The sequence below is a fragment of the Anarrhichthys ocellatus genome, unplaced genomic scaffold (genome assembly GCF_004355925.1).
Source record: "Anarrhichthys ocellatus isolate YVR2014 unplaced genomic scaffold, GSC_Weel_1.0 scaffold2, whole genome shotgun sequence".
NCBI classification, from domain to species: Eukaryota; Metazoa; Chordata; class Actinopteri; order Perciformes; family Anarhichadidae; genus Anarrhichthys; species Anarrhichthys ocellatus.
The window spans coordinates 7,925,158-7,988,250 of NW_022280032.1; the positions used below are offsets into that span (position 1 = coordinate 7,925,158).

A 63,093-nucleotide genomic window follows, 5' to 3' on the forward strand; every position below is an offset into this window, starting at 1 on the left:
TACAGTCATGCTAGAAGCTCTGTGTGAGGCTGTACTGCGGTGCTTTGAACTGAATGCTAACACATCTCAGTTATAAACATTTGTTATTTAACAGTAATCAACAAATACAGCTGAGGCTGAAGGAAATGTAAATATTTTGTAGTTATTTGGTTGAAACCAAAGTATTGGACAAATGAAAAGTTTACCCAGATGATGGCGCTAGATGAAAAGTTAAGGGGTCACCAAAGTTGTTTGGATTCAGTGGACTCACCATTACGGTTCATTACAGGGTTCATCCACCATGAGTATCTGTACCTGATTTTGTGGCGATCAATCAAAATGTCATCTTATCCATGCATTTGCTGTTGAGATATTTAAGATGTTTCAGTTGTTGAATATTTTAATGGACCAAAGTGGTGGACCGACCGACCAATAGATCGACATTGTCATCCATAGAGCCACGCTGCTAGTTCAGTCAAAATGGGTTGTATACAATGCTATTGGGATGTCTGTTATTGGCATAATACGGTATAACAGCCTCAAACAATATCACTATGTAGGATAACACATATTTCTTTGTCTGTAAATTACTTTTCCCAAACAAAAGGAATAGATATTTGTTCATACTTTGCCTAAACAACAAACAGAACAGGAAATAGTTCTTTATTTGGTGTAATAAAAATGCTTTATCGTCATTTCTGTATTTGGTCACCTTCAAAGTTACTTATTGGGTTTTAATGCATTAAGAAGAAAAAAATATTTGAAGGAAAGAAATTTGCAGGTTTTGCAATATTCATCATTTTTATTTTTATACGCAGTGTTGTGGTTTGTGAGACCCCAAACAAAGAGGAGCTAAAGCTAACGTCAACAAAGCACAAAGTAGTTTACTGAGCTACTTCCAATACTTTCGTTTATGTAGTTACTATGTTATTTATCTGTTATTTATCTTAAGCCCGGTGTTCAATATGGAGCTGATTTGTTGTTGAGACCACCGTGCAGTCATTCCTCAAGCATTATACTGCCACACTGACAATTCTTCAATCTGCAGACCTCCAAAAGAGCAAAGGCCCAGCATCCCTCTGTGTGCCTTTACTGTATAATCTCATCTCTATTGTGGGAAAACTTGTTAGTTTCCCTACAGGTATCTCTTTCAGCATCAATGTCATGTCAGCCTAGGTGGGTTTTTTACTTTGCTTCTTTACTCCTCCCTCACCTATGAATAAACTGTCAGGCATGCTAAAGGCATCATCCTGGCGCTTCTGTGCGCTGCTATCTTGCTTTACCCTCCTCTCCTCCTTTTCTCCTTTCTCTTTGTTGCAAATTGATTCCCTATTACATTCTTCACCCACTTTATAACGCCAGTAAAGGCTGATTCTCTCAGCTGCTAATACGGTGTGGTCAGGCGCCTTCGCTTCCAACCTCATACGCAATAGCAATTCATGGTTTCATTTATTGAATTTATGTCTGTAAAGATAACTGGGGATGGCAGGAGGTTGTGCGATGGCACTGCAGGAGCACGACTTGTGGCCAGCTCAGAGCGAGTTGACAGCTGGCAGACATGAAGAAGACAGCAGAAACACTGAGGGACACCAGCTTTGAAAACAGACAGCAATGAGGGAATGCAGAGACAGTGAATGTTACAGCCCAAAACATCATGACTTCATTAACATTAATTTCTTTTGTTTCTCTCTCTAGTATTCACTCTCTTCTTGCCCTGCCAGGAGAGTTTATTATGAGAAAAAGCTGCATTCCATAATAGATTTGCAATAATTAACAGAATAATATTCAGCAGCTCTCACTGACCATGGCCAAAACAACCCTGATAACTCATTCAAATATGAATGGTTGGAATTTATAGATCTTTTAGTGACCTCTTGTGGCTAAAACCCTCATTAAGAATAGAGCGCCACTTCATAAGAATCTACTGCTATGCCGTTAAAGCACACACACGCAGTCTTTTCTACATACTCTTAAAGGCCATAGTTGTGTCCCACTTTCATATTCACTATTTGCATAAAGTAATATTTATAGTATTTTGTTGTTTTGCAGTTGGTGTACAAGAAGTCAACATACTTTACTTTCTACTGACAGGAAAGGGTACAATGTGTGTGTCGTCTAAAGGCAATTATACTAGAACTTATCAATATAACCGGCTATTAAACATTCAAACATTTGATTTTGTTTTACAGCTCCTCCATTTCTTTTTTTACAACACAGTGTCCCTTTAGAGCACACACAAAAATCAGGGTTGTTTTAGTTACATTGTGACTGAGTATATTTAAAATGTGCTATGTAGTATGCACAGCTTCTGTGTTATTATTCCTTTTAATGTCTGGATTTCAGGTTTATCTGTAACTCCCAGAAAGACACTCACGCCAAAGATTAACTGTGTTTCTCTAAATCGAAATTTATTCAATAGTAAATGTCCAAAAAGTCATGAGTGCATGTCCAAAGAGGTGTAACAGTTACAAAAGACACACAGCTCCAAAGTCAGTAAAATGAGTATTGCATGGAATCCCTCGATCACTAGAGGGCGCCACCAGTTCAACCTGGTAATACAGCACAATCATTCTGATCAGGATTTTTCGACATGGACTTTGTACTGCATCTATAACTTGAACATGTCGTAACATTTTTGGTAACAATTTACAGGTCTGTAAATTCCTAGTGAATTCTAATCTTTTGTAAATAATTCTGTTTTCCGAATAATTAACACTGTAATTTAGATGCAGTCAGTCGAGCAGGTTAGCTATACATCCAAACGGGAAATTTGTCCGCAGGCAAACATACAATTCAACATAAATGGAGAATTTAAGCTTCCAATAATGAATGAATATTTACTTGGATTTTAGATGGAGCAACTCCTTTAACAAAGCTTATATTTTCAATATAATTAATACCAAGTCACATAGTTCTTCTCAGGAATTTACTAACCATAAAATAAAACCTTACTGAAGTTCTCATTGACAAACTTTGAACACACATTGAACAGATGATCTTGAGGTGATGAAACAGTGTTTGACTAAAAGAAACTTGACAAAGACTTAAGTTGTGTTCATTGCTAAAGATCTAAGATTCCAGTGTATAACAAACAACTATTATTGCATGTTTAAGTATTGCCAGTATTCAAGCTTTTTTTCTTCGCATTTAAGGATGAAGCCTATGATGAAAAGCTTTCTGTTATTGCTGGTGCAGTCTTCATTCGTCTCCAGCAGGGAGCAATGCAGAGATGCAGCCTCTCATTTCTGTGTTAAAATAATTTCATATGAATGTCAGATGTATTACAACGCCTGCAGGCTGCAAAAAGTCTAGTTTATCAATGGTTCATTCCCTTTGAAGCCAGTGGGAAAAGGCAGGGTGACACTTTTCATTCTGCTAAACCATGTTGTTATTGTTGAGTTTGGTCCATTCAAAGATGTCCTGCTCGCACACAATGTCTGAGTTGATGAGGAGGTAGCGGTCACCCACGCAGAAGTGCTTCTGGCAGGCGGCACACTTGAAGCACTCCAGATGGTAAACCTTGTCCCGCACGCGCATCGTCATCTCAAATGCTCGAATCCTCTTCTCACAGGAAGCACATAGACCGTCCTGACCGAAAAGCCTGAATGGATGAGAAGATATCAGCATAATACTGAGACGTACATGGAAAGCATGAAACTTTAAGGAACCTCTTGAGTCTCTATTTCGCCTGGCCTTGTACCTATTCTGGAATAACACCACCTGACCTCAGGATTTCTGTGATCCAGTTTGTGGTCGCTTGATTAAACACAATAGGCACAATATTAACAAAAATAATAAACATCTTAAACATTTTCACATACAGCAAGACCGGGTCACAGGATTAGGCTATAATGCAAAAAAATTCCACCGAAATTCTGCAATCGTGGGACTTTCAGGGGCCCTGCAGCTGTTGCCCACATTGCCTGGTTAGTAATCCAGCCTGGTCCTGACTCATTAACAACACATGCTCCCCAGCTTTAATAGTTTTTGACAACAATGGAGGCCTCAGGCACGCAGGAATAAGATATGTACCAGGCGTTTGGCTACACAGACGTTTACACGTATGTCTCGCTAACTAACAAAATGCTTCATTCAATCATGATGTTACGACACCATCGGACCAACCTGAGGTAGTCTCTCCGACACAACTTTCTTCCCAGCTTGTAGTAGAGCCGTCGGCCCACCTCCCCGAGTCGACAGCCACACAGGTCGCAGCTCAGGCAGTCCTCGTGCCAGTACTGCTCGATGGCCTTTAGGAAGAATCTGTCACCAATGCTCTGCTGACACCCGCCGCACATCAGCAGAGATGGTGGCATCTGGAGGACCTCATCCACCGGCTCCCTGGATGAGAAAGTAGATTGTTTCCTCAATTCATTTAATTACATGGAAACCTACATTAGAATATGATTTCAAATCTTTGTTAATCTGGTAATATTTTCAGCTCGAAGCCCAAACTTCCAACATGATCTGGATTCGCCATTTATTAGTCCACTGATTCTCAACTGTCCATCCTAGGTAACTTGTACATCTGCAGTTTGATGCTGTCCACCTGAGGGAGCCATTGGATACTGTTAATTACAGTACTGTAGCCACACATTTTCCCATTTTCTTTCCCAACAGGAAGCTTTCAGGTTGTTATAATCATCTTATTCATATGTTCTGTATCGTATTGTTCCAACTCTTCATTGAAACCATATGAAGGTTTGTGAAATACTCAAACCCAGGAACCCTTAAAGTTTTTGTTGCTACACCATATGTAAATATTGTATATGTCTTGTGCATCATCTCAGGGCCTGACACATTTGGTATTCAAGTATTCCACTATAATTTAAAGTACAGTTCTGTGTGTTTGAATAATGTTGTAAAGTTTGTTACTGATCAGGTAGCGGGAAGCTGCTTTTGAGGTGGAAATACCTCTTATAGGCCTTCATGCCTAAAACAATGTAGATAAAATAAACTGTGAAATAATTTTATTTCGATTTATTTAGCCTGCGGAGTTAAATATCCTAGCCTTCCTTTAGGAATCTTGTTCTGGGAAACATTGAACTTTTTCCTGCCAAGAGCTATCTTTCCTCCCTTACATACACATTTAACATTCTGCCCTTGGACATGAACGTGATATTTTGTCATGCTTATCAGCAGGAGATTCCTGACCTCCATGCTATCAGCCATATGCAGTTATTGTACTCGAGTCTGGCTGTCAGATAAGGCGTCCTTGTGTTTTTTACCCTAATTTATCAGAAATACATCTGCCAGTTTATATACCAATAAGCTACTCACTCATTTGCTTCCAGCGTCTTCCTCACTATAGTGGATGTCATGTCTAATGATGTCCAGCCGGATCCAGATAAGGTTTCAGGGGCTACCTGTGAAGCTGCCTGCGGGCACCCCGAAGCCACGACACGCTGCACCTGCTCCCACAGCCTCCGAGACGCCGGCTTGAGGCTTGTTGTGCGTTCAATTAATTGGCAATTGAGTCCCGTGGAAATGGCCGCAAGACAAGACAATTTCGCTCTAAGCAGCTAAGCTGATGATGGAGGACACTGTCACCATTTCCTGAGGCAATAACCCGCGGTGACACTTTCATGTCTCTCAAGTATATTGTATCATCCTGCAGCGACTTTGCGGACCGTCCGTTCTTTAAATTAAAGCACCATCAATCCGATCCAAATGGACACTTGCGGGGATCTCCGAGTCCGTGGGTCTTTTTTTAAGTGCGCGGGCTGCAGACGCGCTCCTCCGTATGAAGCCACGGTCACCGTTATTGTGCGGCAGCAGCAGCATCGTGTTTAAATACGTCGGGCCCCCCTCTCCGTCTCTGCTTTCGTTTCCCTCTTCCTGCTCACGACTGTTTGACAATGGGGGGAAATCGGTCTTAAAGCGACAGCTAAACACTGAACACAGCCTGCTCTGTCAGCCGGGGAGTTTTAGGTCGTGACAGACTAATGAGGTCGTTGCATGCTTTGCTTCACCAAAGTGCCGATAGGACAAAAGACAACGAATGGAATGATATCATTAGTACATGCCTTGTGTAGTTTCTAGTCACAGTGCGTCTCATTACTTCCATTGTAGAACATATGTTACAAATATCCAGTACTACCTACTTTATGATCTTAGGATTTGATCCTTTATAAAGGACTTAAGTTGTTAAGGACTTTATCAATGGTGAATACGTCATTTACTATTGTTTTATAGATCATTTATAAGCCATTAACTAGAACAACTTTTAGGTTAACAGGTTTTGAAAAATCTCTGGCTGGCGAGTCAATAACAGTGGTGGAAAGCACATTTACTCAAGAAGTACTTCAGTACAATTCTGAGGTAGTGGTACCTTGCTACTTTGTACTACTTTACTATATTTCAGAAGGAAATGTAAAATAATATATATATATATATATATTTATTTTTTTCCTTCACTACTTGTATTTGAAAGTTAATATTAGTATTTTTTTACAAATAAATATATTGATTTTAGAAAACAAAACATATGATTAACTTTAAAAGGTGATGTATTGTGTAGCTGATTAGATGTATTCAGGTTGGAGTTGTGCAACACTGTGTTGGGATTTATAAAGGTCATCAATTTGTTACTTGTCCCACAACAAAACTAACAGGAAAGCCCCTGAAGTCCCCAACATCCTTAATATATTTAATCTTATTGCATAAGATAATAACTTTGAAGACAAAAGATTGAAGACATATCATCTTTCAACCTTGAAGGCTTATCATTTATGTCTGGTAAAGGTGATTCTATTGAGTACTTTTACTTTGATATTTTAAGGTAATCTTTCTGGTAATATGTATTTTTAGCCTACACTGTCTTTGTACTCTTTTTAATACAGTCATGTTTAGTCATACATATTGTTTTAAAACTCTGACTGGTTTCAATCTCATCAGGGCGGAAATAGAAAAAATACCTGTTTTATTTGTACAACACACAAGAAATAAACATGTCATCACATCGTGAAATGACCAGCAGATGCAGAGGAAACAGCAATCACATTACAAATGATATCACATATGGTGGAATAGCCTACAATTAAGAGGGTTGTTTATAAAGAAAAGGGTTTATCATCTGTTTCTTCATTAGGATCGTATACATACGTGTTTACACTTAAATATACCTAACATATCAAAAGTAAAAGTGCCCTTGTGCACAATCGGCAGTTGTCATGTTATGGGTTGTGTGGTTGAAGCAAGAACATTTAGAAAGTTTTGTATGTGAATGCATAATCTGCCATTTAACCAGTAGCTTTCAGATGAATGTAGTAAAAAATATTTCCCTCTGAGATGTAGTTGAGTGGTGGGAGAAAGTAAATAAAAAGGATATACTTAAAGTAGTACAGCTTGTATATACAGCTCTTGAGTAAATGTAGTTACTTTCCAGATCTCTTGAAATCTCTTGAAAATTCTTTACCCATATTACGGGTTTATCTTCTTTACATAGCTCTTGGATCATAAGATAAACCTACAGACTCCAACTGCAGAAGGCTAATGCTGAAATACCCCCAAAATAAGCTCTTTTGAAAGTCGTCTCTGTGAGAAATGAATGGAATGATATTTCTACATAGTTGGTGTCCTCGCGGCCTTTCCTTTTTCAAACCAGAGCATGCTGTGGGCTCTTTCTCTTATCTGCTGCCAAAGCCTCGGGGCTGCCTGCAGGAGGGAGGGACACAAACAGCAGTTGGACTGGGCCAGGAGATAAAGCACCTCAACTCCAGTAACCACAGTCAGCTCCTCAGCCAGATGCAACAGAGGAAGATTGCAGGCAAACTCTAAATTCAGCCTGAATGCGCCCTTGGGCAGTTGTTGGACTGTGTAGGCTCACTGGATAGATACCAAACTGAGTGGGCCCAGGAGCAAGGTGAGCATGGCACTGTGTTCTGCCAGCTACACAGAAAGCAGAGCAGCTTGACAGAGATAAAACTCTGAATTATCACTAAATTGTCCTTCAAATGAAAAGTTTCCCATTGCTAGGTTTTCACATAATGTCTATACAACAAAACAACTCGGTGCAAAAGCTATGATGGCTTCCTTCTTATAAATAAAAATGTCCACACTCTTAAAATCACCCCTTTAACTTCAAAGTAGCTGATAAAAACAATCTCACCACAAGGTCAGCAGCTGATCTGGAGCTCTCCATATCACACTGTTCCTCCACCCAAAGAATTTGCACTAGTCATGGAAATGTAGCCCTTCAAGTATCCATGTTTTGTTAGCACTTTAAGGACATCTAATCCATGTTGGTTTACAAATTGAGATTTTAGGTTAATTCTTCAAAATCTGCCCCGTGTCTTTAGCATATTTTTAATCCTTGGCATCAGCAGGAATTTAAAATAAAGTTGAGTAGGTTTGTACAGTGTTTGTTTGCACAAAAGTCTTTGTAATTATGAACACAACTGATTGTCTGTGGAGTTCATCGGTACCATGATGTCTCAACCCTGCAAAATGTCGAGAAACAAGAGAAGAGAAAGTCAGTACTGACATGACACCCAAGTCATCCACTTCTTCCTGTGGGGTTGACTGAGAAAGCCCGGAGGATGTGCAACTGGCATGCACAAATGAAGCTTTCCTGGGGGGTTGGTGCACTTTGCATCCCCCGCCCCCCACACACACACACCCTTGCATGATGGTACCCCTCTCATGGTTTCCCTGATAGACAGGTTGACTCCAGATGGTTCAGTATGATAGGAGTAATACAGCTTACTATAAAAACTAGCTTGTTGTCATTAGGCGATAAAACCCTCATCTGTGTCTTTAGGCTTCCTAAATGTCACCAGAATGAGAGCTCAAGCTTCATGTCTAAATTTGAATTATTAAAATAATGATTGATTATAAATATAATGATTATGTAATAATGATTTGTAAATATTTAATAATTCATATTATGTCATAGCCAAAACAGGCAATCTTTCTTTCTGCTTTTATTACTATTGTGGAGTTTGGTGCGCAAACAGTTAAGAATGTAGACAACCTTTTGGGAAGTGGTGTCACTCATGTCCAGCTTCCTGTTTTGCCTGTTTGGTACTGAGAGCATTATGGAGTTGAAAGCAGTGTGGAATTCGAGGGGCAGCTGGAAAATGAGCGTCAGCACTAAGCAAACAGCTGAATTCTACAGCTATTTCTTCCATCATTCAGCAAATAATCTGAATTACTAAAAGTCACAAGTACTCTACTAAATAGCAAAGTATAGCAAGGCTGATGCAGGATATACAACCATTATCCACCATCTTGCTGAATCATTAGAGATTCAAATAGATCTATTAATTAGTAATGGAACAAAGATACATCATGGACTAACTGGACATAAACTTGCAGGCCCATTTCCTGAAATAAAGGCATCGTGGATGTACTGTTGACACTCTGATAGCACAAACTCTGGAACCGCAATAGCAAAGCTGACCACTTCCTGCCTAATCTGAAGTGAAGAGATAATTGGCAACTGTTTCAAAGCCCTCCTCCTAAACAGTCACAGGTCTACTGAAGTGGAGATGTTTTATTGTTCACTGTTTCCACATGGGTTTAAATTACTGTGAGATTGATTGTAAGTTTTAAAATGTCAAGGTGTAAAGATCAGCGGTCAGACGAGGAAACACCCTGGAATTCTTTTAGAAAATGGCTGGTGGACAGTGTTGTTGTTTGATTGAAATACAGCAGGCTGCGGAAATGAGTCACTCGTTGAAAGGGAGCATCGCTTACCCTCGGGATCCTCCCATTATCAGTATTATCCCTAAAAGAAAACACTTTCAGTGGAACAGTGCAATCAAAAAGCTGTGCTGCCATGTTAACTGCTTCCTGTATTTGGCAAAACAAAAGAAAGCTGGATTCACATTCTCCTGGTCAGTGTGCTCCCCTTAAAACCCTGATGAGGCAAAAACAGAAACATATAAATGCAGCCCCAAATATATTGGAAATGTTAAATACCAAAAAGTGTTCCCTTGTTTTCAGTATTTATTCCGTGTATGTAGAAGCAAGCAAATGTTTTGGTCTCTTAATAGTATATTTGTCAGTCAATTCATTAGAAAATGATTGTAAGTCTACATATTTCAGAGTCAGAGGATGCACATAAACTGAACATTTTCTCTAATCAATTTTACTGCATCATTTTTTGTTGTTGAACATATTGCTGAGCTTTACTGACACCTATTGGTTCAAGGTGGCAGTACAGATAGCAGCATTGGCACAATGTCTGGAACCAGCTATGTTCATTTGAGACTTTACATTGACTTAAGCGTTTGCACAGATAATTATATGATTATGAATTCACAAGATGAGAAACATTAGAATTGCATCTTTAAATTTCCTTTGTTTTTCGGGAGAGTTTGTCAACTTGGAGTCAGGACAACAGGGATGCATGAGATGCAGATGGATTTGTGGTTGTAAAACTGGCAGATTGATATTTCTTTGATATGTTCTAGATAACATATTAGAAAATACTGTACATCAAGATTTCAGCAACATATTTATGTGCACTTTCTCTCATACAGGTGTGCGAATTTAAACTAGCAACCTTGCAAGGATAAACTTTCAATAGTGAATTTTACATCCATCTGGATTAAGAACACATGGATACATTTCTCCATAAGGGGCATACCACATGGGTAGCACAAGGCAAGGAGTGTTCAATAACTCTCCTGATGAACAAAAAGGTTAACTTGTTAATTTTTCTGGAAAAACAATTGTAACCAACCGTATAGACAATGTCTGAGCATAATTAAACTAAATATGAATATAGGTAATGTTTTATTCCAATTACAGATGTATTACATTTGTTTTACAAAATAATCCAGACAGGTCTGGCTGACTCAGAGTGACTCAAACAGCCCCTAGATCTTTCTGACACTTCATGCAGCCTATTTTATATTTCAAAAATAACTTTTAGACTTGTTTGATGTAGTATTATATTGCTGTGATTATTGTTGTTATTGTTAATATTATTATTGGTTCATGGATGAAATCTTAAAATATCTATATTTTGGTTTTAGTTGTGTGTTTGGTTTCTGCATTTGGAATTAGACTTTTGCCATACTGGTTGCAACTTTATACTTTGTAAAGCAGTTACTCAAATTGAACGTTGAACTTGAACTTCCAACTGATGTGCAAAAGTTAATACAGTCATGTATTGTCTTGAGTAATGTGTGTAATTAGGCAGCTGTGAACCATGTCAGCACATGCTTACAGCGGGCTGGGACAGCTGCTGCAGAAAGAAATACTGTCTATGGCACAGAGAGATAGAATAGAATAGCCTAATCAAAAGCTAATGATTGTGCAGATTTTCTGCCAAGCGGCTGTTGACTTTTTTGCCTGATCACAAATAACAACTTCATAATGTTTAATTGCGGCAAAATTAGCCTGTAATTAAACAATCCATTACATATTTTCATATTATAGATGAACATATTGATATCAATAAACCTACGGTTTATCAGGGTTTGTTTTGGGGTTTTTTCTGTACAGGTATATCTTCAACAGCTGAAAACGGACCTTCGCCTTTATAAAGAGTTTCTCAGTCTTTCGCACTGTCTCATTTGTCGGTGAGGCCGGCGGGGCGGATCCCACACTAGAGTGAAATAGAAAAATAAAACAACACAACAATAATAACAACTTGACCGTTTCGTACAATTCGCAAGCAAGCTCCCCTGTGGATACATACCATCAAGGTGGGTGAACCCGTAGTCGTGCTACCGAGATAACGCCGCTCATCGTCCGGCTGCTGGCTTAGCACGCGTCGCTGTAGCTACCAGACAACCAAGCTAGCAATGCGTGAAGATGCTACCTAAGTCAATGTGCTAACGGTTGTGCGGCAAGGGCCATTTTACCAAACCTCAGAGATAGCAACAACGAACTGACCACACTGTTGGGGGGAATGTTAGCCACACAGCTGCTGTCGAAGACACAGCTTTGTGGCTGTAGTTGTAGTGAAAATATGGAGAAATAGATAATTGCGTGGTTAAAATCCGTCCTCTCCTCAGTTCACACACAGTTCAGACCAAAGTTAGCTAGTGTCCATGAATAAATGGGTTTTGAGGCTTAAGGGAGGTCGTAAGACTAGTGGACTTATTTAGTTACGAAGCTATATTTCATGTCTTTATATCGCTTACAGTTGTGCACCACCTGCAGTACAAAGCTACTACAGTTGTTACTTGCTGTTCTTCTTGTGCCATTAATTCCCACTTCAGCCGCTCCCACCACTTTCGTTATTACGATGTTTACTGTTAATACATGTGTAATCTCTTTGACGTTTGATTCCGGTGACAGTCATCTTATCTGTCAATCTATTCGTCTTGGCCCATTGTGTCATGCAATCTGATGTAGAAGTGATAACGTTAGTTCATAACACCACCAATAAACTGAAAGGGACATCAACCAGCAACACATTTTATAAACAGTAGTACAAGTTATTGTTTAAGCAAAACGGCCAAAACATCTTTTTACAGGTTCCAGCTTCACTTGGTGGTTCGTCCATGTTTTTTACTTTCTGATTTGAAAAGACTGAACTCTTACCTTCAGATTTTGAACTATTTGTAAATTGAAAACAAAAAACATTTGAATATGTTGATTTGGGCTTTTGTAAACTATGATGGACGTTTTAAGAATACAATGATCCAACCTTATCTCCTGATATTGGTATCGATACCTCAACTCGTAACTGCAGATAATAATTGCTAATCCAAATAGCTTTTCCTTTCTATTTCACACATTTAAAACCTGTATTCTTCGCTGCATAAAGTTGGTTGTTTTGAAGTACACATAACTGAGTTGTGCGCCTGCCGGAGCTGAATTAATGTAATGTAATGACATTGACAAAGAAACTGCATCGGCACTGATGCTGATCTGGAGTATTTGATTGGTGCATTTTCCACTATTATTGACCGTTTACAGACCAAGTGATTCATTATACTGAGAAAATAATCGACAGAATAATCTATATAGAAAGTAATTAGTTAGTTAGCCGTTGCCTTAATCTCAAGATATCCTCCACAATAGTCGTCATGTAGCATTTAGTGACTTAAAAGGCGGTTCAACCATAGTTTTGACTTGTTCAAGTCATTCAACAACTAATCCTTTGTTTTTTTTTATGTATATAATATCTATATGTGGAGGCCTCTTTTTATTACCACTAGAAGTTAACCATTCACACTTCATCATTTCCAGATGCCCTCAGCGATGAATGCAAATAGGATGGTGCAGTCTGCCAGCCCAGATGTGGGATCCGCTCCAGGGTCAATGGGCAATTTTGGCGGACAGCCCGAAGTTATGAAGCAAGTGCTGTGTGTCCTCGACAAGAAGGTCCGCAACATGGAGAAGAAAAAGGTGAGTTCAGTCCAGAGCCATTTGTTTCCAGATCCTTCCTGATAACGACATTCCTACGTCTCTGTTGTGTACAGTATGAGGCGTGACGGGTGTCCCACGCAGAAGCAATCCATAGCTGAAGGGCCTTGAAAAATGTAATTGGTCTCTATTTTTAAGACGCATTAACATTTAGAACATGTATTCTATTACAGAGTAAACTGGATGACTATCAAGTCAGGAAGGATAAAGGGGAGCGTCTCAATCAGGACCAGCTGGTGGGTGCATTGAAGCCTTCATCATTTTGTACATAAGAACAAATCATCCTGTAATTCTTTAAGCGTTTTATAACCTAGTAATGTGTCATGTTCCTTTTGTCTTTCTAGGATGCACTCACCAAATTCCAGGAAATCACATATAACTTGGAATTTGGCCGCGAGTTGCAGAAGACGTTCATCACACTGGGGCAAGATGTAAGGGTGACTGTTTTTTTTGTGTGTGAAAATGTTCCCTCGGAGTGTTTTTCACCCTGACTTTTAGTAACTTGACTTTATTGTGGCTCATGTATATTATCATTAGATCCAGAAGATGGTGAAGAAGTCCGCACGGCGGGAGCAGCTGCAGCGGGAGGAGGCAGAGCAAAGGAGGCTGAAGACAATTCTGGAGCTGCAGTTCCTTCTGGACCAGCTGGGAGAGGACAATGTGCGGCAGGACCTGAAGCAGGGAGTCGGCGGCTCACCACCGCTGACGGACGCAGACCTTGCAGCTTTTGATGAGTTCTACAAGCTAGTGGGGCCAGACCGTGACCGGAACGTCAGGTAGGTCGGAGACGTTGATACCTGGGTGAGGTTGAGATGTAAAAGACTTGATTTAGTCTTTAACAAGAGGATCCGTTCAACTTATCTCTACACGTGCAGGTTGGTCGACCAGTATGAAGAAGCATCTGTGCACCTCTGGGACCTGCTGGAGGGGAAGGACAAGGCCGTGCTCGGGACAACGTGTAAGTGAAATTGAATTAGGAGACTACGAATGATTGCGAGCAGTAGAGCTCAATATGTTGTCAATGATTGCTTTCGCTTATTATTTTCAGCACACACTGCAGTAATTTGGCAGAAAACTAATTGGCAACCGTTTTGATAATCAGTTAATCATTTAGGGGAATTTTTGAGAAAGGTTTTAAACAAAAAAAGAGTTGTCAAATGATCTAAACATAACCTTCTAGTCATAAGGCACTGCAGGCCACTAACCAGTCTTAATATGTCAATGTAGCATGTGCATTGTATTTTGTTAATGCAGCTTGTGCGCAGTGTTGTGATGTGAAAAACCGGGGCTCGGGGATATGGGCGTACTGCATTCTCAGCGATCCGGCCTCAGGACTCGCAGTGCTGCATTCTGCTTGGGGGGGCTGAGCGCTGTGGACTTACCCTGACTCAGCAGCGGGGCAGGGTGCCAGTGGCCCTGCCGCCTGTGGCTCCACTGGTCAGATCTCTGGAGCCACTTTAGGATACTGGTGAGCCAGTTCGCTTTAGTGACACCGGCCAACACATTCACCTCAGAAAGGAGGTCTCACTTGGGGACTCAGGGTGATATTTATTCAGGCAGCAGACTTCTTGGCCTGACGCCTGAGGCAGTAAAGGAAATAACACTGACCTGCTTACTAAAGCCTGAGTGAGCAGGCTCTTCTAGTACTTTCTAGTGAATCGCAAGTCACGATTGTTATAGTATCATATTTATTATCTGGCCAGTCAACAGTTTAGGACATTTTAGCCCATTGGATTTCCTAAAATCATAGATTTATGTTCATGCTGCCGTAGTTTTTAGGTTATTATCAGCGGTGCCGGCCAAAAAGAGTGCAGTGCAGAGAGGCGGCGATTAGCTATCCAGACAAGCAAAACAGAGAGACTTGTTTGCACTAAAATGCCGATCTATGTAAACAAAGCACAGAGAAGCTCTGATTTATACACAGAGAGAGAGAACTTACTCCACTATACCTTTACATTGCAATTAGTTGTTTCCTTCTATATTAATACTCTGTATCCTGTACATAGAACCTTTAAGCTTTGATTATTGCTTTTGCTGATTTCATTTGAAGTACTGAATTATATAGAAGTTTTCAGAGGCCTCAAAGTGGATATTTTATTTTGTTTTCTGTCATACTCACAATGTTGAGTTTGGGACTAAAAAACACTCCATTTAGCTTTGATTGCTGCATTTTGAAGTCCGGCTGCTCGCTGAACTTAAATGATCTTATGCCTTCAGTCATATCGCCTGCTGATGTAGTGGTTCACCTTTACACTGTGATCTGTAGGCTTTTAGCTTTTTTATTTAGTTTTTTAACCTGTTTTTACTGCTGAATCAGTTTGACATCCTGGATATTTACCCTTGTGTCTGCTACTCTCTGAAATAGTTTTACATTGTTTTCCAAATATTGGATATTTCTACAGGGAGAGCTGTTAGTGACAGTGTGAGCTCCACAGATTGTTGTGATTTGTATGGATTGCTTTTGATTTAATTGCTCACTATATTCTTCCTCTCCTAGACAAGGCACTGAGAGAGACTTTGGACCAGGTTCTGCTGAGTGGGTACTTTGACCGGGTTCCATCTCACCAAAATGGAGTGTGTGAGGAGGAGGAGGAGGAGGAGGAAGAGGAGGAAGAGCCAGCCTCAGCGGTGGCGGCGGCTGTGACAGCAGCAGCAGCAGCAGCAGCCCCCGCTGTAGCAGCTGAATCGTCAGAAGCAGAAGAGCAGAGTCAGACTGCTGATCCAGGTCCTGATCGCTCTCCGAAGTCATGACATTAAACTCACTGTTTTTTTTTTAAATGCTCATGTAATGAAGCCGTAACATTATCGGCTCTGCATTCTCTAAATAGTTTTTCTCTTCACAGAAACTGAAATAATTGAGGAGTTCACAGATTCCATTGCGGTGGAAACAACAGAGGTGAGATTAATTTTCCTCTTTCCAGTAAAGTCTTGGGGCTGATATTATCTCTGTGCTGATTTATTTTTTTTTGTTCCCTCCAGTTTATAAACCGACAGTTCATTCCAGACGGCCCGTACAGCGGCAGTGAGAAGGAGCAGGGCGATGAGTGGACCACGGAAACAGAGGTACGCTGCAGGGATGTTGGTTTTCTGGGATTTTTACTTTTTTACTGTTTTCCTCTCTTGTGTTGATGAATATTTTTCCTGCTGTAGATGCAGCCACAACAATAGAAACTAAATGTTTCATTAAACAACTAAATACTCTTTACTCAAATAAGCAATGTGGCTGCTGCTGTTATCACGTGACATCTGCCTTTTCATGTTGAAACTGGTTATGTGATGTTCAGATTAGATGCATTCATCAGTGAAAGAAGAGAAAGTAATTTTCAGATGTTTTATCCATTTGGCCGGTTTTGTTAGTGGTAATCAGATCTGTAGAATCCTGCAGGTGATTGTTGTGTCCCATGATTTATAAGGGAGCTAACTATAGGTGACGTAGTCATGAACATTTGTTGGCAACCGTGACACAATACCTGGTCAATATTTAAATGGATCTCCTTTATCACTCGCTTAAGCTCGGGGACACTACGGCACTAACTAGGCGCCCACTGTGCAAATACTGATAACGGAAAATAACTTAATCAAGAAAAATAATAGATTCATTTTCACTATTACTATGTCTCAGGATTTGAGACAAAGACAGCCATTTAGCTCTAAATGCTTTTATTTTTTACAGGATATTCAATCTTTCAACCTTTATTTCATTATAATACATTTCTTGCTCCAAATACTTATAGCCTTAATACAGTCCCTGTAAAGTAAGAAGTCAAAGTATGTTTATGAATATTTTGTTTGTACACCCCCCGGCGTTTGAGAGAATGCTTTAAACAACACGTTGAGCATAAACACCTTCGTGCATGCTCGTAGCTCGTTAGCAACTAGCATCCAAAAAGCTTCATACCAGTTTTCAATTACACCTCGTCATGTATGTTCCTTATTCACCTGTTCTGCCCGTCTTCCGCTCTCAGGCAGTCGGTGCCATGCAGCAGCAGCAGCAGCAGCAGCAGCAGCCTGTGGCTTCACCTGTTGCTCTGGAGACCCACCCTTTGAACTTGGTGTCTCCTGTGCCGCCCTCTGACCCCATAGTCAGGAAGCAGGTGGTGCAGGACTTAATGGAACAGATGCAGGGAACGTACAACTTCATGCAGGTGGGAACTTTGTGCTAGTAACGACTGTTGACTGTAGATAATTAAATACTGTTGCTCATCACATCTCTGCTCTCAGGACTCTATGCTGGAGTTTGACGGACAACCCATCGATCCTGCTATTGTCTCAGCACAGCCGATGAAACCTGCTCAGAACATGGACTTACCACAGATGGTGTGTCCTCCAGGTATGTTCTACAAAGAGAAATTTAGTTCTGATGTGTTGTGTTAACGTCATACTACATCATACTGATCTTCTTAGTTCACCCAGAGTCCCGGCTATCGCAACCCAACACTGTTCCTGTCCAAGCTGAGCCCACACAAGTAAGCAATCAATCGTGAATGGACAACACTGATTGTGTGGTTAAACACATTTTGAGAGAGAATATGTTTAATTTCTACTTTTGTTTTCAGGTTCCTATCGTCTCCCCAACTCCGCCCCCCATATATCAAACCTCACACACGCCAGATCCTCGACCCTCAACAGAAACTATCGACCCCATCCAGGTAAACATGCTGCTCTGTGAAAGAGTCTCTTTGTGTGAAAAAGTGTCTAACTTGAGACATTTTTATTTGGGCAAACGTCTTATTTAACGTTCATATTTTTAAATTTAAGAATGATCAAAACATATTGATACTCCTCAAAGCAAGGTACCGCATAAGCATACGAACAGAGACAGTATTTAGCAGACTAAACATACTGGAATCAGCCTGTAGAATGCCCAACTTATGCAAGTATTTAGTTAAAGGTTGCTAAATTATTTAAATAGTCGGGGAAAATACCAAGGACATGACCTCAGTTAACAACATAAATCATATCTTCATCTAATTTTTTAATCCTGCCAAGAAAATTTAAAGAAATGGAATTTAATAGTAAAACTGCACTTAAATAATAAATGACGTTGAGAAATGTTTCGGCCTGCTGAACTTGTGTGGTCCCTGTTCGACAGACCTCCATGTCCTTGTCGTTGGAGCAGCCTCCGCCCTCTGCAGCTCACCCGCCCGTCTCTCAAACGCAAGTTTTCCAGCCTGTGTCCAAAGCTCCACACGGCAGCGGCATCAATGTCAACGCTGCACCATTCCAGTCAATGCAGACAGTAAGAAACTCGTAACATTACTGAAGAATTGCCCACGTTGTCAAATAATATATATATATGAAAATCATTTAATGTGAATATTTGACATGTCGTGCAGTTAAAAAAGGTCTCTGCAGGACTTCGTGCACCACTGTCTGTGGAATTTAAATAGAAAATCACCAATGACTGCCAGTAGGAATTGCTTGTGGAGTCCTTAAGTGCCCTCTCATCATATTGCAGTTGTATGGGTTTGTAGTGAAGCGGCTATGTCCAGGAAATAATGAGTAACGGCCTTAACTCCTAATGCGCCCGTGACCTTTCCTCTGGTTTTGGCTTCACCACAATGTGGCCCTTGTTCTCCTCTCAGGTGTTCAACCTCAATGCCCCGGTCCCACCAGCTAATGAGACGGAGGCTTTGAACCAGGCCAGCCAATACCAGGACAGCTATAACCAAGCCTTCAGCAGTCAGCCGCAGCCGCAGCTTCCTGTGGAGGAGGCCGAGATGCAGTCAGAACAACTACAATCTGGTGGGCTGATTTTAAGCTTTCTTCATTATTTACTTGCTGGATTGATTGTGCCAGATTTACCTTCCTGCCTTTATGTAAATACAGTGTGTTCAGCTTTGACTGAAGGTTGACTTGCATCTGTTCTGGGGCAAACCAACTCTGTTTTTTTTTTTAGTAGTTGGTGCCTTCCATTCCCAAGACCAGTCAGGAGGCCATCAGCAGCCTCCCCAGCAGGGCCCAGGCTTCGTCAGGCAGGGTCAGTCCTTCTACAACAGCAGAGGCATGTCTCGCGGTGGACCTCGCAATGCCAGAGGCATGATCAACGGCTACAGAGGCTCATCCAACGGATTCAGAGGTGAGCTCACAACCACGTTGCAGCCTCTGATGCTGAAAAATGAAGCCAACGCCAAAGTGCCATAAACTGCTGTTCCTGGAATGGCCACTTGGAACGGCTCCAAAAGCGAGTTGTTATTGTTGCGCAGGTTTTTTGTTTTGTTTTTACCACCTTTTGAGGTACAATGAGGGGGAACACATGAGAAGAATCTTTACACCTTTTAAACTATTAAATGTTATTGTTTTGCATTTAATGATCCATATTACAGTGCTCTTAAAAAAGAAACATGAAGTGAATTTAATTCCTCTGTGTGTATTTAACCTAATGCTGCTGTTGTCTTTAAGTTAATTTTAAGACATTCTGATTAATTTAGAATATTTTTATATGTTTTTGTGGAGTTGATACTCAGCAGTGACTTACATTAAAGTGACACATGTGCTTGTTGTCATGTAAAATTGCATGCATGTCTGAAAGGGGCTAAAGAGCCAGAGTTTGTTTTATTGTTGATCTCAAGAGAAGCATTTTAAGTGTTAAACTCTTCCTATTTTAGGTGGCTACGATGGTTATCGCCCTCCTTTCACCAACGCTCCAAACTCTGGTTATGGACAGACTCAGTTCAACACACCTCGGGATTACTCAAACGGGAATTATCAGAGGGTATGAAAGAGCTATTCAGACCTCACACTGGATGTGTTAATGGCATCTTTGCTGTCTCTAGGAGTAGTTTCTAAAATGTCTTTTCCCCCCTTCTGTTGCTCAAGGATGGTTACCAACCAAACTACAAACGCGGAGCTGGTCAGGGACCCAGAGGAGTGTCGAGAGGCAGCACTCAGGCGATACGATCCTGAAAAGGCCTTTCATAATGACTGTGACTGATTAACTTGCACCACACTGAGAATTCAAGATTGCATTTGCCCAAGCTCACTCATGTTCTCTCTTTTTTTTTTTTTTTAATTCTTCATCAGTGGTATTTTTCCTGTCTCTTTAAATCAAAGTAATGCCTGCTTTGATATTTGGAAATATTAAAACATTTAAAGTCAAACACAAGCTGAGTTGTAAATCCAATCATCGGTTTACATAAAACCATGTGTTAACAATATTCCTGTAAACTTGAAAGATTTCATAAGTTATTTTTTGTATAAAAAAATGCACCTGCCACTGCTGGTCCAACCCTTGGGAGTTTATTCCCCTTCTCGGTTCTTTTTCTGTCATTTTGGTTCTAAAAAAAAAGAAAGCGTTTTATGTTCAATGAGCTCCCGTTTCCTTGTTTGTAAATTGATGTTGCTTCAAGAGTTTCAATAAAGTTGTGTTGCATACCCCATGCTTCAGCCTCAGCTCTCTGCTGTACAGTAACAAGAGTCAGTGAAAATGTGTCAACTACTAAATGCTGCAGTGGATCATTATCTGTTCTAATGATTACTTTGTACTCTGGGTTGATTTAGTTTATTTTTAATGTTTCACTTATTGCATTACATTTCAGCAGCCTGTGATACAGCAACATTTTGCTCAAATCACTTTAGAAACGGGGCTGTACATTTTAAATTATTTATTATTATTTAACCGCGACAATAAGCAGTTTTAAGTTTAATTTGGCCGTTAAGATAAATGTCATTCCTTGCATTAAATTCCCGACAATTGCTTTGAAGAAACCAAAAATGATTGTTCACGTGTTTGGAAGTTGTGCTGCCAGACAGCCCCGTGCTCATGAGGAGGATTATGGTTATTATCCCCGGAGCGGCTGCTCGCAGGCAGAATTACCTCCGTCGTTGGAATTACCAGTCTCGATTTAAACCGTTACTGGATCCCAAATGCCAATCATCGTCACACCTCTTAAAGCATCAAGGTAAATGAAGCAATGTTGCTCTTCGACAAAATGCTGTCCGAAAACGGAACCATGGTTGAAAGATTTAAAATTGTTCTCGTTGACCACCCACTCAGTCCAAACCCCGGAGATAAACTACTTATGCTAAAGAAACCCACAACATATTCACATTTTAAACATGATAACCGCTTTATTTTTTGACACAGTTGCTTAAAGAAATACTTAATCGATGTATCAAGATAGCTGCAGTTTAAGTCTAATCGTTTCAGTTGTAGAGATTTCCACCTGTCAGACTAAATTCAGGGAATTTTTAGGCTCTATTCCGGAAACCGTCGCGTAGATATGACGTTACACTTGGGGTCCTCCGTGAACCGATGTCTCCACGTGAGTGTATCAACAGCATGATGGCGTGCATGTAAAATTCAGCCCTGGACTTGTTTGAATTGTATGAAGATTGAACAACAACCAGTTTGTGTGACAGAAGGTAACTTTATTAGAAACGAAGCGTTTAATTCTGTGTTCCTTCATCGCGTTGTGGAAGAGTTTGGTTCCCTTGTTGCCGTTAACTCTCCATTTGTTTTGGCAGCAAGTTAGGTCGAGTCAATCCTTCCTCCCCATTTCATTTTGACATAACTTTATGGGTGGTTCTACAACGTTTAATGTCGTACTGTATCTCTGATGTTTTCTTCTATATGTGTTTTTTCTGACTTCCCTCAGTGGCAGTGAACAATGGCGACCGTCCGCAAGAAGGTGGACAACAGGATTCGTGTCCAGATAGAGAATGGTGTCGCTCTGCACCATCGGACCATATATGTGGTGGTGGGAGATCGCGGGAGAGATCAGGTAATCCTTCCCTCCCTGTTCTTTTCAGGCACATTTACCAGTTAAAATTAGATTTCAATGCATGTTTACATATGTCTCTTTACATGGGGAATGAAACCTATTAAAACTGTCTCTGATCCAGGTTGTGATTCTGCATCACATGCTGTCTAAAGCAACCGTCAAAGCACGACCGTCTGTACTCTGGTGCTACAAGAAAGACCTAGGATTCAGCAGGTGTGTGTGTGACTAAACTCATCTCAAGAGATTTAGCTGTTTGCCGTTGATTGTGTCAAAAGGAAGAAGGGTGATTGATTTGTCAAAATTGTCTGAAACAGCAATCGGAAGAAGCGCATGAGACAGCTGCAGAAGAAGATAAAAACCGGCACTTTGAATCTGAATCAGGATGACCCGTTTGAACTCTTCATCGCGGCAACCAACATCCGATACTGTTACTACAACGAGACGCACAAGATCCTGGGGAACACCTACGGCATGTGTGTCCTGCAGGTGAGTTACGTGAGGACAGATGTTGGGAGCCGCTGCTGTAGAATACATGTGTTTGACTCTTAAACTCTTTTGTTTTTTTGTGCCACACAGGACTTTGAAGCCCTCACTCCCAATCTCTTGGCGAGAACCGTTGAGACGGTAGAAGGAGGTGGTATAGTGGTGATTCTGCTCAGGACAATGAACTCTCTCAAGCAGCTTTACACTATGACTATGGTAAGACCATAACCTGTTCCATCTCCATACACGTCAAACTCTGTTTGCTTGACTTAGGATGAATGTTGGTTGTTTTCATCCAGGACGTACACTCTCGATACCGGACAGAGGCTCATCAGGACGTGGTGGGACGGTTCAATGAGAGGTAAGCGCTCCTCTGACTTTCATGGAATATATATATATATATATATATATATATATATATATATATATATATATTTTCATTTTGTTCCACTGTCTCTAGATTCATTCTGTCGCTTGCATCCTGCAAAAACTGTGTTGTCATCGATGACCAACTCAACGTCCTGCCAATCTCCAGCCACATGGCGAACATCAAGCCTGTCCCTCCGAAGACTCAGGTAATTATATTAGAGTAGAAACAACTATTTGTTCAATCAGTTAGTTGATCAACAGACAATAATCTATCGATTATATGTTTAAGTAATTATCAATTAAATGTGAAGAACATTTACTGTTTCCAGAGCTCCTATGTGAATTTTCTGCTTTTCTCTGTTTTATATCATTTTAAAGTAAATATTACCGGGTTTTGGACATTTGGTTGAAAAATAACAAGATATTTAATAAAGTCGTCTTTGGCTCAGGGAAATTGTGGCAGGCATCTTTCAGTTTCATTTATTGTTACACCGTTTATCTATATGCACAAATGTAGATCCACAACAATAACATCAAAAAGCACAATTCACTGCTTTGCTTGTACAAAATGTAGATTACACAGGTTTTAGCTAACGCTAGCTACCGGGGGGAAGTAAATCACTATCCTCGTCCTGTTCTTGACTCACTGCGTTTGTGCCGTAAATTGGGCCTTCATTTCCCAGAGAGATCGAGCCTGGTGGCAGACAGAGTTGCATTGCTAAAGTCAGGCTTATAGGGAACCAACCTAAACGATCAACATTTACTTCATAATAAGCTAAAGAAAAAAACCGAATCCTTTATGAAGTTTGCCTACTTGCTGCTCCTTGATGTCTGACCCGTTGTCTCCTCCCCTTCAGGAGGATGGTTTGTCTCCAGGAGAACAAGAGCTGAAGGATCTGAAGGAGTCCCTTAAGGACACGCAGCCTGTGGGTGTGTTAGTGGAATGCTGCAGGACCATGGACCAGGTCAGGACCTCTCAATAAAGACATTTACCAAGTCTAACTTTTAATGAATGCACTAAAAACATTTTCACTCACGGCACTTCACCGACAGATCACAACAATGCTCCATAGACATCACACCTCAGAAGCCGTAATATTGTAATAACTGTCGATGTTTGTATTGCCCTCTAGGCTAAAGGATTGCTGAAGTTCATTGAGGCGACCTCGGAGAAGAATCTGAGGAGTACCGTGGCTATGACCGCTGCCCGTGGTCGAGGCAAGTCTGCAGCACTGGGGCTGGCTGTGGCTGGAGCGGTGGCTTTTGGGTACAGATTCGTTTTATCTCATTAAAATGGTCCGTTTTGTCTATTACATTGTCTTGCATGTTTTTGCTAATGATGGTTTGACATTCTTTACAGCTACTCCAACATCTTTGTAACCTCACCGAGCCCGGACAACCTCCATACCATGTTTGAATTCATCTTCAAAGGCTTTGATGCGCTCCAGTATCAGGTAACCTGCCTGAGATGCTTCTCTAGATCAGCGGCAGTACATTCATGGTGTTGACAATAACCAGTTTATATATATATATATATATATTGCATTTGTAGGAGCATCTTGATTATGAGATCATCCAGTCTTTGAATCCAGACTTCAACAAAGCTGTGGTGCGGGTGAACATCTTCAAAGAACACCGACAGACAATTCAGGTAAACAAGACCATACCGCTCTTCTCCGCTTCTTGTTTGTGTTTACAGTCGTTAGTGAAATACTCATATCTCTTCCTGTTCATGCGACCCACAGTACATTCACCCAGGCGATGCAGTGAAGCTGGGCCAGGCTGAACTGCTGGTAATTGACGAGGCGGCGGCCATCCCTCTACCTCTGGTTAAGACACTGCTGGGGCCTTATCTGGTTTTCATGGCTTCGACCATCAACGGGTCAGTAAGGGGGCTGGATGATATTGCATAATCAAATGCAACATTGCTTTGGTCCAAAAAGGATTACACACAGACATTTGGAGAAACTATTTTGAGTAATATGGATTTTATGACCAGTGATGTAGAAGTAATATTTGTACGGCTGCAAAACATATTCTCGATACATTGTTTGGTGTATAAATTGTCACAAATTCATAAAAATATCTGTCACAGTTTACTAAACCCAAGTTAACAAATTTAAATTGCTTGTTTTGTTTGACCAGAAGTTTAAACCCCAAATATATTCAGTTTAGTATCGTAGAACGAAGAAAACATTCACAATTGAGAAGCTGCAACCAGTGATTATAATTAATCAATTACTGAAATAGTTAATATTTCCATTGATTCATGAATTGCTTCTTCATTTCAGCTCAAGCTATTTGCATTTCTCTGCAGGTATGAAGGCACCGGTCGCTCTCTTTCAATCAAACTGATTCAGCAGTTGAGGCAGCAGAGTGCCGACAGTCAGCAGAGCAATGCATCCTTGAACAGGATCACCACCACAGAGAGGCTGGCAGCCGGTAAATATCCCGGTGTTTTTTTATTATCTATGTATCTGTGTAACTGCCATGTTTCTCTGAAAACGGTGGATTGCTCCCTCTGGGTTGGGAGGGAGTTGCTGCCCGAAGTGAAGCAGTTAAAGTATCTCTGGGCAGGAGATGGATGGATGGACTGACTGCTGTTTGTCCGTCTCTGTTCACAGCTCGCATTCTCCATGAGGTTTCTCTTTACGAGTCTATTCGGTACGCTCCAGGGGATGCAGTTGAGAAGTGGCTGAATGACCTGCTCTGTCTCGACTGTCTGAACATACCCAGGCTCTTTTCTGGCTGCCCACTTCCTCAGACGTGTGACCTGTATCCTTCATGCACTTTAAAGGCTTAATGTTAGCCCAGGTTTAGACCGGGCCTGTCACCGTTATCTCGTACTACGGATTTTGTGTGACACGTAGACAGACTATACTATGATGTTATTATGACGTACTATACAATGACTTTTTATCACATACTAAACTAGGACATTTTTATTACATGTTATACTATTACTTTTTTTATGACATTTGTATGGCATACTATACTGTCACATTTCTGTCACATTTTTGTGGCATACAATACTATGATCTATTCATGACATGACTATGGCTTTTGTATTACTGACTATACTATGTCTTTACTGTCTCATACTATATGATGACTTTTTTCTTGCATTTTTTAAACATTCTATACTATGAGTTTTTTGCAAAATACAGGCGTTACTTTTTTATGAAATGATGTATGTCATTTCCTTAATCCACACGTTTCAGCTATTACGTGAACAGAGACACGCTCTTCTGTTACCACAAGGCATCGGAGGCTTTCCTGCAGAGGTTGATGGCCCTTTACGTGGCATCGCACTATAAGGTGATATTATTTGTTTGTATTCACATAACTTGCTTTTCCTCAAGGAGCACAATGTCCTCGACACGGTGTGAAGTCATTCTCGTGTTTATTCACTCAAATGATTTCTTGGGTCCAGAATTCACCAAATGACCTGCAGATGTTGTCCGATGCTCCGGCACATCACCTTTTCTGTCTCCTGCCACCGGTTCCTCCCACGCAGAACTCACTACCTGAGGTCCTCGCTGTGGTGCAGGTAAGACACTCCAGACCCCCTCATGAAACCAGAGTGAAGGCCATGCTGTTCATTTGAAAGCAAACCTCTGTGATAAGAGAGGTTTGTGATAATTAGTCAAGTTCAGAGGAAAGTCCTCCACCGAATCAGACATTCCTTATTTACTTAAAGCATTCAAAAACTATTTCAGCCTCTCCATCCTTTTTTTTTTTTTTTTTTTTTTTTTTTTTGTTGCTTGTATCTTATCTTTTCATTCGTCATGTTTATTGACTTGACTCACTGTATTCGTTTTTCTCTCCCTCAGGTGTGTCTGGAGGGAGAAATATCTCGGCAGTCCATCCTAAACAGTCTGTCCAGAGGAAAGAAGGCCTCTGGTGACCTCATTCCCTGGACGGTGTCAGAACAGGTGCCCCCACTGGTCATGAATTTCTTGACAAAGTCGTTACAGCTCACGTTTCCAAACATCCATAAAATCCTCTGCTCCTTTCGTTGTAGTTCCAAGACCCAGATTTTGGAAGCCTCTCTGGAGCCAGAGTTGTGCGAATTGCTGTTAATCCAGATTACCAAGGGGTAAGAGTTTGCCTACCTCTGCATGTTCACCCAGTTTTTAATTAATCAGGATGTACTGTATGTAACTGGTTTTCAACCGGTCCACTAGATGGGCTACGGCTCCAGAGCTCTCCAACTGCTGCAGATGTACTACGAGGGCAAGTTTCCCACCATGGATGAGAGCATGCAGTCGAGTCACAATGAGATCACCTCCGTCAGCAGTGAGGTAATACAATTAAATGTATTCAGCTATATTTAAAAGACTCCATTTCCTTACATGAAGTGTAACTAGAGTAAAAATACAATTTAGAGATTACACTAGACATCGGCCTTGTTGTCTCTTGACAGGCTGTCAGTCTGCTGGAGGAGGTGATCACTCCACGGAAGGAGCTCCCTCCTCTGCTGCTGAAGCTGAGTGAGAGGAGAGCAGAGAGACTGGACTATCTCGGAGTTTCTTTTGGTCTTACTACACTGCTACTCAAGTGAGTTTCCTTTAATATGGAGAAATGGTTCGTAATATTTTTGCAGATTATTAAATGTCAAAAATGTCTTTTGCAACCTGACAGGTTCTGGAAGAAAGCAGGGTTTACTCCAGTCTACTTGAGACAAACCCCTGTGAGTATAACAAATAAAGTTCTATGTTTATGTATGTTGTGCTGTTGTCACTTGCTGTAATTATTGTTGTGTGTGTGGTTGTCTGTAGAATGACCTGACAGGAGAGCACTCTTGTGTGATGCTAAAGGAGCTGAACACAGATGAAGTCACAGAGCAGAGCCAGTGGCTCTCTGCCTTCTGGAAAGGTGAACTTCCACAACATTTCCTGCACTGCCTCTGGAGATCTGGTTTGTTTAAACTTATCACAGTTTGACCGAACAGTTTTTTGTTCCCTTTAGATTTCCGTCGGCGCTTCCTGTCTCTCCTCTCCTACCAGTTCAGCAGCTTCCATCCAAGCCTGTCACTCAGCGTCCTGCAGAACAAGACGTCCAAGGAGGAGACGAGCAGTAAGACTCTTCTACTAACTAACCCTGATCAGATTTCCTCTGCGTCTCACAGACCCGATCTAACTTCTCTTTGACCGTCACAGTTCTGACTAGCTCTGAGCTGGCCTCCCAATTTAGTCCTTACGACCTCAAGCGTCTGGAATTGTATTCGAGGAGCATGGTGGACTACCACCTCATCATGGACCTGATCCCCACAGTCGCTCGCATGTTTTTCCTCAAGCAGCTGGGTGACGTCTCTCTCTCAGTCGGACAGTGTGTAAGTTCTCTCCCCCCCCCCCCCCATTGGTTATGTTGATTTCCATGTCATGAATAGTTTCCTTGCGATGGGTGTTGATTGTCCCTGTTTTGTTTCTTCTAGGCGTTACTGCTGGGTATAGGGTTACAGCACAAATCGGTAGATCAGCTCGAAAAGGAAATTGGACTCCCAAGCTCGCAGCTCATGGGACTCTTCAACCGCTTGATCCGGAAATGTGTACAAGTAAGAACATGATACATGACATTAAAAGCTGCCTTTAAAACTATTGGAACTACATTAATACTTTGAATGTGTTTACTATCCTAGGTCTTCACCAGTGTCCAAGAAAAAGCCATTGAGGCAGAGATGGCGACCTCAAAAGATGTTTCCATGGAGCCGACTGTCAGAAGCCTTACTGATGATCTGGTACGTGCTGAACAATGACTTAATCAAAACTGTCGTTTATCAAACAAAAATGCAAAACATTTGCTGTTTTCAACTTCTCATGTGAGAGTGAATCTGTGACCAACAGAAAGAAGCAGCTCAGGAGTTTGATGAGAAACACAAGCAGGATGTAGAGAAAGTGAAGGACATGGACATGGAAGAGTGAGTATGAGGTTATTTGTTTGAAGCATTATGAATTGGCAATATTTACTGCAGCTGTAATGATTTCTTTTTGTATTTACAGGTACAAGATCCGTGGAGATGATGAGGAATGGGACCAGGTGTTGAAGAAAGCAGGAAACACAGCTATTGTTAGCATCAAGAGGTATCGTGTTATTTTGGATCTTTGGCAAAAGTGTGTTTGTTGTAAAAAACATGTTTGTAATGATATACTACTCCCAACAGTGACAAGAAGAGGAAGTACGATGAAGGAAACACCAAAGGGGCTCCCGAGCACGGGAAAGGTAAAAAGAAGGAAATGCAACACGGCAAATTCAAGAAGAGCAAAGACAAGCGTGGCAAATTTGGAAAGATGGCGTGAGTGTAAATACAGCTGCGCTGATGGCACCGTGTGGGGGTTCAAAGCAGAATCAACATGATCTGTAGTTTGGAGAGCACCCCAAAGCCTGGATATCTGTTGATATTGTGTTTTTATTCTTAGACATTTTTTTACATTCTCACCGGGTTCATCTGTATTTCTACAGTATGTCATGACAAGTTTGTTGCTTTGATTTATGATGTGTGCAACATTGCACAGACTCTGTATATTAGCAGAAAATAACACACTTCCACTTGTTCTACTAAATAAATATCATTTACTTTCAGTTATTACAAACATTTTCTCCAGTATGTTAAAGGTTCTTGTAAAAACGTTTTAGAAAAGTTCTTCAAGCTGAAATGTGAGGTATATGATTGGCTGTAGGTTCCACTGAAAGGGTCACTTGAACACCTGAGGCTTTATAGCAGCCCACTTCAGTTTGAGCTGCTGTTTCACGGTGTCGGGTGCAAAGATACAGTCTATCGCCTGCTGGGAGAGTTTCCATACGTCTTCACGACTGAGCCCAAATGTGGAAGCTGCCAGCTGATATTCTTGAGACAAGTCTGTACTGAAGACTCCCTTATCATCAGTCTGTAATGTGACAAAGAATAAATCATTATTCACGTTAACCATTAAGTGTCAGTCATTCAAACTGTGTCATAAAAGTCTTGTATGGTATGCCATAGTATTTAAAAAAGTTAGAGTATAACATGTCATATTAGTTTGTCGAAAATAAAGCTATAAATAAAGTTATAAAAAGCCATCGTGTAGTATGTCAAAAAGGCCATAGTATATTATAAAATAAAACAAATTCATGGTATATGTCGTATAAATGTAATTAAAAAACTTATAGTATGTCTAAAAAAAGCAATAATATAGTATGTCATAGTACAATGTCGTATAGTACGTCATAAAAGAGCCATGGTAGATTAAGCCATAAGAAGCATAGTATTGCTTTCACATCTTTAGATTTTTTGGTAAAAACGTTGTATACATATTCAAAGTAAGGTAACAAATCACAGACTGAGGTGTAATGTTAGGAAACTTACACAAATGATACTTGGATGTCCCATCTGGTACCAGTACTTGAAATGATGTTTGGAGTAACACGGTACAGTTTGTCCTTTGACGTTTGATGTCAGGCAAAGCTCTACAAGAAGAAAGACCGCGTCAGCTTACTGCGCACAAACAGAAAATAATAATTTCATCTCACTCTTACCCAGCGGTATGTTGTTCGTCACCACTTTGTCAACAAGACTTTGAGATCCACCCACTTCAGGATGCAAGAAGGTGCCGTGACCGATCCTGTCTGGAGGAAGATTCAACAGCAAATCTGACTCCTCCAGCTGTGATGGTACCTGCAACAGTTGTTGTTGTAATGTCAGATCACAGATAATGTGACGACAGATACTGAACAACATTAAGGTCATACTTCTGAGAGGTGCAGTGACAACTTCAGTCCACAGTTCTTGGCCCTCTGCAGAGCTGGAAGTAGATCTTTGCCATGGCCAACCTTAAGATGAAAATTACGATTGTTGTATCAGTTCATCTTGGCACACTAAAGAGCACTTGAGCTCCACCACACTGGGATAAGTCACAGCTACTACTACTGATGCATATATTATGCAATATTGGCTGACCGTTGGATCTCCACTGAGGTCAAGTCCCACCACCAAACCGTCAGTAGACAGCATGAACTCCTCAGCAAGCTTCACGGTCTCCATTGCAACTTCAGTCCCATTCCTGCGGTCAATTGCCAGCAAAAACCTTCCGAGACAAATGGGCAGATTTAAAATTGTCACTCGAACACTATGCAGTGTTTTGGTGGTTTTATCACCAGTGAATAATGATGGGTGAGTGTGTGAAACATCTCACACACCCGGAGATACATTCGTGGACTTGTAGCGAGTTAAAATAAAACAGGCTTTGCCTACCTGACATCAATGTCCACTCCCTCACTTTTACACTGTTTGATGGCCTTGATGACAGTTTCAACATATCTGTTTTTTGTCAATCCTATAGGAAAAACACAACAAAACTCGTGAGCCTAATAATTTGATAAAATAATCCACTTCATCAAAATATAAGTAGACATCTTTACCTGTGTTTTTCTCCTCCCTTGGTGTACTCCTCAGCTCTAAATATTTGACGCCATCAGCCGCAAACTCCCTGATAACATCTGTAGCCACCTGGAGAGAAAGAAAAGAAACACCTGTCACTGATATATTGGGCAAAAAAAAAAGACCCTCTTCCTATTTTTGCCTAAAAGACAGAAAAAGCCGATTTAAATTTGAACAAACAGCTAAAACTCGCCATCAGGATGTCCTCCTCCGAGTCCACCAGCTGATGAATGACTTTGAAGACCTGAAAGCACCTGCGGACACACGCGCCATGTTGTTATAACGGTTAACAAAGACCCTCTTCCCACTATCGGTTCCCTATTGTCAGCATGAACACACTTTAATTGTTTACCACTGTATACAAAGAAACAAACCTACTTTAATGCCAACTGAATTGTTTCTATATCACTTTTGTATTTTTTTAAAACCAAATGATGTAACGACAAATTACACCAATTTATGGATTCGTCAATAACACTCGTGTTAAACTTTTTATTTGAGTTATACTCACTCCTCCAGGGTCCTCCGCTGGCCTTTACCGATAGCAGTCATGCCGTGCTCGATGTTGAGATGCGGTTTTCGGCTGATGAGCTTCTCGATGGTGTGGCAGCTGACGGAGCCGTTGAGGTGAGCGTGAAGCTCCTGGTGACAGTTAAAACGCCGACGTCAGCATGTGGCTACCTACAAATGTTGACTAAAATACATTTTACCGTGTTACTCCTCCGAGTGGCTTCTCTTCCCAAAAGATGTAACAATACTTTTGTGACTTACCACTTTTGGCAGCTCCCGATAAAAAACATCCGCTTCATTATCCATCACTAAATTGAACAACGCCTGCGATAATCCGTGAGCCCTGAGTAGTACTGTCTCTGCCAACTAGCCTCTGTTTTCAGTCCACATTTTCCTGTTGCACCAGAGTGCAACACAGAAATAAGCCCCCCTTTTGCAGGCGATTCCCTTTGCCAAGGTTCCGTTTTTTTTTTATTCTTTATTAAACAAAATAACACAATATAGATTCAGTGTACAGTGGATCGTACACAAATAGAACAATAACAAAAGAGCCAGGAATATATCACACTTTACAATATAGTAAATATAATAGTTTAAAACCTACTGAAGTCGAATTAGAAAGTAGTTTTATATATTGCGCCGCTGAGCAACATCCTTCAGGAAAACAAAATAAAATATATATCTTCTTATCGTTATTGTTAAATTTGCATTTAAGAACATCTCTTATTAAAAACTAATTAAGTTTGTGTTTATGTTCTTTTAAATTTCTGCATGTAGTGATTGGCAGGGTAATATTTATCAATATTTTTGAAGGACACTTCTTAACCTTATTCACGATTAGGTATTTGTGAGGAAGCCTCCAGACCTTAATCTAGTTGTTTCTTCTTCTGCTGAAATAAAAGCTTTGCAGTCTCACTTTAGAAGTTCATAAATGTAAACTTATGTAATGCAATACTTTTCCTTTCCTTCAAAGATAGTATCTTTTGTTTATTTCAACAGGATACAGACAATGACTCTTACATCCTTATTAATGTATTTATTTTGTGTAGCAGCATTTACCTTTTATATATACAGTATAACTCCAAATTGTTATGATACCAATTGTAAGTACAGTATTAGAGGAACATTATTGTAAGCTTTGATGCACAACTTTATTGCTTTCATATGAAATAGCTGTACTTCAACTAATTAACTAATTGATCAGAAAGGATGCTAAAAATAGTCACTATTGCAAAAAAAAAAAGAATTCAAAATGTATTCTTTTTTTTATTGTTGAAAATGGCAGCACAGTAAAAATATTAACATTCTGTTTCTCAATTCATACAAAATCCCCAACATTTGGCTAAATCCAAAGATTCCAAAATTAAAACATTTGTTGATGTCGGAGGGACAATTCTGTACATGGGAATTATGTCTACATGACTGAGCTGAAAGGTGTTATTATATCAGTAGTAAAAGTGAAAACTTGTGCTTCCTTTTTTGACTTGCAGAGGGATCCAAACACATTTATAAACATATGGCAATGCAGAAATTAAGATGCATAATCAAAGTTATTTTAACTTAGTCCTTTTAAGAAAATAATTCAACATTCATGCAAAAAGGTGTACCTGGAAGCTGTAAAAAGAATACAGCGAGTAATGACGTATCACAACTGTACTCCTGCTTTTGAAGCGTCTCTCCTCTTTAAACGGATACCATGGATTTGGTCAACTTAGTCAAATTATGTTACGGTCTACTCTACATGTTCATAAAATGTAATGATGCCACCAATATGACCAAGGATATCAACATAAAAGACATAACATATTTATTAAAAAAAGGTCAAGGCACTGTGGCTCGGAGGCAGCAGTGTGTTCTAAGGAAAGACTTGTCGAAATGACAGTTAATCATTCACTCTTGATAACCGAGCACAGAAAGACTCACTCGAGTGACTGTGTCAGTAATTAAGAGTTACTGTAGTTTAAACAACCTGAGGTGAGGGATGATGCTAAGAAACATTATGCTGACAGTTTTACTTAATGGTTCATGGACAATGAGTGAAAGCAAACTTTGTCATGAACTTTGGAAGAGCAGTCTTTTGAAATCTATTTTTTCCTCCGAGGCTATGGTCCAAGTGGCCAAAATGAAAGAAGAGAAAAGTCACTTTTTGTGTTGGTTCTGGGAGACGTCTCATTGTGTTTTTCTCATCCCTTGGTTGATATGTTGAAGCCACTCCTTCAACATTTGAAAGCTTGGTCGAGCAGCAGGCTCCAGGTTCCAGCACTGTTTCATGATGTTGTACACCACTTCAGGACAGCCATCTGGACAGTCCATTTTGTAACCTTTCTCCACTCGAGGCACAACGTCTTTTAATGGCTACAGAATGGAAAAAGTTGTTGGTAGACAGATGTGTTGACAGCAAACATAACTTACTTAGAAAAACAGTGAGATCTGTGTATTCTGTAACACATGGAGGTTGATTTGAGGCTAATTATGTGGTTCGTAAAAGTACAGGAACACATTAAAGAACACAGTATATACAGTTCAATTACATTTTTGATTTTCATTAAACGGAAAGTAGTTTATAGTCTGTTATTTATCCTGTTACTTAATTTCAGGTATGTACATTGACAATGTACAAAGACAACACTTTTAGGTGGAATACATATGGTGCATTGTTAAGTTCTATGAAAGTCACAAAACCACACCAAATATTGTACCCTTTAGCATGAAAAGGAACAATTCTAGAAGGTAAATGCATTGCTGATTAATCTCTCTCCTAGATCAAAGCCCAAATCCTCCTTTACAAAAAGATATTGATACTTACAATTCTTGGGTAAGGCACTCGGCCAAAAGAGTAAATCTCCCAAAGCAGAATACCGTAGCTCCAAACATCTGATTTGGTGGAAAATTTCTATTGATTAAGAGAAAAACACACACAAGAGTTTATTTCAGTCAGTGGGACCGACACATGGTAAAGCTCACTACTCAACATGGCAACAGCCCTTGTAAACTACGGTTTACCTTTTCTCTGAGGGCCTCTGGCGATGTCCACTTCACAGGCAGCTTAGCAGTGTCCTGAGTGGAAGAGGCCTCCTTGGTCAGACCGAAGTCACTGACTTTGGCCGAGTTGTCGTCTGATACAAGAACATTGCGGGCCGCTAAGTCTCGGTGGACAAAGTTATTGATTTCCAGGTACTCCATTGCTTCACAGACATCTCTGTAAAAGTACAAAAAGTCGAAGTTCAAAACCTTGATACAGCTGTTCTTCTCCCCTTTATTTGATAATATTGATCTGTTTTAGAGGTAGGCGGAGGAGGTAAATGACATTCAGTAGTGTGACATGCAGAGCACGAATACAAACAATCCGGGGAGCCGCTCTTCAAAACAGCTCCACAGCCCCACAGATCATAAAAACTCTACAGTCTACCTTTAATACAGTATAATTGTAGATATGGTAGAAAACTGCAGTCATACGCACAGTGCAAAATTAAGGAGAGCATCTCCACCAAGTACTGTCCGGCCTCTGGAACGTAAGTAGTCAACCAAACAGCCCTGAAAACAAACAAACAGACATGTGACAACTTTATAAAAGTACTAAAGATGTTAACAAATGAATCAGACAGTTTGCCACCTACCTTGGCCATGTACTCGGTAACTATAAACAGACTCCCGTTCTCCTCTACAATCACTCCAAGCAGCTGCACCAGGTTATCGTGCCGTAGTTGCCTTTGGAAGGAGAGGAGCACACAGACATGTAATGTGGTTCACATGTTACTTGTTTATTCATGTTTCTAAAAACAAAACAAAGAAAAGTATTTTTATTTCCTTACGTCATGACGGAAGCCTCTTCAATAAAGGCCTGCGCTGTAGCATCATGTTTAATGCACTTCACAGCTACTTTAGTCCCTCTATAGTCTCCCACCATGACATCTGGAATGATCACAAACGATAACAATTGACTGTTAACTCAAATCTAGCAATGTCTACTCTTATTCACCCTTCTTCCTGATACAATACCAACAACAAAAACAACAAACCCTTCTCTTAAACCACTTGGAGCATGGAGGAATGTTTCATTGTTAAAAGTTAATAACTTGGAATTCAATTTAGTTAAGCAACTTTGCATGGTTATGTTTTTACTGGACTTTTATCAAAACTTTTGTACAAATTTTTTACAGAAAAATGTAATATTAATGTTAACTTTTCCCCAATACTTAACACAATGTACTTTTTAAAGTAAAACCAGTCATGCTTCAACTTCCCCTGCCTGTTAGCATGTTCATAATGCATATCTGGTCCCCACCACATGTAAACGATTAAATAACAGTGCGTCACTTGTACTATGCAGTGTAAACTTGAAGCTACTTGCCTCCAAACTCTCCTTTTCCAATAACCTGCTGCAGCTTGAGGTCTTTCCTGCTCATCGACCAACCACCTGTTGGTCATTTAAAGACAACATAACATAACATAACAGGCTCATACATGCTTCGCATGAACACAAATGCTAATATGATGTGGTTGCTTGAATTGTAAAGTGAGACTTACCCCTGGAAAACTCATCCTGAGCGGCCACCGTCCCCTCCTCCACCTTTGGCTTTATTAGACTGGTGCACAGGCCATCTGCATCTTTGGTGTAGTGCTACAAAAAAAGCAAAACCTGGCATTATTTGATGGAATATTTAAGCATATAACTGTACCACCTGTTTAAACACTCACATAGCTTCAATACAACTTCATACGACATAAAAAAACACCACAGGGGGAATAAAACTCAGCGAGCAGTGTTTCTTAATGACCAATAGAGGGCTGTATAATCAAATTAGCAAAACATATAATGGACGACTAACAATGTTTCCTCTCAAATAGGTCAGACTAAAATTACTCATACTCCTCTATTTTACTCTGTATAGTATATATAGCATGCTTCTGTTCAAAATAAGCATGTTAATCAGTAAAATAAGTCATTTTGAGAGTAAAACACTTGATGTATTTTGAGGTTAGAACTCTGCACCTCAGCATACTGTTCACTCTTCCTCTTTGACACTTCCTGTTCATTATTTGTTCCAGGAACTGTATGTGGTCTACGAGGTAGCACAGAGACGCAGGGGCTCTAAAACAGTAAAATACACCATACATACAGTCGATAGCACCAGAGCAAACACTAGAAACGTCTTGTTTTATTTATAAAATAAAACCAAGTTTTAAAATCTTACCTCAACCAGCTGCATGAGGTTTTCAAAGTACCCCTCCTCATCGATAGTGAGCTTGCCGTTGGTGTAGACGATGCGGTAGTGCTCCACCTTGCCATCGCAGCTCACACACAGGGTGTAGTCGCCGGGGAAGTTGGTGCTCTCTCGCACCAAGAACAGGCCAGTTTCAGGAGGGTTAAGCAACTGCTCGGCCTCATCCCGCGTTATCTTCCCATGAAACCACCTGGAAGAACCAGAGAGGTAACAGAGCATCCAAAAGGAAAGAGACAACCACAAAAAAGGAGACCACACTAATCCACTAATCCACTTTGTCAGCACAGGAGGGAATGCCACTGACTATTTTAAGAGGTATCAATCAGAACAATATTAGCGTGTAAAAGCAGTGAAGGATAAATCAGAATTCCTGCCGATTAAGGAAAGACTGCGGGGATCCAGTCTGGGCCTGTGTTGCTGATTATTTTCCATTAGCCTTTGAGACGTGTTCACCTTTCGTTGTTTTGATGCAAATTGCAAATAAAACAAATACCGTTCTGGGATCAAGAGGTATAGATTACAGTCATTTGCATATCCACTGTGACCAGTTATATTATTGAGAGGGTCACAGAATGTACAGTAAATTAATCTGCATGCTGCATCCACTCAGATGCCCCTAGATCCTTTTTACCATTGCACTCTCAACTTCATGACTGGTGACATTTAAAAATTACGACAGCAGCATGTCATATGATAAGATCAGTAAGCGTTCCTCAACTCGTGTCTGTTCTTTCAGTATTATTTTTTCAACAAGATGTTGCTGTACAGGAGAATGGATTCTCAACCATAATGTTCTGTATGTATAAATAAGACATTATACTGTATGTCTGTAAATATACATATAGATAAGTGATGACTTAGGATCAATGGTGGGTAGATAAGGCTAAGAGTAGCTAAAGTATGTCTTCCTTTTTTTTACTATGGGTTGTTGTTGTCTGGTAGATTTGTCTTCATGAAGTCATTCGAGACACAATTTTGTGATTAAGGGCTCTATAAATAGACCTGTCATTCATTGACACGCTCTCGTGCCTGCACACAGACCAGTCATGTGGACAAACCGGGAGATTTTTTAGATTACTTCAGTCTGAGATAGAAAAGAAACAACAGGAAACTACGCAGCACAAGTTCAAGCGAAGCTGAGCTGGAAACAGAAACAAGTGCACTGCAATTACAACACAGCCCGACCCAACTGTGGTCCCCATTCACATAACTACAGCGCCACTGCCACAACAAATAGCCCATCTGCCTTCAGCAACCACACAGCCATAGGAAGGGGGCAAAGACGAGCTATTTTAGCCGTAGCTGCAAAAGCCACACAACGCTGGTGTAGTGGCAACTTTTGAGTTAAAGACAGCAAATAAATAAACCTAATCCTGTTTGCTTTGAAAGTGAAAGATTGCATGGGGCATCAAAACTAAGTAAACCATGATATTGTTTGTACTCACTGCATTAGACTCAGCTTCCCTCCGGATTTCACTCCTTCTCTTTTCTGAACATAGTTGGCTGGAATTGTTCCCTCGAGACCTGCAGAATTTTTCGCTTTGTACCAGTTTGGATCCTGAAACACAAAATGTCAGAAATGGTTAAAATGAATGAATTAAATATTAATGTGTACTAGGAAACACAAACATGAAGTCATTCCATGTGTTTTCATATCTACCGACATGCTGCATGAGAGCAAAACTATATTTATAGGAACATAAGTTAGGCCATGAAACATTACCTTTGTGACAATAATAATCGTCAACACATCTCCTTTATTGAAGGGCAGGTCCTGCTCTGATGTGCCTGTGAAGTTGTACCTGGCCACACACTCTGTGCCCTGTGGCCATGGAGTCTACGGGAACATGGGCAGATCACTAATTAGTAAACAATTGTCTCATCTGACATGTCATGATGTGTATCTGAATATCTTACCTGGACCTCTGTCATGGTGAGGTGGTTCAATCCTCTCTCAGGTGATGTTTTCTAGCTGCAACCATTAGAGCTGATAGACACACACACACACACACACACACACACACACACACACACACAGTACGTAAGAAGGGAAACAGAATCAAGAAGGGAAACAGAATCAGTTTGACGGCCTCTCTTCAAAAGGTATTCACTTAACCACATACTAATTCTCAGGAAGAAATATAATTTGTGGTTTTTCTGTCTAGGTGCGCATGTTCATTCATAGTATACAAGTCAGCTATTATCAGAACGCACAAGAGTAGTTTCAGATCAGACAGTGTCAGTAAAAATAACTCGCTGATAAAGAAAGCAGAACTAACAAGTCTTTTTTTAAAAGCACACTTTCACAACTAGGGCAGAATGTTTCCATGACGCATTAATTCATAAAGACGAGGCTTCTGTGTGTTGATGGATAATAAAACTCAAAAATATACTATAAAGTATGTTTTGGAATAATATTCTAACTGATGAATAAAAGGCATAACACTTGATCTACTTTGTACTTTTTATTCTGTGTGGTAAACCAGTTCATTTTGACCAATGAGTGCTAAGCCCCAGTGACTGGCCCTTGTACGAATCAAGATAGCTCTCCTCAGCGCTGGAATGCAAACTTGTGGTGAGATCTGACCAGGCCTGAGGGACTCATCCAGCCCAGCATTTCTTTACGTCAATAAAGCAGCCACTGCGACTGTAACCTTGGGCCTGAGTCACTCTGGAGCATTGTTTCCATGATACATGCACAACGTTATAACGAAATGATGACCTATGGGTTAAGTCACACTCAACACCCCCCCTCTCAATCCTCCCCCAAAACCCCACTTCCTCTCTTCTTGTGTTAGTTCCCATGGAGAAGAGGTAGGGCTCAATGGTCAGGGAAAATCCTGGCTTTGATACATCTGCCACTTTACATGACGTCACATCCTCCGACATGTCGGTTACTATGCAGTCAACGTCCTGTATGTGTTGGGGGGGTTCAGATACTTCTATGATATCCTCATATCACTCTCCAAGCTCTTCCTATTAAAATTATATTTCTTCTATTGCAAATATAATCTGGCATTTCTGCTTTGTCACACATTTTAATAAGTGACCAGCCTCGTCACAACAAGTGTTCGACTAAAAACTCTCCTGCGTCCCGGAGAGGACTGTCATCACTCAGTATGATGAGGGTGAGACGGATGTTGTCCCCTATGGAGCACTGCAGCTGTCTATCTGGACACATTTCTCACACCCGTCAACCCATAAAGGACACCCCCATTTTGCATCTGCTCATCCCAACCCGTCTTTTCTACGGTTACACTTTGACATTTCACACTGCACAGAAAGTCATGACAGGAAAAGAAAAGAAAAAGTCTGAAGCCATGCTAGCGGTGCTTTGAGACTGTAATGCTCATTGTGAAGGAAGCCAAACTAATGGTGCCATGTGACCCCTCAACACAATTCTAACATGCCTGTAAGCCATGAGCAGTTAAACCAAAGACATTTTGCCCACTCTATTTTTGTTTGTTTACATATTATTTAGAGGCCTGGTAGGCTAAAGGTATCCAGTATTTCATTGAAAAAAAGTCACAAACCAGTTAACATGAAATTGTGTAGAAGAAATATTTTGGATTATCTCCTATCCCATTAATCATCTCGTGTCTGACCCGACCCCAGGCTGGTAACCACTGTGCGACATAAAAAGCTGTGGTGTAAAGTAAGTAAGTACATTTACACAATTCAGTTGTTATTTGTACTTTCTTTGATTTGATTTTTAGGGTAATGTATGCTCTTTAGTCCACTACATTGAATTATTTGGTACCGATAGTTGTTACTTTGTAAATTAAGATTTCAAAAACCATCAAACAGTTGTTGAGACATTTCACTTTGAATCCAAAATGTCAACCTGCTGTTGTTGCTGGAGGTAAAGTGATGTCAAGGGATCACCAAAGTCAATAGTATTCATCATGTGGGGACCATGAATTCTCAATCTATCCAATTGTTGTTGAGATGTTTCAGTCTGGACCAAAGCGGTGGACCGACTGTCAATCCCTAGAGCCATGCTGCTAGCGTGGATAACAATTCATTGTCACTGTAGGTAATCCATTATTCTGACTAAAATCTATATGAATTATAATTTAAAGCAGGAACTTATGCTTGTTATGTTATGAAAACAGAATTTGCAGAATCTGTCACGGCAAAGTCCTCGGTGAAAGAGCAAAGTGATCTCAGCGAGTGTGGCTCAATGGGGCCAAGGCCGACACACAACGGCACTTTTTTTATTCATCTCTTTTGGGACAGGGAATGCATCTCAGCAGCAGGCCACCAGCAGCCAATGGAATGGGACAGAACTCAGTCTGTCATGGTGTCACATTGCCATTTCCAGAGAGCTCCACATAGAACCACAGCTTGCTCTTTTCAGGAAGCGGACAACGCTGTCATTGTGAGTCGGTCGAGTTTCTATTGACCCCTGTCTCATTGAGAAGTCCATCATCATCATCATCATCATCATCATCATCAGCCTGTCCAGTGAGTAGCTTTAGGGGCAGCAATTATTTAGTTCTGCAGGTCTGGAGATATGAATTGCACTTCATATTGAGAGATATTTTCTGTTTTAGGAGAAGCCAGGCATGACATAAGCTACTGACGATAACAGGAAACCAGCAAACTCGGTGACACACTAAACATGAATGGAGTCAGGAAAGAGCACAAGGAGCACAAACTCACTCCAAATCCAACAATCACTAATAAATAGAAGTTCCATATTACTTCAATCAAAGCTAATATAACTATTACAGTCCAATTTGACATTTAATTGGAATCCATAAAAATCCTACTGTTCAAACCAAACCAGTATTCAGTATTTCTACCACAGATTCAGACCTTCTGCTGATCCAACGGTTTAACATGTGATCCGTCCTGTCTCCGTCACTTTTAATGTCAGTTGCAATTTATACACATCGAGGTCATAAAGTATATTTAAGCCGCAGAATCTGCAGAAGAAAATGTTGAGTCTCACAGCAGTCCAGGAAGAAGTCAAGAAGTGCTCTTGTCTTTAGCAAGTAAGTCATAGTCTAAACTGTACAAATCAGTGGTAGCCTGCGCGCACGAAGCAAGACAAGACAGGAATGTAGTAACATCTCCTTTGGTCTTGTTTAAATCTGCCACTCCCTGGTCTATCTGTAGAGGTAAAAATGCAGATCATGCACGGTGTTGCAAAAGCTGCTGGGATACAGTGAAGTGACAATGGCTGGAGGTCCTGTGGACAGATCTGCAAATGTGTCACTCAAAAACAGCATCATGTGCTGGTCTTTGAAATCTTACTCTTAAGAGTAACAAGGCCATCTTCAAACAGATCTCCCTCGACTTCTCAGTCGTGGAAAGCAACAAAGCACTTTTACTCAAATACTGTACTGAAGTGGCACTTTGAGGTACTTGTACTTTGTACTCTTGTTTGTTTGGTTAAATCTTTGCACTATTGTTTAGTTAGTTCATTTGAATATTATTCTATTTCTTTGTATATATTGTGCATTTTTATATTTAATATTTTTTACTCTGTTATTTTATTGCTTTACCTGTACCATAAATGCTGCTGTAGCGGAAAAAAAAAATTCCCCTTGCGGGATTATTAAAGTAACTATCTATCCATCCACTTTACTTTTTCCATTTTAGGCTATTTCTACTACTAAGAATCCTATTCCACTAGATTTCAGAAGGAAATATTGCACTTTTCACTCCACTACATTTATCTGACAGAACATATAACAAAAGATATAACAAACTCATAGAATACAATGCCTTGGTAAACATTAAATCAGTGGTCCCAATTTTTTTGGGCTTGTGACTCCTTACAAAGAAGCAGTGTCTACTTGGGGCCCCTTGTCACATTTCAGATGTCTATGAGTTGTTAGCAGTTCCACCAAAGAGACATTTGCCCTCTAAACATCAACAGGCAATAGTATTTAAGTAAAATGCTGCTCACACATTGATGCACTAGTATTAACAATCTAAAACTATAATATATCAGTCACATGGACCATGTATTTTGCCGATAGTGCCTCTGTGTTTTTACTAAAGTAGGATTTTGACTGTGTGCTCCTGCATCCCTCTATTTGCAGAAGGGGGGCTGGGTAATATGCCCCTCGTCCTGACCCTCCAGTCTCAAGATGCTCTGCGACTGCTTTGATGCTGCTGCCCTGTTATCATCACCATTACAGCAGCAGGGTGGCAGGGCCAAGTGCAGAGAGAAGGAAACAATCATTTTTGTCCACATCCCCGGAGCTATCATCTGGCAGATATACAAACCAACTCACCGAGCGGTGAGAAGTGAACAGAAAGAGAAAGAGTGCATGGCATGCCAACAGTTCACCCAGCTGGCTTTGACAGCCTGCAGATGTTCTTGAGGAACCTCAGAGGAGGAAATCCCCTCTGGCTCTGGGACAACAGCTGGACTCTGGTGCAGCAGCACTGCTCACTGAAACTGAGGTCTCTCTGCAGGATATAAGACAGGAAGTACGAGTCCAGTGGTAGGCCAAGCAGCACAAGCCGTCATTGTATCACTTTAATGACGGTCAATTTTGCCTGTGAGGCTAAGTGATATAAAGTATGAAAGCATACTGATACATGTAAAATAGCATACCGTTTATCAGAGATACTATTATTTAACCCTGAAAAACAAGGCCGTCTTCAGGCTAACAGGAAGAGAAAAGCAATGATTGTCAGTCAGGGGAAAATCCCCCTTAATTTTGCATCCAGGCATTACAGTAAACTTTGCATTTTACTCTCTTCCAAAGTTCAAACAACACAATGAAGGCATTGATGCGTATGCCACTTGGGGTAATTGGTGCTTTTAATAAGTAAACACATCCAAAAAAACACCATGTAAGGCAAAGCTGCCATGCCTGAGCAGTGAACGGACACTTCCTTGCTGAGGTGTGATGCACACCATGCAGTGCAATGCTGCTCTGCTGATGCAGCTATGCTTCACAGAGCAGCAGTCTGCTGTGGTTTCATGCGCTTGTTTCATAAGCTTCATCCTTCTTTACAGTTTTGTTACACTCTAAAAGAGGAATCCCCTGTAGAAGAAGCTCTAAGGCTATGCCAGCAGCACCAGACTTGCTTCAGCCTTTTGTCAAAAAGCCAAAGAGGGGCATCACCCCTTAACAGACCCAAGAGGTCCTCAGTTCCTCCCTCTGACAACAAGCCTACTTGTTTCATTGAGCTGTTTTTCTGTTTGGCACTTAGTGCATGGGTGGCTTGTTAAAACTGACTGGATGAGGGGGAAAAGCAGTAGTAAACCATTTAATAACAACCCATCTGCAAGTTACACATTCCTGGAAGTGCAGCCAGTTTTGCAAAGTCAGTAACAGTTTTTAAAAAGTTCTGAAACAGTCCCGATGCATCGGCTTGAGTCAGCAGAATACAATGATCACTATCATTAACAGAACAGTTTTCAGAGCTGCATGATGCAGCTTCTGTACCCCAAAAAGGCTTGGAGGAGGAGGACGTAAATAAGGAAATCACACGTTTACTACGCCTTCTCTTGTTTTACTGTAAAGCACTTTGAGCAACACTCATTACATAAAATATAACATATCATTATGTTGGCCTACTTGTCACAGGTCCCAAAGCCCCAATGATTTCTGGTGATCAGAAGTGTCAGTTACTGTACAATAAGACAACGGAAGTGCTGGCAGCTCTATTCTAGAAGTGTGGGCTAGTTTTACCACAACTCAAGAGCTTCACTGCGTCTACAAGCCACGGCTCCATTTCAAAATAAACTCTTACCTGTTTGCAGGCAAAACCCGATCAGTTTGAGGCAATAACAGGTGATTCAGCTCCTGCCCTCTCAGCGACAGCAGACAAATTCCCATTCACGAAATAACTGACAGTTGATGTCGAAACACAAAACACATCAAGTCCCGATGAGGAAGTGAACTGTGCCTCAGGTGACCCGAAACTTCAGCAGTACAAAAGTATCTCAATACAACCAGCGACGACAGTTGTTGGTGCGTATCCTGTCAACATCATTTGGGGGAAAAGTCGCTTCAAATGATGAAAAATAAACGTTTCCAAAAAAACAACGTATTGCTGCAGCCTCGACGGTCCCTGTGTAGAAAAAGTCGAGTGAGTGAGGACAACACGCGATAACTCAACTGGTGAAATGTCACAGCGATGAAATAAATGCGATTCAGAATAATTTGAGTCTACTTCACACTGCCCCACTCCTTTTCCCCTTCAGAAAAATTCAAGTTTTTTGCCCCACCTTGATTTTGCAGTGCACATGCGCGTTAAATAAGAAACAAGTCTGGTTAAAAATAGAATAATGGATTCATTTCGGTCACTTTGGTGAAGGAATTTGATCATCCATTTTTACACAAAGTCCACAAAGACGACGCAAATGTGAATGTTTTTTTTTTTTTTTTTTTTTTTATTGTCTCGGTCTGCAGACATGACACAAGAGCACTGCACTGTACTTTTGCACAAGACGCCTGACAGTGAACTTCGCTCCCGAAAGATAAACAGTTGTGCAGTCTAGACAAAACCTCCCACTGCCTGTTTAATGCGATTTTCTTTTCTGAACTGCAAAGTATTGTGGCATGGACTAAACACCCCCAGTGCAGATCTGAGAATGTGAAACATATAAACTCAATCTCAAGAAGCGTAACCGGCGTTTAAACGAAGTTACTTTACAAACACAGATCACCTCGTGGTTTCTGACTGAGAGAAATAACACGTTTGAATGAGGAAATAGTGCATAAAGCTGAATTACAACAGAATAAGGAAGAGCCATCAGACCTGTGGTTTAATGGCCCCCTGGCGGCCAAAGACAATGTAAACTCGTCGCAGTGAGTAACGCTGGCTGATGTTTCCAGACGTGTCTCAACAGATGAGACGGAACACATCAGGCCGGAGGAATGCCGGAGAAAGGACAAACCCTTTGCGCATGAATGTCATTTTCACTGAATTACTGTATGAACCAAACAAACATGTGAGATCCGTGTGTGAACACAGTATCACACAATACGATGTTGATGTAAACAATCTGCAGGTCCAGTAAACTTTACAAAGGCGTCTCTGGTCTGCACACGTTGCAAAGTGAATGTGATCAAGCAGAGGTTTTCACTTTCATTGTCAAAAGGATGTGGCAGTAGAGATACAAACATCACCTCAGTCAGCACAAATCAAGCAGCTCTGATATTTCACAGTCTACACTTTAGAAACACACAAAGCATTACTCTTACATCAGGAGGGGGAACTCCTGAAAAGAAATGTTGAACGATTTCTCATCACAAAAAAAACAAAATGTATTTGGTTCAAAGATCTTCATGAAACTCTATGAGGACATTCTTCAAAAAAAAAAAAAAAAAGAGTCCATCACAGAAGATGTTACATATGCATTCCTCTTTTAGTGTGATGCAGTGTGCTGTTAAAATCTGCGACTAAACTACACAACAAATATTTAACTACTGTAGACTTTAAGTTCACTATGATGGATTTTTTTTAATTTTTTTTTTATTATAAATACTACACAGTAGTAATTAGAAACCAATGTAAAACTATTAAAATGTAAAATAAACAAATGATTTGTAATAAAGGAACTGAAACTTGCAAACGCACTGATATGGTCCTTTAACAGTTACAATAAAGAGCCGAAGTAGAACTGAAACTCTCTCTCATTGACATTTGTTACCAAACAAACTAAAAATCGAGCTTTGTAACAGTCAGTGGCTCGCCTCAAGTGTTTTTCTGAAAAACAATCTAATATCTGTTCAATATATATGTTTTTAGCAGCATTCAGCGAACACCATCTCCTGTAAGCCTTTTACATGTTATGGATATGGACTAAACCAACTATCCATATCCGTGCTTGTAGTTTTTGCATGGGATCTGTAGTTTTTCCTATGCTCACAAAATAATTGTTTAACAAAGGTTTAGCTTCATGTACCTGCTGTAGATTGATGCCGAATGCATTGATGAGACCAATGACGGATTGCATTGACTTACAGAGGCTCACATCATGACTTCGGCTCTATATGAATCACATTTACTTAGACTTTTTCCCCCCCTAAAAAGCTACATCGCTAGAGGTCTTGCAGGCTGCGTAATCCTATCAAAGCCCTTATCGTGAATGCCTAATTTACCATGAACAAACAAAAGTGCTGATATCTTGGTTTTCTGCAGAAGCTGCTCCATTCAACACTGGCTTAGATTGAAAATACAAAATGACTCGCATCAATGACAAACATTCGATCAGACGACAGCTACAGAGTGCTGTCGAGTGTGGCAGAGTATAAGACAAGCCATTAGCAATGGTACCGCTGATATAAGTTGGATTCCTGTTGTCTTATCCAGATGAATGTAATAACATCACGTTGCATGTATTATTATTCACCAGACGGCTTTAGAATGAGGTTTGATTACAGCGACATTCAGAAATGTTTCCATGTGAAGTCAGAGATTGTCCATTCAATCTAAAACTACTTAACACTAGGCTGTTTTTGAAAAATCTTTCTTCCAAATATCGGTTAGTATCATGTAAATACAATGGTATCCACATGATGGCTGAAGCCTCTGATGGTCGACACGTTTACTTTTTCAATAAAACTCTTCACGATTCCAACCATAGAACTTATTCGTTGCAGAACTAATGCACTAAACAGTGGTCCCACTCACATGTTGAAGAGTTAGAAACGTAATGGATGAACTCTGGAAGATAAGGCGCCATAACCTTGTGTGTGGTCACGGAGGGGTCTTGTTTACCACTAGTCCCATTATGCAGAGTGCAAGGGGATGACAAATTTGCAGCCAAAAGGAGAAATGTACTTAATTCCCACTTCCTGGAATACCTGGAGAGGAATACCTATGTCACACAGGTAAACGCTGCCGGCCCCTTCAGCCAGGGGAAGGGGGAGGCAGAGAGAGAGGGACCACTTGGCCTCGACCGCCTGTCCCTTTCCACTACCAGGAGGGTCCAAGCTGAGCACTGGCGCTCGGTTCTGGTTAGCCCAGTCTGCAGCTGCTCGGTACCAAGGCTGATCCATCAGGAATGTGTTCTCGTGGCAGTCCAGGCAGTTTATGATTAAGTCCACGGGAGTGTCTGGAAGGTCTGTGGAGTTGGAGAGAAAAAAAAAAAATTCTAAACATGACCTCAACTAGAGTGCAAAATATAAAAATAAAGAAATATGTCCACCTTTGATACTCGACACCTGTTTTCCACCAGTTTTGTTGAAGAGGGTGAGCTCGCTGGTGACCGAGTCGAGCATCTTGACAAAATTGGGCAGAAACAAGATGACCTCCACTTCATGATTGGCCAGGTGACGCCCACAGCTGATGCCCTGAGCACCCTGAACATGAGGCCCACACAGCAGAGCAACCGTGGGACGCTGGTGCAAATTTTTGGGAGTGAATCTGGAGGAAACATGGAAACAAAACTAAGTTGCTTTTTATTTAACTAAGGCTGTTCTCATCTGTGCTTACAAATCATCACCGCATGCTTACCTGTTGGGCCCACCCAGCAATGTAAGTGCCATCTGACTTGCACACACACCAGTCATCTCAAGTCTTCGCTCCAGTGAGAGACCATGGCGCTCAGCGACTGACAATAGACGCTGGTGTAGTTCATAGGATATACTGGGCACAACAAGCCCAGAATCTGTATGGGGGGAAAAAATAACACAAATATGTATATATATTAAAAAAAACAGTGCACTTTAGATAATTTGCGCAACTACAATTTGCTCAAACATGTGACTCAACTTACCGGTGCAGTATTCTTTGGCCCCCGGTTGCGGTACAGTGATCTGTCTGTACACAATCGGTTTGGCCTCCAGGATGTTTTCATCGTGACGGTACCGTGTGGGTGTCTGATCTTGAGGAGTCCCGCGTGACCTGGCACCATTACGTGATGTATCGATTTCTGAGAAAACGGCTGCTTTGTCAAAAAGCGCCAAGTTTCCTTCAAAATCAAAGTCTGTATCCAGCCCGTCGTCTATGGCGTCCCCAAAACACTCGTCGTCTCTGAGCTTCATCTGACCATTCTTCACCCCGTTCTTCTTCGGTGTCACTTGGTTTGCCCCTCGACTACTAGATGACCCTGATGGGAAAAATACACACTCTTATTCAGCAACCGCAACAATCAGCAACAGTATTTTCTGATCGAGCTGCTCTACATTGCACTTACAGGAGTTGTGTCTTCTACGAAATGCTTTTGGCTGGCCGGGTATGTCCTGGTGACGTTCTCCATGGCTTTTGGAGCAGTGCTGAGGAGAGTTCAGTTTCTCCACAGACCTGGGATCACCCTTTGGGACTGTGACTGGAGCACTGCCTACCTTTGTAGTTGCAAAAGAGCTGTTCCTGGCATTGCCATTTGTGATATCTAAAATCTTGAGTTCTTTTATGTCAATGGCACTGCAGGGAAAAAAATAATAATATATTTAGTAACAGGAAGAAACGGTGGTTGTCAATAAGCACAATTAGTGAAAAATATATAGAGCGCAAACATTTCGTGGCCAAGTTGTACCTGAATGTGACCTCGGGAACAGGGCACTTGACTCCATTATGGAAAGGTTGCCTTAAGGAGATGGTTTGGCTGGACTGCTCCACAGACACCACCTCTCCTTGATAGACTCCCAGTGTTGGCCCACAGTTAATTGACACCAAACTACCCAACCAATCCGCTGCCATGATTGCACACCGTTGAAGAACAGACGTTTGGTTTTCACGTTTCTTGTCAGAGAAGCTTTGTAAGAAAATAAACAAGATTTTCTGTTAAAATAATACGCTAACTCTCTGGCAGCAGGACATCAGACATCAGCGTGGTGTTACCGAAGTTATGCTAACTGACTAGCATTAGCTTCGGCCTGTTATCTAGCGTTAATTCCAAGACGCAAACGCTGTATTTGATTAAAGACGAGAGGTTAAAGTGTTGTACCTTTCCAGGGTTGACGCGACGAACACTTCTCAAGAACTCAAATGAATGAAATGTCAAATTAAGTGCTGAAAGGAAAATCGTAGCTCATTTAAACTGCTAGCATTTAGCTTGTTGAATGGTCAAAAGATGCTGTTGCTAGCTTCAATATGACAGCTTCCGATATACGGCGTTTTTCACAATAAGAGTTCAAAAATGAACAATTTTATCAACATGAAAATTAGCGAAATCTGAAATACTGTGATTTCTATTATCCAAATGGATTTGGTTATCAACACTTTTGTTTCGCTTAATTTAAAGCACTGAGTCACATGTAACGTGTAATATGACTATTTGAGCATTCATTGAGATGAGCAATATTCTTGAGCGATAGAGCTGAATAATGGCCTGACTGGCCCGTGCAAAGAAACAACTTTGGATTTAATCAGTTGCATGCAATATTTCACACAGAGCTGTAGAGTATTAGCATGCGTACATAGTACTATTTGACCATTCATCACACGCTTGCTTTTCCCTTTAAAAATCTTTGAAAATCACATACCTAAGAGCATCCTTTATTCTTTCTGTGTTCCCAAAGTAAATAATAATTAATCCAGACACATTCCCTGTCATAAATAATGAATCAGATGTAGGCTATAAGCTATGAGTGTTAAGATCACTGTTTGTGAGATGTTCTTAACAACCAGTCAGCAGACTGAGTGAGATCATGTGGAGACTATCCCAGAAGTGTTATTAGCACATGACACACCCACCTCACTGCCTCCTGTGTACATAGGTTACCATGGAAAAGCTTGCAATCAAAGCTGTGTGAGTCTTATAGGCAGAGGGTGGAGAGGAGAGGATTTCTGCACCAGGTACTGTACGTGAATACACTTTTGTTTTTGTATTTAGATATGGTAAAGGGTGTGATTAACCTATTTATAATAACAGAAAATAAATCTGTAGATCACAAACACATTGTAATAATCATGCAGTGTTAAAACTAGTTGTTTACCATCAAGCAAACAGTGGAAATATGAAGACGCATGATCCAAGAATAGCCAAACACCTCAAACTGTCACCTTTGTGTGAAAACCTATCCCTGAAGCTTGGGCTGACACGTGGGCAGATGAGGACTGTAACCTCTCCCATACAAAGGGAAGAGATAACTCAGATCTAGGAAGACACCCCAATATGTTTAGACCCTCATACAGAAGTTCAAGTCCATTTTCCCTTACCTCTGACCTTGATATGTGGGACACTAAATCACGCTTTACAGCTCAGGTAAGACCTAGATATTGTATTTTTTATCTGGTAGAACATGTTGATCAAAGTATAAATGTTTAATTTATTCGTTTTTTCTTTCTTAGACCTCAGCATGGTGTGGTATGGCAACTGTCTCTGGGACAGAGTTCCTGTCCAAAGTCAGCACAAGGTGAGGGGGAGATTTATAGAGTTTTTAAGTGACAGAGTCACAGTAATATTAATTTGCAAGCAAGGGTGGTGTAAGAAGTTATTGCTGATAAACTGAATGTATTCCAGCACATCTGGGAGTGCCGGTGGCTTCAGACAGAATGACCCAAGTCTGAGGAAGTGGCAGTCATTGTCCCATCTGGTGCCTGAGGGTGCTACACGAACCTTTCCTCCATATCCACGGGCTGAATTAAGGGCTGCCCGAGGTGAAAGCAGCTTTAGACAAGCAGAAGGGGTGCATTGGCTGCAGGATGCTCATGAGCGTTTAGACACTCAGCTGGACCGGCTGAGGACCAGAAATTCACAGCTGAGCTACAACATAACTACTGCACAACTGCTTGACATGAAACACAAGGTAAGTTTAAAGAAAAAAGTAATTTAAAATGTCTATGTAAACAAATTATGTAATCTATTCTGTGATGAAAAGAGGTTTGCTTCGTGTTTCATCTGACCACAGCATCGGGTTCTTTTTGCACTAATGTGTTTCACAACAGCTGTCAGAAACAATTGGTGCTCTTGTGCAGGAGAAGGAGGCAGCTAAATTATCACAGTTTGAAAAGGGCCGGAAACGCGGAGAGCTTCATGATAAGTAAGTGCCGCAAAAGACATGGAATTTTAAACACTTAAGAAAATATTGAAAGTCCTTCTGCAAAATTCACTCACAAGGGTCCTACAGCTGGAGAAGGACCTCATGCAAATGAGATGTACTTTGAAGGGAGGAAGCAGTGATCAACCAACCGAAACAATACCAATGAGTCAAGAAGACTTTAACAGACAGGTGTGTAAGCTTCTTGTTTAAGAAAATAGATCTATGTTCTAAATAATGTATTATTTGTCATGTTTGTTTGCCAAACACTGCTTTTACATTTAAATTCAGGAGAGGCAGAAGGTTGACACAGAGCTGTGCAAGCTGAGAGCGGCTGTGAGAGATGCTGAGGCGAGGGCAAAGACACAAGAAGAAGAACACAACCAGGCCCTCCAGAAACTCCAGACTTCTACAGAGGTCAGTTTAAAAATATATAATATATATATTTACTGTTGATTCTCTTTCGACAAAATCACAAAGTTACACTGCAGTTGTCTGTTGTACAGCCATTTTCTTTTTGTTCCATACTTACACGTTTATGCTCTGTGGTTTTGTTTCTGTGTACTTAGACACAGAGGATGCTGTTGAATCAAAGAGAGGAGATGAATCAAAAAAGACAGAATCAGTCTGAAGTGCAAGAACAGCTGATTGAAGCTAACAACAAGATCAGTCAAGCGTGCCTGGTCAGTTTCCTGTCTCTGACTCAGTATTACCTTATCCTACAGGTACATTTGAAATGTTGTAATAGGGATTACATCTTGGAAATGGTCTTTCAATCTTCCCAGGATAAAGCCATCTTGTCGACTCATGTGCTTAAGATGGAGGATAATGTAAAGGAACTGAAGGCCAAGCTGACAGGGGCTCTGTCTCACAAAGATCTCTTGATCCAGGTATCTTATATATAATCTTCAACTACAACATCTGACATATCTAAAATCAAAATATAATGTATTGGTATCATCACTAGCTTATCTTTGCATGTGTAGGAGAAAGCAGATCTGCACCAGAGGGCCCATGTCCTGGACTTGCAGCTGCAGACAGCCCAACAAAGTTCTGAGGGTTGTTACACTGAGCCTCAAAACAACAAACAGGATCAGGAAACTGTTATGATGAAGGGAGAAAACAAGGCTCTCAGAGAGGTTAAAAGCCTGAAGTGGACATATTTTTGTTAAATTTCACTTTTTCTGAGTTCTTTATTAAATGATCCCTGTTGTGTCTTTACGCCAGGCAAATGAAAAGCTGACATGTGAGCTGGAAATGATTAAGCAGGAACTGAAAACATCACAGTCTCAGCTACAGGAGGTAACGGCAGAGAGGGTCACCAGCTCCAAACAGATCACAGCTGTGGAGGCAGAACGATCTCAGCTGATCAGAGAAAAAGAAGAACTGTTGATTAAAATGAATGAAGGTGGACATGATGAGTTAGAGAAGATGAAAGAAAAGTGCCGCCAGCTTAGGTGAGATGTTGAACAAGCACTATTCTTCAATATTTGAAGAAAAACTTATTATAATATATTACAATTTCCTTGTCTTTTTTAAAAAAAATGAAAAATGATCTAGGGAATCTTTGGGAGTTTTGGAATTAGAGAAACAGAAACTGCAAGATCTGTGCCAGTGTTTGGAGGCTGAGGTCCCCGAGAAGAGGGAGAAGCAACAACTGCAAGAGGAGGAACATCGAAAACAAGATGCAGTGAGAGTCCAGAGCATCGGGGAACTAAAAGCTGCGGCCTCACACTGGGCAGAGAAATGGCAAAAGGTGGCTTTGACACTGCAGTCCACACAGGAGGAGCTAGAGGAGCTCAAACGGAACAACTCCAGGAACAAAGTAAGACCATCCCTTAAAAATAACTTTATTCTACATCAGTTCATTTAGATGCATCTACATTCAAAAATGAAAAAAAATATCTACTTTCAGCTCCAAGCAGAAGCTATTCATCTGGCAAATGGAGTTATTTAACAATGTGTTTTTTAACAGAAGGAATCAGACTCACTCCTACAGACTGAGCTTGATGCATGCAAACGAGAGCTGGAGAGGAGCAGGAGTCAGGCTCTGCTTCACAGATATAAAGTTAAAGGTAAATGCACTTCTTTCTTAGCAGTCTGTGGCACCTGCAAATATTCTCAACAAGATTACTCTTTAAGCATATGTCTTTTTATTCTTAACCACAAGGGGGTAGTAAAGTGCTGTGACCTTGTATTTTCAGGCGGTGAAGCCTCAGTTCAAACTGAGGACACAGAAACACAGACAGTGTGAGTGGATTTTGATGAGATTTTCATTTTCAAAATGCACCATCAGCAAAATGCTCAAAATGAAATTCTGTGATCTTTCTCTTTATCGTTTGCACTTCATCAGCTTATCACAATCCTCTTTGTTATGGGAGCCGCCATCAGACTCCCACGGCAGCCAAAACAAAGCCCCTCAGGTATTTGGAGTAAATATTTTGTGTATGGAGTATCTACTGACAGTTAACGTTAATGATTAATAGGTATGTATACATAGAAGTGAGGGTCAAAGGCTGAAGCAACAACTGTCAGAAAGAGAGAAGCAACTGAGGGGAAAGTAAGCCTTCTTTGAAAAATGTACGAATGCTTAGTTGTTTTAAAGACTAAGAGGTGTGAATGTGGACAGGTTTTCATTGTTACTGTTATAGGGAAGACGCTTTGAAGCGTCCAGAAAGGCGGAGAGAGATGGGAAAAAATGAGGCTCAACTCAAGATTTCTGCTCTCAAAGTACAGTCGCTATATACCCAAAACATGCAATCTCATCGATTTATGAATCAAATCCAACATAGATCTGTGCGTAACCAACTGTGACCCAGCAGGTGTATTGAATGTGGGATTAACCAGCACATCTCTTCTTTCTTCATTATGTTTCTTTCCCATGAACGCTCACAAAAAAGGCCTCTGAAGATGATCAAGATGGTGGAGGCCAAGCAAATATCTCAACCATTGACTCACTGAAGGCCCAGCTGGAAGGTTGGACTCAACTTTAAAAAAACAACTGAAGATAGTGAGTTGATTTTCCTCACTGGCTGAGCTCTGAAGCTTCTTTCTCCACATGTTTTCAGACAGCAGGAGAGGGACGAACAAGCTGCCAGAGGAGGAAACACTGTCAGTCCAGAAGCTTCAAACACTGGGGCAGCTTTACCCGGTAAAGTTTGTAAAAACAACACCTCTAAAGATGGCCTCCTGGTGATGAACATAATAAAATACTCCTCGTCTACAGGTTAAAGACGAGAAACCATCTGTTGAAGGCAGGAAGGATAAAATTAATGTAGAGACGGACCAGCAGAGGAGGATGGTCACTGAGCAGGTACATATTGATACCAACATGATTTCAGGTTTTCTTTTAAAACAACGGCTCTATGGATGTTAATGTCCGCCTGTCGGTCCACTACTTTGGTTCAATATATCATACGAACCGTTGTATGAAGATACGTTGATGACTTTGCTGAAATTCACAAGCAACCAAGAAGTAAATAAAGTAATTAAAATCACCACCTTTACCAGCTGCACTATTGTGATGTACACATTAATGCATCAATAATTATAAATAATATAATATAAATGATTCTGAAATGTCCCATTCTGCATAATGACAAGTTTTACTTTTGATTCTTTAAAATGTTTTGATTGTAACATTTGTACTTTTTTACTTAAGTAAAAGTTTTAAGTACCTCTTTTATCACAGCTATTAAGCAAATGTTAGCATGCTAACACGTTAAACTGAGAGGTTGACAAAGGTAAACATCGCATCCTCATATTGTCACTGTGTGAGCACATTCATAGCTGGCATTAGCATTTAGCTCAAAGCACAGTTGTGCCTGAGTATAGTCCTGTAGGGCTTCTAGACTTGTTTTATACCTGTTGTAAATGCCTCGGAGGAATATACTGTATCTTGTAATGTGTGTAGTTGAAGAGTCTGTTTAAGGGGCAAGAAAGAAAGGAGGTGGGACAGGTTCACAACAGATCAGCAGCAGGTCAGACTGGAGCCTACGCACCTCAAGACTGGTCCCAAACATCTAAAGTTGTGAGGGTAAGGAACCTCTCAGCACAGACACAAACTGATAAAGATAAAAAGATTTCACTATTTTGTGAATATGTGCAGAAATATCTTGTTTTTCTTTTTCATTCAGAATCCAGGGGACTGGAGGATCTGGCAGCAGAGCTCTGGTTTGATGCCAGTGTTTGAGGAGGACGAGGAGGGCAGTGACTGGCCAACAGGGGAGGAGGGAAAGCAGGAAGAAGAGGCTCATGCTGAGGAAAACTTCCACAACCAGAGCCAACAGGTTGTAAGGGCTTAAAATGGCACCAAGTGGAATGGTTACCGAGTCGAAACTCCAAAAACAAACAGTAGAAACAGGCTTTTTACGCCACAGCTAAATGACTAACACATAAACATTACAACCTCCAGCCACCACACCACCTCAAAAGACCATCTGTATTTGCCTGTCTGCGTGTTTCATGAATAACATATTAGCAACTGCAACTGATGCAAATTAATATCATTGCTGGCATAATCGCGGCACACAGATTATATCACAAAATTAGCAGACCTACCCGCACATTCCTTCATTACACACACGGATGTGCACTAATCCCAGCTTCTGCTTTAATCAAAGCACAAACAGCACACAGGGAGTGCTGTCAGCCTGGCTGCACAACCACTTCAACTCCATGTAAAACGTAGTTCAGCTATAATCTCACATATGACTCTTTCTACTCTAAATAATCCGATTTAAAGATGAGGAGTGAACCGGTCAGCTGGAACATCTGACTCATTGATAAGAGGATAGAAAAGAGTTACAGTATGTCACGGTCTTGTCAGTGACATCCAGACACAACATGATAAACTCTGTATCAAAAGTCTTCATGGTATTAAGTGCTGATAAAAACTGAATGGCAAATACTACAGACTGTGCGACAAAAGATCAAGGTCTAAATGCTAAACAGCAATTTGCACTTTACAATAAAATGATGTTGCCCTCTTTTGCACTTATTTTTTAGCTGCTATTTGAAAGTGACATGTGACAAAAATCTGCTATAAAAAGCATTCATTAAAAATAGAGAATACATCTGTCTTATCACACAGTATGAAGATGAAACGAGAGATTTGAAACCGTTCTCTCCTCTGCCAGATGTCATCTTTGAGTGCAGACATCTGCAATCTGAAGGCAAAAAATGAGAATCTGCTGCAAGGTGACGTTAAACATGAATCAGTGTAATAATCGTTAATGTAGACCTGTGCTGTGATCTGTGCCATGTTTATGGTTTGGAGCCTTTGGGAAAACCATAGGAGTGATGTATTTATCTCAGACAGGGACATATCCACAAATACAGTGGACTAAACAATATGGAGCACATTGTTAAATTAACTAACAAGCTACTTTATTGGTGGATAAGTCCCCGATCTTTATTAATTTCTCTTCTGCTTTCCGTGGCCTTCTAACTTCTGCATGTGTAAAAATACAAAATTGATATGACATTTTGAAGTATTAATCTTTGTATAATTATTTCCCCCCATTTTTCCTGATTTAGCCACACTAACGTGCAAACAACCAATTCAGGACTGCCCTCCTACTGCAAAGAAACTATCAGACAAGTCTCGTCACTTTTCAGATGAGATTGACCTGCAGCAGAAAAGACCACCATCCTTCTATCCTGATGGAATATTCCTGTCTGAGCTTGTAGATATATGTAGCCCTGATGAAGATGAAGAGGAGGAAAGGGACAAATGATGTGTTTTGTTAAGACTCCTGCATTGGGCAAAAGTTGCTATGTACTATTATAAAGTGCAATAAAGTCCTAGACCAGTAATTACAGGGCGCTGCACCAGCCAACATTGTGCCTTATAACCTTTTACTCAAATGAAATTTTACAACTTCACTTCAATAATTTAAACTTGGTGGATGCTTTTACCTCAGATAAAAGTTTGACTAAAAGTCACCAAGCTGTTATAGACAAAAGTGTGTGTTTATTTGTATGATATGGCGATCATTACAGATGCACATGAGAGTATATGTATATTTTGGAAAAGGAGGTTTCTCTTCAATAATGGGATACATGGTGGAGTGCTAAACCAAAAATACAATGAGCATGTTAAAAAAAAAAGTGAAACGGTATCACATCCCAGATTTAAAAGAGGACAAAATACTAACATTTCACATCACAATAGAAACATGCCTATTCCTATTGTATTGTGAGCATCATGTGACGTTTTAAGTGTATTTTAGTTACAAAGACTGAATACTGGAGTGACTCTTCAAGATTTATAAATAAAGATCAGTTTAATCGTCTTGTTTTTTCTTTGTTCAGAGACCAAATATTTAATAGATCACCAAGATTGTAAAAGATACATTAAAAAACTTCTGTTTTACAAATATATTGGTCTGTGATACGCCTACAAATTATGAACTTACATTTACAAATAGATCTTTTAGAGCCTCAGGTTGTACAGTGTGCCTGCTCCACCTGAAGGCTGCACATGTCTCTCCAGTGAGCACGTCCTGCATCTGCACCCTCAGCTCCGATAAGGACTCGACCAAGAACTTTACCTTCTGAAGGGACCTGAGTTTGAGCAGGAATGTGAAATTCGCAGGGTTACATTACAAATAAATGTAGTTGTCAACAGAAATGCATTTTATGCTGTGATTGTGAGCTCCCAAAGCAATCTTTACCTGCACGATTATGAACTCGAGCATGAGGGGCAGCTGACTGATGTCTCCGGGAGGCAGGTCAAAAAGGACAGATGTATTCCACACAGTACGGGACCCTCCTTCAGTTTCTCTGCTGCTGATCACAACTCCTTTATGATGCAGATTGATCACCACCTGGTATTCTGTGCACAGGTATACAAACATGATGAAATCTAATGTAGAATAAACAATTAGACATGACTACTAAGATTCAAATGGAAGTTTGAAAGAGAAAGTTCCCCACTGTTATAATATGAGTAAACTCAATTTGAAACAGTAAATGGCAGGACAACAGTATATTGTATAATGATAAGAATCAAATTCAAATGTCCTAATTTCAGTCGACATATCAAAAAGCAAAATAAAATACCCTTTTGTTAGTTTTAAGTCAAATCTTTTTTTTCTTGCTGTATTATAAGCTGCCGACCTCACAGTTGCAGACAAGCACTTTCTAATCCACCAGAGTTTATGCATTAGTTATATAGATCTATAACACACTTATCAAAATCCCATCACACAAAAATGTTTATGCGCACTGTCCAGTTATGAAAAAAATGAAACCAAAGATGTTTTTACTGTCCTCTTCTACTGTGAATACACAATGAAGTATGATCATGTACTGTAGGTACTGTATGTGTGTGCATGTGGACTGGCGACACTCTGTGTATGTACTGTATGTATGCACTGTTATTTTTGTATTTTTATAACAGCAGATACTGTATGTGTCCAAGACAAATTTCCTTCGGGACAATAAAGTCTATCTAATCTTATCTAATCAAGTAAAACATGGAGCTAAAATGCATAAAATACATATATTTTCCCTGTCTTTATCCAGAGAAATGCACTTTGCACAAACAAATACTTTTTGAATCTGATATAAAACAAAAAGAAATTATCCAAGTAAACATAATGTATATGAAACAGATATCATAAAATCTAATGGCTCTTTATACAGGACACGTCTGCAATAGAAGTAATGCCTTGACAGGCTATATGCAAACAAAGATTACATCTGTCATATCAGAGATCCAGAGGAGATTGGAACGTTTTCCTGAGGATTTTGAATAGTGAGGGATTAAACGACAATGTCATTAAAAAAGGGATGATCTCCTGCTGCATTCGAGTTCTGTAAGACATCATTTAATCCCCGAAACATTAAAAGCAAACATAGGGAATTACTTTACCTCTGCCCCCCTGAAAAGCAAAACTTGGTTTTGCCCACGCATGCTTGCATAATGCCTCTATATGCATGATGTCCTTGTGGGATCTCCAAATCAAATACACACTTTTTCAAATTCAAGTGACGTTAAACGCTGGTTTTACCTGTTGCTGCCAACGTGTGAATGAGGTTATCTGCTCTGAGGACCGTGGCTTTGATGCGATGGGCCAGAATCTGATACTGAAGCAAAATGAAGATTTGTGGAGGACAGCTAAGCCCCTTACACATCAGTGCATCCTGTGAGATCAGACTCTGCAGTCAAAGAGCAGAGAGGGAAACCTAAATAAACAGGAAATGAAGCTTGTAGTGCACAAAAATCACATAAATCACCAAAGGGGGAAAAAAAAGTTGAATTGTACTGACCACAGAGACCACATAAAAGCAAAACAATATAAAACAAATTATGTCTCCATGTGTTCCCCTTTTTGCTGGTTTAAGCAGATATTTCAACTGGTAACCTTTCAACTGGATTACAAACAACCTGGTTTACACATCTGGTTTTTAAAACAAAGTCGTAAAAGTGCTCAAAGGAGGGACCAAAATGGGCCCAGTAACAGATTTTGGCCATGGGGCCTCCCAACCTTTTTTTTAGCTTCCCCTTGTTTGTGTTAAGCTCTTTTGTGAGGTGAAATGGATGCTCTGGTCTCCAGTCTCTTCCTCCACATTCGGCCTCCAGTTCACCCAGCGTGGTGCCTCTCGCGCAGGGAGCGTCTCGTGTGTATACGAATATTCTCAGTACACACTTCTGGAGCTCCTTCACAGAGCTCACCTTCAAAATCAGCACCAGGCTGTGGGTCTCAGGACTGAGGCTGCTTTGGGCAGAGGCCTGTATGGGACAGGGGTACAGAGGCGGCAGACTGCCCAGCACAGACACATCCACCAGTCTGTGGAGCATCCCAGTGAGGTTCAGGACAGTGACTGCCAGGGTTTGCTGCTCTGAGGAGAAGGCCATAGTGAAATGGAGGCAGGGTTTCCGTGATATTGGCATTTGGCAGCTGGCACTGGAGCCATAGCTCAGCGGAGCCAGTGGAATTGGTTCTTCAGGCATAGAAGGAGAAACAGCCCTGGGGCTGGTGAGCCTGTTGTGTTCATTATAAGATATCTTATCTCCCGTCACCATGCAGCGCCTCTGCAGAGCCTTACATGTTTTGGACAACAGACCCAGTTTGGGAAATATAGGCAGGGAACCATGACTGTGATCAATGGGTTTATAAAGGGGTGATGTTGGTGGTGGTGTGCTGAGGCGACGCAGGGAAGAATAAGACTTTGGCTGCGCCTTCTGTTCAGACGCAGCTCTAGCTCGTTTAGAGAATGGCAGAGATGCAAATTCACGCTCCGAAGGCGCAGGGCTGGTGAAAGTGGAGGGGTACTCCACTATGTCAACATCCAGCTCCTCGTATTGCTGCATGGACGCTGTCGTCGCTGCTGAGGGAGGCGGGTTCTGGGTAAAGGTCACAGGTTCAGCAGGAGATGGTGCTGATGTCACAGGATGTTTGTCTTTTCCTGCACAAATCTGACTTGTCCTGCAGCACAGAATACATCCCAGGACCAAACACAGACAAAAGACGATCAGGCCGACCAGAAGAAGAATTTGGAGGTGAACTGTAGACATAAAAGAGAATAATAAGATCAATCAGTTGGCACCAATTTAAAAACTGTTTACCCTTGATTACATAAACAGAACATATACCATTTTACCCCATTTCCCTGAAAGCATAGACCCAATGTTTCATATCAAAGTACTGTCAAAGGAGTGTTTTAAATCACATGCCCATATGTACATTGAAAACAAACATTGCACCAATTAATGTAAATATGTGCCTGTGCGTATTGTTTTAGACCAAAAAAAAATGAACCTATCCTTTAATTAAGACCATACCTTCTAGTTGTTTGGTGAAAAGGACCTGCACCAGAAGCCAGAAGAAGAGTATGACCATGATGCCCTCAATCATACCCTTACAGCAGAAGAGCAGCACAGACTGCCACAGAGGCTGACCTGGGTACTCCTCATCATGGTAAGTAAGGCATGGTGCCAACAGTGTGCCGAAGGTTTGTCAGAGCCTATTTCAAAACATCCACAAGTAGAAACCCAGAGGTCCCAGTGGAGAAGATCATTAGTTTGACTTATGAAAACATATTCTGGCTTTCAGTGCTGGAGATATATCCCTCATGATTCTGCCTCAGTCAATCAAAGCCATTGTTTTGGAGAGAGAAAAAAAGTCACAAAGGCACAAAAACATCTTGGATATTTTGAATCACACGTTTCAGCTTTGAGTAACAAAATTAGTAGCAAAACCCTGCACACTACATAATTAGAAAAAAAGGATTTCTCATATAAGCTATAGTAAAGCAATGTTCAGATGTCTTTCCTGGTTCAAAGTTGTAAAAAATCATCCTGCTGTCCCTACTTGCACATGGAGTATATTCCAGTCTTCATCCCAGTACAGTGATCTCCTCATCTGCAGAGTGACTTGACCGGTATTATTCCTCCCAAGCGGGCGGGGGCTGTGGGCGGAGATGTCATCTCATAATGCCTCTAGATTGTGCCTGAAGCATCTTTTTTTCTACAGTGTTCCAGATGCCAATCCAGCAGTATCACTACAGAATAACTATCCCAACAGTAAATCCTGCAACACATGCCCCGCCCTCATCCTCTGTCCCATGAGCTCTTATCTCTGTTAGCATAAGTCATATCGGTCTGCTGCAGAGTTCAGCAATTAACTCTCAATATGGATTCTTCCTGTGCTTCCTTTTCCACACACACACACACACAGTTGACATTTCACTTTTTAAACTTAATCTGATGTAGAATAATACCTATTGTGAAAACCACATTCACAAATTTGCTTTGTCACCAATGTCAAAATTAGGAACACTATTTAAATGATAATTCAAATCCAGGACAGGAAACAATTTGTTTTAACAAATAAATCTCTTAATTGTTCACCGGTTCAGGTTCTCCATTAAAGATATTAAAGCTACTGCAAACTTTCATTTTGGGTTGATTTTGGCAGCCCTGTGGACAAAGGGGGTAGTGTTTCCAAGCACCAGAATCCCGTAAGAAAACCTGTCATTTTACTGCAGCAGGATCTGAGTCTTCCCCGCTCAGTCCCGGTTCTGCCGTGCCACCCTTCCCTCCAGCGGGCCCAGCACTACAGCCAAGGCCCCCAGCAGCCTGGTGTCGGTGCAGCGAGGTAAGCTCTGCCACTGGCTGGAGGAGGAGACGCTGCTGCCGG

The 63,093-nt window shown here is 40.7% G+C and overlaps 7 protein-coding genes across 9 annotated transcripts; 3 read left to right on the forward strand and 4 right to left on the reverse strand.

The window, feature by feature from the left end:
• Positions 1-2,361: 2,361 nt before the first annotated feature.
• On the reverse strand, positions 2,362-5,487 carry lmo2 (LIM domain only 2 (rhombotin-like 1)). Its single transcript, XM_031864297.1, has 3 exons — positions 5,260-5,487; positions 4,105-4,320; positions 2,362-3,580 (listed from the first exon to the last, which is right to left on the reverse strand). The coding sequence occupies exons 1-3, from the start codon at positions 5,298-5,300 to the stop codon at positions 3,355-3,357; spliced, it is 483 nt and encodes a 160-aa protein (XP_031720157.1). The 5' UTR covers positions 5,301-5,487; the 3' UTR covers positions 2,362-3,354.
• Positions 5,488-11,496: 6,009 nt separating this feature from the next.
• Positions 11,497-20,690, forward strand: caprin1b (cell cycle associated protein 1b). 2 transcript variants are annotated; one of them, XM_031870398.1, is made up of 18 exons: positions 11,497-11,639; positions 13,135-13,293; positions 13,485-13,547; positions 13,656-13,742; positions 13,849-14,087; positions 14,187-14,269; positions 15,809-16,036; positions 16,155-16,207; positions 16,291-16,374; positions 17,277-17,456; positions 17,533-17,641; positions 17,716-17,777; positions 17,868-17,960; positions 18,404-18,550; positions 18,897-19,056; positions 19,211-19,390; positions 19,920-20,026; positions 20,131-20,690. In XM_031870398.1, exons 2-18 carry the CDS (start codon positions 13,135-13,137, stop codon positions 20,215-20,217), a joined length of 2,121 nt encoding a protein of 706 aa, XP_031726258.1. In that variant the 5' UTR covers positions 11,497-11,639; the 3' UTR covers positions 20,218-20,690. The 2 variants fall into 2 exon arrangements, with proteins under 2 accessions (XP_031726258.1, XP_031726267.1); XM_031870407.1 differs by having other exon boundaries at positions 19,214-19,390.
• Positions 20,691-21,562: 872 nt separating this feature from the next.
• On the forward strand, positions 21,563-29,721 carry nat10 (N-acetyltransferase 10). Its single transcript, XM_031861290.1, has 29 exons — positions 21,563-21,675; positions 21,909-22,034; positions 22,156-22,247; positions 22,349-22,520; positions 22,611-22,733; positions 22,817-22,878; positions 22,978-23,092; positions 23,744-23,851; positions 24,020-24,153; positions 24,247-24,340; positions 24,439-24,537; positions 24,632-24,768; positions 25,204-25,328; positions 25,511-25,661; positions 26,108-26,204; positions 26,320-26,436; positions 26,720-26,821; positions 26,911-26,985; positions 27,074-27,190; positions 27,313-27,446; positions 27,531-27,579; positions 27,668-27,764; positions 27,858-27,965; positions 28,049-28,221; positions 28,324-28,443; positions 28,528-28,626; positions 28,733-28,806; positions 28,889-28,969; positions 29,050-29,721. The coding sequence occupies exons 2-29, from the start codon at positions 21,921-21,923 to the stop codon at positions 29,183-29,185; spliced, it is 3,105 nt and encodes a 1,034-aa protein (XP_031717150.1). The 5' UTR covers positions 21,563-21,675; positions 21,909-21,920; the 3' UTR covers positions 29,186-29,721.
• On the reverse strand, positions 28,274-32,247 carry mapda (N6-Methyl-AMP deaminase). 2 transcript variants are annotated; one of them, XM_031861327.1, is made up of 10 exons: positions 32,074-32,247; positions 31,814-31,944; positions 31,496-31,556; positions 31,284-31,371; positions 31,117-31,198; positions 30,823-30,949; positions 30,615-30,695; positions 30,402-30,540; positions 30,232-30,332; positions 28,274-29,773 (listed from the first exon to the last, which is right to left on the reverse strand). In XM_031861327.1, exons 1-10 carry the CDS (start codon positions 32,116-32,118, stop codon positions 29,582-29,584), a joined length of 1,047 nt encoding a protein of 348 aa, XP_031717187.1. In that variant the 5' UTR covers positions 32,119-32,247; the 3' UTR covers positions 28,274-29,581. The 2 variants fall into 2 exon arrangements, with proteins under 2 accessions (XP_031717187.1, XP_031717194.1); XM_031861334.1 differs by having other exon boundaries at positions 31,814-31,996; positions 32,074-32,165.
• Positions 32,248-32,274: 27 nt separating this feature from the next.
• Positions 32,275-45,211, reverse strand: LOC116391068 (tyrosine-protein kinase CSK-like). The gene is made up of 13 exons (XM_031861314.1): positions 44,763-45,211; positions 38,955-39,024; positions 38,761-38,874; positions 38,483-38,595; positions 37,008-37,227; positions 36,340-36,433; positions 36,164-36,229; positions 35,625-35,724; positions 35,430-35,520; positions 35,273-35,346; positions 34,816-35,011; positions 34,619-34,705; positions 32,275-34,167 (listed from the first exon to the last, which is right to left on the reverse strand). The coding sequence occupies exons 2-13, from the start codon at positions 38,967-38,969 to the stop codon at positions 33,982-33,984; spliced, it is 1,356 nt and encodes a 451-aa protein (XP_031717174.1). The 5' UTR covers positions 38,970-39,024; positions 44,763-45,211; the 3' UTR covers positions 32,275-33,981.
• On the reverse strand, positions 42,814-50,048 carry edc3 (enhancer of mRNA decapping 3 homolog (S. cerevisiae)). The gene is made up of 7 exons (XM_031861302.1): positions 49,909-50,048; positions 49,498-49,716; positions 49,159-49,385; positions 48,739-49,071; positions 48,477-48,630; positions 48,169-48,386; positions 42,814-48,084 (listed from the first exon to the last, which is right to left on the reverse strand). Exons 2-7 carry the CDS (start codon positions 49,659-49,661, stop codon positions 47,750-47,752), a joined length of 1,431 nt encoding a protein of 476 aa, XP_031717162.1. The 5' UTR covers positions 49,662-49,716; positions 49,909-50,048; the 3' UTR covers positions 42,814-47,749.
• Positions 50,049-51,272: 1,224 nt separating this feature from the next.
• On the forward strand, positions 51,273-58,004 carry LOC116389057 (centrosomal protein of 83 kDa). The gene is made up of 20 exons (XM_031857462.1): positions 51,273-51,319; positions 51,427-51,712; positions 51,852-51,946; positions 52,024-52,135; positions 52,235-52,360; positions 52,513-52,626; positions 52,729-52,833; positions 52,930-53,082; positions 53,171-53,400; positions 53,504-53,768; positions 53,919-54,018; positions 54,148-54,193; positions 54,297-54,366; positions 54,844-54,919; positions 55,012-55,094; positions 55,170-55,256; positions 55,857-55,979; positions 56,080-56,232; positions 57,082-57,142; positions 57,482-58,004. Exons 1-20 carry the CDS (start codon positions 51,273-51,275, stop codon positions 57,679-57,681), a joined length of 2,532 nt encoding a protein of 843 aa, XP_031713322.1. The 3' UTR covers positions 57,682-58,004.
• The last annotated feature ends 5,089 nt before the right edge of the window (positions 58,005-63,093 follow it).

Excerpts from the sequence above, each read along its gene's own strand:
- LOC116391068 (XM_031861314.1), bottom strand. Across the intron at positions 38,596-38,760 it reads CGATTATTATTGTCACAAAG|GATCCAAACTGGTACAAAGC; the intron begins GTAATGTTTCAT and ends TTTGTGTTTCAG. Across the intron at positions 34,706-34,815 it reads CAGAGGCCCTCAGAGAAAAG|AAATTTTCCACCAAATCAGA; the intron begins GTAAACCGTAGT and ends CTTAATCAATAG.
- edc3 (XM_031861302.1), bottom strand. The coding sequence starts at position 49,661 with ATGGCAGCGGATTGGTTGGGTAGTTTGGTGTCAATTAACTGTGGGCCA. Across the intron at positions 49,386-49,497 it reads GTTCCCGAGGTCACATTCAG|TGCCATTGACATAAAAGAAC; the intron begins GTACAACTTGGC and ends TTTTCCCTGCAG. Across the intron at positions 48,085-48,168 it reads ACAGGTGTCGAGTATCAAAG|ACCTTCCAGACACTCCCGTG; the intron begins GTGGACATATTT and ends CCAACTCCACAG.
- LOC116389057 (XM_031857462.1), top strand. The coding sequence starts at position 51,273 with ATGGCAACTGTCTCTGGGACAGAGTTCCTGTCCAAAGTCAGCACAAG. Across the intron at positions 53,401-53,503 it reads GAAAAGTGCCGCCAGCTTAG|GGAATCTTTGGGAGTTTTGG; the intron begins GTGAGATGTTGA and ends AAAATGATCTAG. Across the intron at positions 55,257-55,856 it reads GGAGGATGGTCACTGAGCAG|TTGAAGAGTCTGTTTAAGGG; the intron begins GTACATATTGAT and ends TAATGTGTGTAG.
- caprin1b (XM_031870398.1), top strand. The coding sequence starts at position 13,135 with ATGCCCTCAGCGATGAATGCAAATAGGATGGTGCAGTCTGCCAGCCCA. Across the intron at positions 17,961-18,403 it reads AAACTATCGACCCCATCCAG|ACCTCCATGTCCTTGTCGTT; the intron begins GTAAACATGCTG and ends CCTGTTCGACAG. Across the intron at positions 19,057-19,210 it reads GTCAGAACAACTACAATCTG|TAGTTGGTGCCTTCCATTCC; the intron begins GTGGGCTGATTT and ends TTTTTTTTTTAG.
- lmo2 (XM_031864297.1), bottom strand. The coding sequence starts at position 5,300 with ATGACATCCACTATAGTGAGGAAGACGCTGGAAGCAAATGA. Across the intron at positions 4,321-5,259 it reads AAGACGCTGGAAGCAAATGA|GGAGCCGGTGGATGAGGTCC; the intron begins GTGAGTAGCTTA and ends TTTCTCATCCAG. Across the intron at positions 3,581-4,104 it reads TGTCGGAGAGACTACCTCAG|GCTTTTCGGTCAGGACGGTC; the intron begins GTTGGTCCGATG and ends TCATCCATTCAG.
- mapda (XM_031861327.1), bottom strand. The coding sequence starts at position 32,118 with ATGGATAATGAAGCGGATGTTTTTTATCGGGAGCTGCCAAAAGTG. Across the intron at positions 31,945-32,073 it reads ATCGGGAGCTGCCAAAAGTG|GAGCTTCACGCTCACCTCAA; the intron begins GTAAGTCACAAA and ends AACTGTCACCAG. Across the intron at positions 30,541-30,614 it reads TGTCACTGCACCTCTCAGAA|GTACCATCACAGCTGGAGGA; the intron begins GTATGACCTTAA and ends CAACTGTTGCAG.
- nat10 (XM_031861290.1), top strand. The coding sequence starts at position 21,921 with ATGGCGACCGTCCGCAAGAAGGTGGACAACAGGATTCGTGTCCAGATA. Across the intron at positions 27,191-27,312 it reads TCACCTCCGTCAGCAGTGAG|GCTGTCAGTCTGCTGGAGGA; the intron begins GTAATACAATTA and ends GTCTCTTGACAG. Across the intron at positions 28,222-28,323 it reads CTCTCTCAGTCGGACAGTGT|GCGTTACTGCTGGGTATAGG; the intron begins GTAAGTTCTCTC and ends TGTTTCTTCTAG.